General features: G+C 39.3%; 3 protein-coding genes across 3 annotated transcripts; all 3 read right to left on the bottom strand.

Moving 5' to 3' along the window:
• Nucleotides 1–20,722: 20,722 nt before the first annotated feature.
• LOC122040699 lies at nucleotides 20,723–22,579 on the bottom strand. Its single transcript, XM_042600129.1, has 5 exons — nucleotides 22,520–22,579; nucleotides 22,389–22,467; nucleotides 22,057–22,292; nucleotides 21,676–21,973; nucleotides 20,723–20,769 (listed from the first exon to the last, which is right to left on the bottom strand). The coding sequence occupies exons 1-4, from the start codon at nucleotides 22,577–22,579 to the stop codon at nucleotides 21,950–21,952; spliced, it is 399 nt and encodes a 132-aa protein (XP_042456063.1). The 3' UTR covers nucleotides 20,723–20,769; nucleotides 21,676–21,949.
• A 29,376-nt stretch (nucleotides 22,580–51,955) lies between these two features.
• Nucleotides 51,956–52,587, bottom strand: LOC122040692 (60S acidic ribosomal protein P2B-like). Its single transcript, XM_042600120.1, has 2 exons — nucleotides 52,304–52,587; nucleotides 51,956–52,236 (listed from the first exon to the last, which is right to left on the bottom strand). The coding sequence occupies exons 1-2, from the start codon at nucleotides 52,389–52,391 to the stop codon at nucleotides 51,956–51,958; spliced, it is 369 nt and encodes a 122-aa protein (XP_042456054.1). The 5' UTR covers nucleotides 52,392–52,587.
• Nucleotides 52,501–52,809, bottom strand: LOC122040683 (ethylene-responsive transcription factor 3-like). The gene has a single exon (XM_042600110.1). The coding sequence runs from the start codon at nucleotides 52,807–52,809 to the stop codon at nucleotides 52,501–52,503; it is 309 nt and encodes a 102-aa protein (XP_042456044.1).
• Between the last annotated feature and the right edge of the window lie 19,280 nt (nucleotides 52,810–72,089).

Raw genomic sequence — 72,089 nt, 5'->3', positions numbered from 1 at the left:
AATCCTCTGATCAAGCATCATATAGGTATAAAAGCATGAAGAAGAACCCCTTTACATAGCATAGAAAAATCTATCATGTAGTGAAGACTAGTTTGAACACCCTTAGATTTTGAAAGCTCTTCTTGGCCGAATTTTCTCAAACTTGTTTCTAGGTTTTAAAATCCTCATAAAATCCAAAAATCACATAAAAGCCTTGTACCACAGGTGAGGGGAAGCTTACATCCTTTTTCGCTTGTGGATCTAAGGTATGGTGAAGAAGAAGTAGCCTCTTCTTCTAGTTCCTTTCCCTTGATTCCTTTGCTAAGTCCTCCTTGTATCTTAGGCTTTCTTAGGGAAAATTTGGCTTTGGGGCTGAAGATGGAGGAGAGGGGACTGTGGTGTTCTCGGTGAGGGAGAGGATGAATGAGAGAAAATGAGAGAAAAATAGTTTTCTCTTTTCTTGCTCCCTTTTATGTTAAGGGGGAAGAGGTAGCAAACTTAGTTTTTGCTTTCCTTCTCCCTTAGCCCTTTTTTTTTCTATTTTATTTTTATTTTTATTTGTTTATTTATCCTCATCATTCATGGTGAAATAAGGGGGAATGAATCCCCTTAATTAACCTCTTTTATTTTCGGCAAAATCAAAGAGGAAGAGGGAGAGGAAGGGAGGAAGGCAAATTGCCTTTCTCTTGCTCTTTACTTGTTTCCTTTTGGCTAGCTTTTACTCTTACCTTTATCATGAGTTTCCCTCCTTTGCTATCAACATATTATTCCTATCCCAACTGGTTATTACCCATTAATTCTATGAAATATAATATAAGAGGTTCAAGGTTCAATCCTTGACCTCTCCCTATTTTTATTTCTTTTTATTTCCTTTTTGGTTCAACTCACTTCCTATTATTTTCTAAGGCAAAATCCCACATTCATATATTTATCTTACAAGCTTAGTGGGTATTACAGAGTTACTCTTTAAGGACATGAAAATTAATTTTTCAAACACTATTGAAGGTGGTTTAACCTTTGTTAGAGTAAATGCTCAAGGTTGAGTATTGTAAAACAATGGAGACTAGATATCTTCATTGTTGAGTTGTGGATGCTCTAGGATGAGCATTATGAAGTGGATTAATGCTCAAAGATGAGCATTGAATACAATGAAGGGTATGAGACCTTCATTGTTGGAATGATGACTACTCTAGGATGAGCATTGCGAAGGGGTTATTGCTCAAAGTTGAGCATTGGACACAATGAAGGGTATGGAGCTTCATTGTGGTGTTGTGAATAACGAGTAAAGTTGTGAACAACGTATGAGTAACTATTCAAGCAGAGAGTTTTTTATGTGTGCCAAAGGGGGAGAATGTAGGGTTTAAGTTAGGTCTTCATTATCTTAAGAGGGATTTTGCCCTCTAGGAAAGGGAGAGAATGAAGGAAACCCTCATTCATGATTTGGCATGAAGAGAAGTTTGTTGGAATGTATACTGAAAGCCTAAGCTTTTGTAAACATTTATTTTGAATAAAGAATCACATTTGGTCAAATTGTCTACATTTAGTTGTAGTTGTTCAATTAATTTATATTGTAGATAACATAGTATGTGGTGCCAAATATAGAAGAGGATGTTATCAATACCTTATAAAGTATAAACAGTAGCTCATGACCAAAATGGAAAGGAACAAACCATTGGAAGGTCGTAGTGTAATTAGGTATAAGTTTATCTTGACTATATAATTACACTAGTACACTTAGAGTGTTGTTACGCTCCGCAAGTGTACGGAAATGTCGCAAGTAATATAAAAGATTATCGTATCCACAGGGACTGGAATAAGCACTAGAAATGTCTCAATGCGAATTAGCTAAACAACTATCCAATTGTTTCAAATGCAAAGTGAAGGTAAACAAATCTAATATTAAAGATCAACAAACAAGAGTTTAGTGTTTTGGGTTATGATAAAGGGAGATTCTAGGAGTTTCGGTTTCTTTGTAAGATTTCTTGAATGTAAATGGTTCACCAATTCTTATCCCTCAATTGCCAAACACTAGTAGAAAGTTGCCGGTTCTCTCTTGCAATAGATAACCGGCTAAGGACTGAGAAATGTATCTAAATATGATCAATTAGATGTGAACCTACGTTGTCCTTACACAGAAGCACACCTATTACTATGCCTTCCTCGGATATCAACATAGAAGCCCACAACTTATTAATCTATCAAGATACAAGAAACTAATCACAAGATCCATCCTACTCTCTTGAATATTCCTATTTCCTCTTCAAGATTATCTCTCAAACGTCCTTACACGGGCTTGCACTTGTCACGTGGATCCCTCGGATGATCGAGTGAGAGTTTATCTTTACAAAGTCCACAAGAAATCCAAACAATCAATCAAGAATGAGAATTAAGCACAAATCACCATTAATCATTCAAGATCTAATTGATACAAGCAAGACAATGTCATTGAAACAAGAAATTGGCAAATCCACAAGAGATTACATCAATCCATCATACAAATACTCCCTTAATCCTAGAATACAATATCTACTCCATGAATCGAGGAAGAATACCCGAAGAAATAAAGATTACAAGCATTTCTTAAATCCCCAATCCAAGAAACCAAGAAAAGGGGAAAAGAGAAAACTTATCTACGAAGAAGCCTCGTCTTCGGATCCAATCCTCGCTTCGGAGTCGAAATCGTCAAGAACTCCCGTCGAATCGCCCAGAAATCCTCCCAAGAATGGGAGGAAACCACCAAATCTTGTCTTCTCCCAAAGGGGGAGAGATCCCCTTTCAATTCATGAAGGAGGGTTTAAATAGAGGAGGAAATCGGGCGCCACACGGCCCCATGACACGGCCGTGTGAGATTCACACGGCCATGTCCAGTTCCTTCTCTGCCAAAGCTGCACGGCCAGGACCCTTCTGTTCTCTGGAAATGCTACACGGCCGTGTGGTGCACACGACCACCACCTGCTTGGCCTCTGGAAACCTCACACGGCCATGTAGATCTACACGGCCATGTAAGGCATCTGCTCTAATTTCTTCAAATCAAGACACGGCCATGTGAGATTCACACGGCCATGTCCTCTTCCCTTCCTGTTAAAACTACACGGCCGTGTGTGGTACACGGCCTGATGCTCTCTCCCTTCAATTCCTTCCAAGCTTGTCCGAGGACGCATAATCTTCACCAATTTCGACTCCTGTGTACAGAAAATGCACAAAAAGCAGATCTCCGAACCAAAAGAGTAAATATGCTAAAAGGAAAGCTGGAAGTATAAAAATGCATAGATCAAGCATGCTCAAAGTATGTAAATGTGCGTAAAAATATGCATAAAAGAGTATATAATCTACGCACATCAAGTGTATTGAGTAGGACCATTAGAGGTCGTTTCTTTTATACTGACTTTATAAAGGAACAAAGACCTCAGTTATTATGGAAGTGTATACTCTTAATCCTAATATAATAACAAACACATATATTTGATATTTATTTCTTTAATTTATCAATGGGTGAGATTTAGTTCGATAAATCAATAAGCTCGATAAGTTGGGAAATGATATTACTTATAGTATGTGTTGTTGATTATAGAAGAAAACTGTGTCCTAGTAATCTAGGTTGATAATGTACCCAAGATGAGCTCATAAAGATTGTCATGTTAAACCCTGCAGGTGGACTTAGTCTGACATGACGATAAGGTTGAGTGGAACTATTCTTGGATTAAGATATTAATTAAATGAGTTGTCAGTAACTCACTTAATTAGTGGACATTCGACATCTTAAACATAGGGAGACTAACACACTCATAATAAGAAGGAGCCCAAAAATGTAATTTGGGATTGGTGTGGTAGTTCAATAATAGTTTTCTAGTTGAATGAATTATTATTGATAAAATTAAGTTGTGTGTTCGGGGCGAACACGGGATGCTTAATTTTATCGGGAGACCAAAACCAATTCCTCCTCTCGGTCCCTATCGTAGCCTCTTAATTATAGAGTACTATACCCACCTTCTATACCCACCTAAAGGGGGCCGGCCAAGCTAGCTTGGGGATCAAGCTAGGGCCGGCCTAAGCATGGTTTATGGGTGGCCGGCCCTAGCTTGAACCTAAGCTAAAGGGGGCCGGCCCTAATGAAATTAAAAATAATTTTAATTTTTTCTTATGTTGAAGATATAATTTATTAGAGGGAATTAAAATTAAAATATCTCTTCTACAAAAGATTAAGAAAAGAGATTAGATCTCTTTCCTTATTTGTAGATAGGAAAGATATTTTATTTTTTCTCTGAAAATTATTCACATGTTGAAAAATTAAAATTATAGAAATTTATTTTTATCAACCATGAAGGGATTTTTGAAGAGAAATTTTATTTTTAAAATTTTCGGAAACAAATTAGGAAGTTTTAATTTGTTGATTGAAACTCTCCTAATTTGTCTTTTTGATTGTGGCCGACCATTGTATGGATAAAGAGGAAGTTTTATTTAATTCTTCCCAATTAATTCATGTCAAGGAAAGTGAAGGAAATTTTATTATAATTAAATTTCCTTATTTTCCAAAGCTAAGGAATATAAAAGTGGGGTTGGGGTGCCTTCAAAAGACACAACTTCTATTATTCTTCTCCCTCTTTTCTTCCTTGGTGTGGCCGGCCCCTTCAAGCTTTCTCTTCTCCTTGTTGTGGCCGAACCTCTTCTTCCTTTTGGAGATCAAGTTGTGGCCGGATACAAGCTTGGAGAAGAAGGAGAGAAAGCTTATATCCCTTGGAGCATTGGTGGTGTTTTCTCTTCATCATTGGAGGTGCACTTGAGTTGGCCGAATCTTACTAGGAGGAGAAGAAGGTGCTTTGGTGGTTTCTCATCTCGGAAGATCGTTGCCCACACAACGTCCGAGGTTAGAAGAGGAATACGGTATAAGATCAAGAGGTTTTTCTAAAAGGTATAACTAGTATTTTTCCTTTCCGCATCATACTAGTTATTTTAGGAAATAATACAAAATACAAGAGGCATACGATTTTAGTGTTTCGAATTTGCTTTCGATGTAGTGTTCTTTTGTTTGTTCTTTTCCTTGTGATTTGATTGTTCTTTTCGGTTGACCTAAAGTTATTTTAGGAAATTAAATATTAGCTTTCCTTAAAAGGTTTTGTCTAGTCGGTGGTGGTTGCTCCAATATCCAAGAAGTCCATGTGCCTCGCCACGTCAGTACTGGGAACCAATTATAGAAATTAATATTTAATGGAATTAATAACTTAAGTGATTTGGATTGAACGTGTTAAGTTCCGCAGGAGATCCAAGTCAAAACCTAAAAGAACAAATAGATTAAATTTTGGATCAAACGTGTTAAGTTCCGCAGGCGATCCAAGTTTAATTTAAAAGAACACATGGTAGCTTGGAAAAGGTTCGGACCTTTGTACAAAATTTTTGTACAGTGGAACCATTAGGTTTTCCGAGTAGCAACCAACAATTGGTATCAAAGCAAGGGTTTTGCCTCTGTGTATTTTTGTATTAGTTTAATTATGCACATGACATACATAATTTAGGCAGGTTAATAGTAGGATGTTCTAACTTTATGGATGCAGGATCCAACTATTATGGCTTATAGTTTTTTTATGTGTGTGATTGGACCCTTGGACATGTCAAGGACATTTATATATGTGTGCATGATTGTATTATAAAATACAGCAGGAGCTGTATTTAGTTTTTATTAGGATTTTATTTTTGATCTAGTTACATGTACATTCCTTTTATGGAATATAGGATCGATGGATGTAAATTTTATTTTATGTTTGATCTAGTTTACATGTACATTCCTTTGAGGAATATAGGATTGGAAAAATGTAAAATTCTATTTGTGTCGCGGATCGAATCTTGCAAGGCGTGGAACCTTTTAAGGACCAGAGGCGCACCAGAACAAGGAGCAAGATGGATGCGACAGCAAGACCCGATGGCGGTGGCCAAATATGGCAGCAGCTTGGGATGACAACACACGGAGGACAACCATAGATAAAAGTCATAATAGTTGAAAATTAGATTTTCTATTTATTGCTTTTATATTGTGCTATGTGTGTATGTTAGTATACATGTTTAGTAGGCTAGTATAGTTAAAATTCCTCATTTATAAATAACTAAGTGGGAGAGGGATTTTAAATAAATTCCACGGTCTCCATTACTGGTTTGTAAGTGATGCAAACAAGCTTGCGCATTGGCTCTGAGTGCCTTCCTCCATATCGGATGAGCTTGTTTGTGGATCACTAGAACAAACTTCCATTTAGGATGACTATAGGAAATTAATTAAGAGTGTGTGATCTTCCCCATCGGAAGGGGCACAATCTTATTAATGGACTTAGTGTCAAGTAATGGTATACACTTAGGCACATCTAATAGTATCCTCCCCATCGGAGTCACTGCTATTATTTGTGTGACCAAAGGATACCAACTATTAATTTTATTTGTCAAAAAGTTAGGTTGACAAGATAATAAAATTAATGGGTTAAAACCCTCCTTTTACAAATGTTGAATTTGTATACGTCCACACTATCGTGACATACAATATTCACGGTGTTTTGAGGTATTGGTTAATTTAAAATAGTATTGTTTGAGGATTCAATATTATTCTAAATTTAGAGTTCTGACCAAAAGTTATTTGTGATTCTTAGGATGACTTTCAACCCACTGTCCATCATACTATAACAGAATAGACTTACTGGTCCTAACTACATAGATTGGAAAAGGAACCTGGACATCGTTCTTGTAACACCCCGCCCCTTCCTGCTTAAGCTGACGGGGGTTACTTATCTTTTCATCTTAAAATAGTGGAAGTCTTATCTATAGTATATATTTTTTTCTTTAAACTTTTCTTTTACTTTTCAAATCATCATCGCTAACTACCTATCATATGAGTCACATAACATGCTTAACATAAATTTAAACCATAATACTAAAGTGCATGATGAAGTGTCATAGAGTCATAAAAGAAACAACATGAACATAATTCTTATTAACTAGAAGCAGGTCTTTCTCTTTAGCCAAGTCACTACTACACACGTCCTTCTTGCCCCCCTCCTGCTGCTCCCTTAGTACATCCATTCTTTGCCCTTATTTGTGGTACAAGGAAAGTAAGCTGTGAGCACTCAAGGATCAGTAAGATTCTTTCCTACTCACAAAAAAAACGTATGGCATAAATAAAACTTCAAGACATAAAGCATAAAGACAACTCATCATATCATGTATAGAAGCATCATATTATAACATAATCATAAGGTATCATGGCATATCCTAATAATGTCATAAAGTGCATTCTAGCATAACATAATCATGATCAAAACATATCATAACATAATCATAAAGTTCATCCTAACATAACATAACATAACATAACATAATCATGAGCATCATGGTATACCGTAACATAATCATAATGTGTTATGCGAGATGAATTTCAAAAACATGATTCATGCAATAATATATGTAACATGTCCTTTGAAAACTTATTACTTACATACTTAAACATAATCATAATCATAACATGGTTAGGGCACCGGCTTGTACCACATACATAAATGCGCGCGTCCTATGTTGGTCTAAGGTAGCAAGTCTTGAACCCTACAAGGCATACATACTAGGCCCGTTTCTTAGTCCATCGACCTAGGGGCACTTAGGAGCCCATCCCTAACGAGGCCCGTTTCTTAGTCCATCGATCCCGGTGCGCTTATGGAGCCCACCCTTGGTACAAGCCATATAAAGTAAAGTAGCATGTCATACATATCATGGTTCTTATCATTTCTTGCACATCGTATTTCTTATCATATCATACCATATAGAATTTGGGCACACAGCTCATCATAATGGTATGTAAATTGGGCACACAGCACATCATAAATACATGCATCGTTTGGGCACACAGCTCATCATAAATAGCATGCAAACTTGGGCACACAGCTCATCATGTATATCATGCATAAATTGGGCACACAGCTCATCATAAATAACACACAGCATAGCATAAGGGTTTCCATCATGTATAGATCATAAGTGTGCATAATTAAACATAGAAGCATGACAATCTCATAAAACATGGCATATAAGATACATGGGAAACATAATTAGATTTCTAACCCTAATGTCTTATAGTGGCCGAAACATATAGTTGGGTTTTAGATAAAAACTCCATACCAACATGTGAACCCTAAACAAGTATCATTTCTTATACCATAAGAAAAACACCATGAGCAAGTTTAGATAGAGTTCTAGGTTTCTTAAGCTTACAACTTATCATGGCCGAACCTTATCAAGCATACATTGGGTTAAAAATTATCATTCAAGCTTGTGAACCCTAAACAACTTTCATAGCAATTATTTCAAGGAACAACATGAGCATAGTTGGGTTAAGTTCTAAGTTTCCTTGGCCCTTAAACAAAATGTGGCCGAAACTTGTAGGACTTAAAGCTAGGGTTCAAGTGTCATAAAAGCATGAGAACCTTAAACAACTTTCATAGAAATTATTTCAAGGAACCACATGAGCATAGTTGAGTTAGGTTCTAAGTTTCCTAGGCCCTTAAACATAATGTGGCCGAAACTTGTAGGGCTTAAAGCTAGGGTTCAAGTGTCATAAAAGCATGAGAACCTTAAACAACTTTCATAGTAATTATTTCAAGGAACAACATGAGCATAGTTGGGTTAGGTTCTAAGTTTCCTAGGCCCTTAAACATGATATGGCCAAAACTTGTAGGGCTTAAAACTAGGGTTCAAGTGTCATAAAAGCATGAGAACCTTAAACAACTTTCATAGCAATTATTTCAAGGAACCACATGAGCATAGTTGAGTTAGGTTGTGAATTTCCTAGGCCCTTAAACAAAATGTGGCCGAAACTTGTAGGACTTAAAGCTAGGGTTCAAGTGTCATAAAAGCATGAGAACCTTAAACAACTTTCATAGCAATTATTTCAAGGAACCACATGAGCATAGTTGAGTTAGGTTCTAAATTTCCTAGGCCCTTAGACATAATGTGGCCGAATACATAAGAGCATGGAATGAAGTTCAATCATCATATGAGCATAACAAGTTAACAACTTCCTCATCATGAGGCACCTATCATAAATCAACAATAAAAGACATTCTTGGTTTGAGTCTTAGCTTACCTATTTTTCTTTTTATTCATGTTATCCGAGAGTCTAGGGGTGTGATTCTAAGTTCTAATCAATATTCTAACATATGAACATGAGATAAATCCCTACCATAAAAATACATGTCACAAGGAACATATTGAGCATGTCAAAATTTAGATCTTTACATTTCCTAGGTCCCTCTTTTTGGTCTTATCTTGGCCGAAATTCTTCATGAGGTTTTTCTTAGATTTTTATGTAACCAAATCTCATAGAACACACAAAAGCTATTGTACCACAGGTGATGGAAACTTACATCCTTTCGCTTGTGGTTTTTCTTAAGGAGAAAAGTATCCTAAGTGCCAAGGAAGGAGAAAGCTTCTTCTTCTTGTACCTCCTTTTGTTTCTTTTTGATTGGAAGGGATAGAACTTGAAAGCTTCTTCTCGGAAATTAGTTTTCTTGGAGAAGAACTTAAATTAGCTATTGGAATGAGGAGAGGGAAGAGGTTCTTGGTTCGGTGAAGAATGAAGAAGGAGGAAGGAGGAAGAAAGAAAAGGACTTAATCTCTTGTTTTTCTTCTCCCAATCTATTTATTCCTTTTGCCAATGAAACATGTCTTCATTCATTCCCTCAACTCCTCTTTTCCCTCATTCCTTTAATTCCCAGGAAAATAGAGAGAGGGAGGGAAGTAGGCAATTCATCTTTTGCTTGCTCCTTTTCTTAACCAAGAGGAAAAGAAGGTAAGCAACTTGGTTTTCTCTTGCTCTTTTGCTTAGTTTTTCTTTTTATTTTCTTCTCACCTTTAACTAAAATTCCATCCTTTTCTATTCATATATTATTCATTATCCTAGTGGTTATCATTCATCAATTTATCTCCATTATTTGTGGGAGGTTCAAGGTTCAATCCTTGACCTCATTTCTTCTTATTCTATTTTTGGGTTTCTATTTTCCCTTTTTCTCTTATCCTTTTTATTTCTATACGCTAAAGAAAATAATATCCATATACCTATCTTATAATTTCGTGGGTGTTACAGTACCCCATACCTCATAGAAAGTTCATCCTCGAACTTAGAATAGTGATGTCAGGTGGTACCGGACTTCCGGCTGAGTGCATCAGCCACTTTGTTCGCTTTCCCGGGATGGTAAAAGATTTCGCAATCGTAATCCTTGACTAGCTCGAGCCATCTACGTTGTCTCATATTTAAGTCTTTCTGTGTGAAGAAATATTTCAGGCTCTGGTGGTCAGTATAAATCTTGCACTGGGCTCCATATAAATAATGCTTCCATGTTTTTAGAGCGAAGACCACCGCTGCTAGTTCTAGATCGTGAATGGGGTAATTTCTTTCGTGCTCTTTGAGTTGCCTAGAGGCATAGGCAATGACTTTGCTGTCTTGCATGAGTACAGCTCCAAGTCCTAGTAAGGAAGCATCGCTATACATATCAAAGCCTATGTTACTTTCCGGAAGAGTAAGGATCGGAGCACTGGTCAGTCTCCATTTTAGTTTCGTAAAACTCTTCTCGCAGTCATCCGTCCATTCATACTTTTTATTTTTCTTGGTGAGATTCGTCATGGGGGCTGCAATTTTGGAGAAATCCTCTACGAACTTCCTGTAGTAGCCTGCTAATCCTAGAAAACTTTTGATTTCGCTGGCATTCTTTGGTCTGTTCCAGTTACTTACGGCTTCAATCTTGCTTGGATCTACCATGACTCCATCCTTGGAGATGACATGACCCAAGAATATTACTCGATCCAGCCAGAACTTGCACTTGGAGAATTTTGCATACAGTTGTTTTTCTCGGAGAATCTGTAGTACAATATTCAGATGTTCGGCATGTTCTTCCTGGGTTCTTGAATAGATGAGAATATCATCAATGAAGACAATCACATATTTATCGAGATATGCCGCGAATACCCGATTCATCAAATCCATGAACACAGCAAGGGCATTTGTCACTCCGAAGGGCATAACTACGAACTCATAGTGTCCGTATCTTGTTCGAAAGGCTGTCTTTGGTATATCATTTTGTTTCACTTTCACCTGATGATAGCCGGACCTTAGGTCAATCTTCGAAAAGACAGTTGCTCCCTTCAATTGGTCGAACAGATCGTCAATCCGTGGAAGGGGGTATCTGTTCTTGATTGTCGTGTTGTTCAGTGCTCGGTAATCTATACACATTCGCATAGTCCCATCCTTCTTTTTCACAAATAGTACCGGAGCTCCCCATGGAGAGTGACTAGGGCGAATAAGTCCCTTGTCGAGTAACTCCCGTAACTGTTCTTGAAGTTCCTTCAATTCAGTCAGCGCCATCCGGTAAGGTGCTTTAGAGATTAGTTTAGTACCCGGAACTAATTCAATTGTAAATTCTATTTCTCTATCGGGTGCTAATCCCGGTAGTTCATCAGGAAATACTTCCGGATAGTTGCATACTACCCTGACTTCTTCTAGCTTCTGGCTCCCGATTTGTCTTGTATCAACCACGTGCGCTAGAAATCCAGTACATCCTTTGTCTAACATACTCTGTGCCTTTACAACTGATAAGAATCTTTCAGTTTCTTTCCCGGATTACCCAATAAATTCAAACATCGGTTCAGCTTCAGGTCGAAAGACTACCTTCCTATTATGGCACTCGATTGAGGCGCCGTACTTGCTCAGAAAGTCCATGCCTAGTATAATGTCATAATCCCGCATGTCAAGTACTATCAAATTGCAGTAGAGTTCTCTGTCTGCGATTCAGATAGGTACGGCCCGCAGCATATGATCCGATGGCATAACTTCCCCGGATGGTAGGGTTGTTAAGAACGTGCCATTTAGTGTTTGGGGTGGTATGTCTAATTTCTTTGTAAATGGTGCTGAGACGAACGAGTGTGTCACCCCAGAATCAAATAATACTAAAGCATACTGACTGAAAATAGGTAGCTGACTTGTAACGACAGTAGAGGCGTTCGCCACGTCTTCTTTAGTAACCGAGAAAACCCTGGCGTTCGTTGTAATTGGTGGAGCTTCCAATCTCCCTTGGCTAATCGGTGATCCTTCAATAGTAGCTTGCATCTGATGTAGTTGTGAGGGGGTACTCTTGTTTTGGTTGTTCTGCTGGGGTGGTGCCTGAAACCGGTTGGTGCAGTCTCTGGCCAGATGTCCTTCCCCTCCGCAATTATAACACCTTCTTGTACCCTTGTGACATACTCCGGGATGCAGCTTTCCGCAAATAGTGCACTGGGGGTACTTCGGTTGCTTATTCACTGAGCTACCTTTTGCATTGTCCCATTGTTTCCTTTTTCCGGTAGAGGTCCCTTTCCAGCTTGTTTTGCTACCTGAGGGTCTCTGTCCTTCTGTTCGGGCCTGACTCTTATTCTCGTTCATCGCTTTCTGATAGTGTTCTGTGATGAGGGCACTGCTGACCAATTTCTCTATAGTCTGCGGTCTATTAATTCCGCCAGCCACATTCAGTGCTATTTCGGGTCGAAGCATCTTCAGCATCAGTTTGACCCTTTCTATTTCTGTGCGAACCAACGCTGGACATAGGCGTGCCAAACGGTTGAAGCGTTTTACTGCTTCGTTCACTGATAGGTCACCTTGCCGAAACTCGGTGAATTCGTCGTAGTGCCGGTTCGTCACTTGCATATGGAAGAACTCCTCGAAGAACTCTGTCTCGAAGTCCATCCAATTCATCAGATTAATCTATCTTTTTGCCTTCACTCTTTCCCACCACATCCTTGCGTCTCCGGAAAAACAGAATGATACACATTTGATCTTTTCCGCTACGGGCCAGCTCAGTAATTCCACTATGTTTTCCATTGTCCTGAACCAGGCCTGAGCGTCCCATGGCTAGCAAGTACCTGAGAAATTTTCCGGCTTCAGCCTTAGCCCCTGTATCAAGTAGGTCTCTTGTCTGACCACTGGGGCAGGGGCTATCGGTGGTGCTGGTGCAACTACTGGGATGATGGGCACTGCATTCTGATTTACTGGCGGGGTGGCAGGATTTTCTTGCTGACCCATCAAAGTCATGATCAGTTGTTGTTGCTCCGTGATCTGACGCTGGAGATCGGTAACAACCTGAGTCAGATCTGGTGGAGTTACTGTCTCGTCTGCTCGGGTAGTACGTCTCCTAGCCATACTTATCTTCATTAAATAACAATAAATTATCGTTATTTCTATCCAGGCTAAAATAAGATCGTTATTATTCCTATCCTACCATCATGCATACCTAAACTAGAATTGTGACTTAACATCATAAAACAAAATAAGAAATCATGCATAATATTAAAGCATCATAGAAGAACTAATTTAAGCATATAGATTCTTACTTGGAGCGGCAGGATGGAGGCTTGACATGTGTGTAGTGAAAAGGCTAAACCTGGCTCTGATATCATACTGTAACGCCCCACCCCTTCCTGCTTAAGCTGACGGGGGTTACTTATCTTTTCTTCTTAAAAAAGCGGAAGTCTTATCTATAGTATATATTTTTTTCTTTAAACTTTTCTTTTACTTTTCAAATCATCATCGCTAACTACCTATCATATGAGTCACATAACATGCTTAACATAAATTTAAACCATAATACTAAAGAGCATGATGAAGTTTCATAGAGTCATAAAAGAAACAACATGAACATAATTCTTATTAACTAGAAGCAGGTCTTTCTCTTTAGCCAAGTCACTACTACACACGTCCTTCTTGCCCCCCTCCTGCTGCTCCCTTAGTACATCCATTCTTTGCCCTTATCTGTGGTACAAGGAAAGTAAGCTGTGAGCACTCAAGGCTCAGTAAGATTCTTTCCTAATCACAAAAAAAACGTATGGCATAAATAAAACTTCAAGACATAAAGCATAAAGACAACTCATCATATTATGTATAGAAGCATCATATTATAACATAATCGTAAGGTATCATGGCATATCCTAATAAAGTCATAAAGTGCATTCTAGCATAACATAATCATGATCAAAACATATCATAACATAATCATAAAGTTCATCCTAACATAACATAACATAACATAATCATAAGCATCATGGTATACCGTAATATAATCATAATGTGTTATGCGAGATGACTTTCAAAAACATGATACATGCAATAATATATGCAACATGTCCTTTGAAAACTTATTACTTACATACTTAAACATAATCATAATCATAACATGGTTAGGGCCTCGGCTTGTACCACATACATAAATGCGCGCGTCCTATCTAGGTCCAAGGTAGCAAGTCTTGAACCCTACAATGCATACATATTAGGCCCGTTTTTTAGTCCATCGACCTAGGGGCACTTAGGAGCTCATCCCTAACGAGGCTCGTTTCTTAGTCCATCGACCCCGGGGCGCTTATGGAGCCCACCCTTGGTACAAGTCATATAAAGTAAAGTAGCATGTCATACATATCATGGTTCTTATCATTTCTTGCACATCGTATTTCTTATCATATCATACCATATAGAATTTGGGCACACAGCTCATCATAATAGTATGTAAAATTTGGCCACACAGCACATCATAAATACATGCATAGTTTGGGCACACAGCTCATCATAAATAACATGCAAACTTGGGCACATAGCTCATTATGTATATCATGCATAAATTGGGCACACAGCTCATCATAAATAACACACAGCATAGCATAAGGGTTTTCATCATGTATAGATCATAAGTGTGCATAATTAAACATAGAAGCATGACAATCTCATAAAACATGGCATATAAGATACATGGGAAACATAATTAGATTTCTAACCCTAATGTCTTATAGTGGCCGAAACATATAGTTGGGTTTTAGATAAAAACTCCATACCAACATGTGAACCCTAAACAAGTATCATTTCTTATACCATAAGAAAAACACCATGAGCAAGTTTAGATAGAGTTCTAGGTTTCTTAAGCTTACAACTTATCATGGCCGAACCTTATCAAGCAAACATTGGGTTAAAAATTATCATTCAAGCTTTTGAACCCTAAACAACTTTCATAGCAATTATTTCAAGGAACAACATGAGCATAGTTGGGTTAGGTTCTAAGTTTCCTAGGCCCTTAAACAAAATGTGGCCGAAACTTGTAGGACTTAAAGCTAGGGTTCAAGTGTGTTATAAAAGCATGAGAACCTTAAACAACTTTCATAGCAATTATTTCAAGGAACCACATGAGCATAGTTGAGTTAGGTTCTAAGTTTCCTAGGCCCTTAAACATAATGTGGCCGAAACTTGTAGGGCTTAAAGCTAGGGTTCAAGTGTCATAAAAGCATGAGAACCTTAAACAACTTTCATAGTAATTATTTCAAGGAACAACATGAGCATAGTTGGGTTAGGTTCTAAGTTTCCTAGGCCCTTAAAAATGATATGGCCGAAACTTGTAGGGCTGAAAGCTAGGGTTCAAGTGTCATAAAAGCATGAGAACCTTAAACAACTTTCATAGCAATTATTTCAAGGAACCACATGAGCATAGTTGAGTTAGGTTCTGAGTTTCCTAGGCCCTTAAACAAAATGTGGCCGAAACTTGTACGACTTAAAGCTAGGGTTCAAGTGTCATAAAAGCATGAGAACCTTAAACAACTTTCATAGCAATTATTTCAAGGAACCACATGAGCATAGTTGAGTTAGGTTCTAAATTTCCTCGGCCCTTAGACATAATGTGGCTGAATACATAAGAGCATGGAATGAAGTTCAATCATCATATGAGCATAACAAGTTAACAACTTCCTCATCATGAGGCACCTATCATAAATCAACAATAAAAGACATGCTTGGTTTGAGTCTTAGCTTACCTATTTTTCTTTTTATTCATGTTATCCGAGAGTCTAGGGGTGTGATTCTAAGTTCTAATCAATATTCTAACATATGAACATGAGATAAATCCCTACCATAAAAATACATGTCACAAGGAACATATTGAGCATGTCAAAATTTAGATCTTTACATTTCCTAGGTCCCTCTTTTTGGTCTTATCTTGGCCAAAATTCTTCATGAGGTTTTTCTTAGATTTTTATGTAACCAAATCTCATAGAACACACAAAAGTTATTGTACCACAGGTGAGGGAAACTTACATCCTTTCGCTTGTGGTTTTTCTTAAGGAGAAAAGTATCCTAAGTGCCAAGGAAGGAGAAAGCTTCTTCATCTTGTACCTCCTTTTGTTTCTTTTTGATTTGAAGGGATAGAACTTGAAAGCTTCTTCTCGGAAATTAGGTTTCTTGGAGAAGAACTTAACTTAACTATTGGAATGAGGAGAGGGAAGAGGTTCTTGGTTCGGTGAAGAATGAAGAAGGAGGAAGGAGGAAGAAAGAAAAGGACTTAATCTCTTGTTTTTCTTCTCCCAATCTATTTATTCCTTTTGCCAATGAAACATGTCTTCATTCATTCCCTCAACTCCTCTTTTCCCTCATTTTTTTAATTCCCACGAAAATAGAGAGAGAGAGGGAAGTAGGCAATTCATCTTTTGCTTGCTCCTTTTCTTAACCAAGAGGAAAAGAAGGTAAGCAACTTGGTTTTCTCTTGCTCTTTTGCTTAGTTTTCCTTTTTATTTCCTTCTCACCTTTAACTAAAATTCCATCCTTTTCTATTCATATATTATTCATTATCCTAGTGGTTATCATTCATCAATTTATCTCCATTATTTGTGGGAGGTTCAAGGTTCAATCCTTGACCTCACCTCTTCTTATTCTATTTTTGGGTTTCTATTTTCCCTTTTTCTCTTATCCTTTTATTTCTATACTCTAAAGAAAATAATATTCATATACCTATCTTATAATTTCGTGGGTGTTACAGTTCTTACTACTGAAAGCTATAAGTTTGTACTGACTGAGCCTTGTCCTGATGCACCCACTGGTGAATCTACCCAAGAGGAGATTGAATATCATAGGAAATGGGTAGAGGCAGATGAGATGGCGCGATGTTATATTTTGGCTTCAATGTCAAATGTATTGCAATATAAGCATCAAGATTTACCAACAGCTTATGATATTATGAACAATCTCAAGGAACTCTTTGGTCATCAGGATAGGGCTTCTAGACAAGAAGCCATGAGAAAGATAATGACAGCCACCATGCAAGAGGGTACTCCTGTGAGGGATCATATCCTAAAGATGATGGCTTATCTGAACGAAATACAGATCCTTAGAGGAGAAATTGATCGGGAAACCCAGATCGATATGATCCTCCAAACACTACCTAGATGTTTTGAGCAATTTCGCCTGAATTACAATATGAACAAAAGGGTATATTCATTGGCGGAACTACTGACAGAACTTCAGGCAGCAGAAGGTTTGTTTCGTCACAATTCTCATATTCACTATGTTGAAAATGGTTCTACTTCTAAACCGAAAGAAAAGAAGAAGAAGAAACAAGTTGGTTCAGCAAAGAAAGTGAATAAATCTCAGAGTACATGACTTAAAGCTGGAATGAAGAAGCCAAAGGGCAAGTGCTTCATCTGCAAGCAGTCAGGACATTGGAAGGCGGACTGTCCTCGTAGGAATCAGAACAACAAAGGTATATCTCATGCTCTAGTTGTTGAAACATGTTTAGCGGTGTTATCTACCAGCACCTGGTGTGTAGATACGGGAGCCACTGATCATGTCTGCAATTCCTTGCAGGGGTTCTAGGAAACTCGACGACTAACTGAAGGAGAGATTACCGTCTACATGGGCAATGCTACTAAGGTGGCGGTTGTTGCAGTGGGAGACGTCTACTTATCTTTTAATAGAAATAGAAATTTGGTTTTAAGAAATTGTCTTTGTGTACCCTGTTTTAGAAAGAATTTAATTTCAGTTTCTAAACTGTTTTTAGATGGATATTCAGTTTCTTTTAGTAACGATGTAGTTATTAAGAGAAATAAAGTGATTATCTGTTCTGGTGCATTAGTTGGCAATTTGTATACTTTAAATCCAATTTCTTCCACAAAGAAAAACATGGAAATTTATAACTCATCTTCTAACTCAAATAAGAGAAAAGAACCTTCAGAAATGAACCAAGCATATCTTTGGCATCTAAGGCTTGGTCATATTAACTTAAGTAGGATTTAGAGGCTTATAGCCGATGGACTTCTGGGTTCATTAGAGTTGGAAAATTTTTCGACTTGTGAATCTTGCTTGGAAGGTAAAATGACCAAGAGGCCTTTTAAGGCCAAGGGGTATAGAGCCAAAGAAGTGTTAGAATTGGTTCATTCTGATTTGTGTGGTCCTATGTCTGTCCAGGCAAGAGGAGGTTTTGAATATTTTGTCTCTTTTATAGACGATTATTAAAGATACAGATACATTTACCTAATGCGTCGTAAGTCCGAATGCTTTGATAAGTTCAAAGAGTAGAAGGCTGATGTGGAGAAACGATTAGGTAAAAGTATCAAGACACTACGGTCTGATCGTGGTGGCGAATACCTCTTAGGAGAGTTTAGGAATTACTTATCAGAGGCCGGGATTCAATCCCAACTATCTGCACCTGGTACACCCCAACAGAATGGTGTGGCAGAATGAATGAATAGGACTCTTATGGAAATGGTTAGATCGATGATAAGTTATTCAGAATTACCAAATTTGTTTTGGGGATACGCTCTGGAAACAGCAGTGTACATTCTGAACTTAGTACCTTCTAAATCAGTTTCTTCTACTCCCACAGAATTGTGGAATGGGCGAAAGCCCAGTCCAAGACATATTCGGATTTGGGGTAGTCCAGCACATGTGCTGAAACCAGATGCTGATGAGTTAGAATCTTGTACAGAAGTTCGCGTGTTTGTGGGGTATCCCAGAGGAACGAAAGGTGGTTTATTTTATAGTCCTAAAGACCAGAAGGTCATTGTTAGCACCAATGCCCAATTTTTAGAAGAAGACTATATAATGGATCACAAGTCCAGTAGTAAAGTTGTTTTAGAAGAACTTAGAGAGGACACGTCTACTTCAGTACCAACAGTACAAGATGAAGTACCACAAGAGACTGCAACACGTGTCACACATGATACACAACCACAGACTGTGCCTCGTCATAGTGGGAGGGTTGTAAGACAGCCTGAAAGATTCATGTTTTTGGGAGAGTCTTCGGACTTGATCCCGGGTAAACATGAACCTGATCCCCGAACATATGACGAAGCACTCCAAGATATAGATGCAGCATCTTGGCAAAAGGCAATGAATTCAGAAATAGAGTCTATGTACTCTAATAAGGTCTGGGAGCTTGTAGAACCACCTGATGGTGTAAAGCCGTTGGATGCAAGTGGATCTACAAAAGGAAAAGAGGGACAGACGGGAAGGTAGAAACCTTCAAATCTAGGCTTGTTGCGAAAGGGTACACTTAGAAAGAGAGAATCGATTATGAGGAGACTTTTTCACCGGTAGCCATGCTTAAGTCTATCCGGATACTCTTATCCATTGCTGCTCATATGGATTATGAGATTTGGCAAATGGATGTCAAGACAGCTTTCCTTAATGGAAGTCTTGAAGAGAACATCCATATGAAGCAACCAGAAGGGTTTATTGAAAAAGGCAAAAAGCATCTAGTGTGCAAGCTCAATCAGTCCATTTATGGACTGAAGCAAGCTTCAAGGTCTTGGAACATCCGGTTTAATGAAGTAATCCAGTCATATGGATTTATTCAGTGTCCGGATGAGTCTTGTGAATACAAGAAGTGTAACGGAAATGTGGTGGTATTTCTTGTACTATACGTAGATGATATTTTGTTAATTGGCAACAATGTCAAGGTATTATCGAATGTAAGGGTATGGTTGTCCAAACAATTTGATATGAAGGACTTAGGAGATTGTACATACATTCTTGGGATCAAAGTTATAAGGGATCGTAAGAAAATAATGTTGTGTCTGTCACAAGCGTCATATATAGATACAATCCTTGCTCGTTTTAGCATGCAAGATTCCAAAAAGGGTTTCTTACCTTTTAGGCATGGAGTAGCTCTATCTAAAGAAATATCTCCGAAGACATCAAAGGAGATAGAGGACATGAGAGCAGTTCCTTATGCTTCAGCCGTAGGAAGCCTAATGTATGCAATGCTATGTACGAGACCTGATATCTGTTTTGCCGTGGGCATGGTTAGCAGATATCAGAGTAACCCTGGACAAGGACATTGGACTGCAATAAAGCATATATTAAAGTACTTGAGAAGGACTCACTACAAGAAAAAATCCTAACAATAACGATTTTTCACCGTTGTCGTAGCCCATTTTGAACTGTTGTTAAAGGCCATGTTGTTAAATGGGGTGTCCAAAGACAACAGTTTTTAACCGTTGTCTTTGAAGGAAAAAACAACATTTTTACAACGGTGAAAAACTGTTGTCTTTTCCTTCAAAGACAACAGTTTTTCACCGTTGTCTTTGAGCGTCTACCTTTAATAACAGGGTCTTCAACAACAGTTTTAAACTATCTACGACAACGGTGAAAAATCGTTGTCTTTTTCAGATAAAAAATAAAAAAAATTAATACATAATTTTCTAATATTATAAATCATTCAAAATACTAAATTTCAAAATAAAATTTAATATACAATTTTTTAACATTCAAAAATAATATCTATAACATTCTGAAGAAATTTCATAAGCAACCAACAAAATTTCATAAGCAACCAACAAAATGATAACACTATTAAAACAAAGGTAGAACAATATAACACGAGATTTTCTACTTAGATGTCGGTGAAGAGGATGGATTGCAGCTCCTAGTGCTCCTTAATTTGTTAAAGTCTCTCCATTTTTTTAGCTTGTCGGCATTCTTCCCAATACTCTTGAGGACACCTATTCGAATAAAGATATATATTACAAATTAGAAACTAAACAGTATGCGTGATTCTAATTGCACTGCATAAATGTTACATAACCATAAAAACCATTTGATATAGTCATCTAACAGAAGTGCAAAAAGTGTTATCTATGTAACATAAATGGTAACCTATTGAAACAATAGTAGGAATGGCTACAGTAATTACCTGAAACAACATAAATCGTTAGTTTTGAAGGCAGAGTAGAGAGATGTCATGCAACTTTTAGAAATCAATGCAACATAATCTTAAAGAATAACATTATAGCAGGATAAAGATGCTAAAAAGAGCAGTATATTGAAACTAAAAAAACCACCAAAGAGTCTTTAATATGTACAAAACACCTTTTAGCTTCATGTTGAATACAAAGTGAACATAATCGAATGAATCGAGATGCAAATATTGCAAATGTAAGTTAGAAAAAAAACTAAGAAATGATAAAGTAACTGTAATTTAATCTAACTTACGATTTAATTCTAGATTTAGAGAAGTAAGAAGTGTAAGCTTTTCTAGATCACCATGTATAGAAACTGAAATATTAATAGGGGCATTACTTGTCAACACATGATGTTCCTAAGAGGAAGAAATGGACTTTAGAAATAAGACCAAAGAACAAATACATTAACTGCAAGCATAGAATACGCGTGGGTGATTACATCAAAGGTAGACTATAAACATTTTTAATTAAGAAAATGAATGGAGGAAATGAAAGAGATTTTCTACTTAGATGTCGATGAAGAGGCAGCACTGCAGATATTGCAATACAACAAAAAGTAAATTCTTTTTTCTCAAACTAGTAAAGGAAAATAAAAGGACTAATGATCTATAAGTGTGAAGGTCTAATATGAGATTTAATGTTCACAGATTGCAACAATAAATTCACCTTGCTTGGTAGCTGAGGAGGGAAAGGAGTATATGGTTTCTTCTCCTTAGCCTTTACTTTCCTTTGAACATTCTTCCTTGATAGTGATCTTCAAAATTATATTAATTGTCAAGATGCATGCTATAAAACTGTTCAAACAATCACTTAGATAAAGTATACTGATATAATTTCAAGCATTCTCCTTTTCCTCATTCATTAGATCCTTTGACATCTCTTACCATTGATTGAAATTCTTTCCAGGTAAGGATGATGCGGTGAACGAGATAAATGATGTTTAGGAAATGCCAATGACCTTCAACTGTGCATATACCAAGTGAAAACAAAAGGTCAGCACAATCTATAGCAATGGAAGGGTTTAATGGTTGGGTTTTATTTACTTACTATATTGTTCTCAGGCTCCCTCAAGTAGAATCCTTGGGCAAATAAAGGGAAGATGTTGCAACCTAATAGAATGTAGACCATCAATGCATGCATCCCTAGCCATTCCATGACCAAGGTTGGCTTCCTGTAGCCATAGATGTCAACCAGCACATAAACCCCAGTGAACATGACCCCAGCAGTCCCAGCAGTGATGCAGGTATAACTTGGTGTGTATAAAGCCTTGTTCATATGCATGCCTACACCAAGGATTACCAACTCCAATTGGTTGGGAATATCTGAGCAACAAAAAAATCAAATCGACACAATAGGACGAAAGACAATGTCGTGGGTACCGTAGAAGTCTAATGAAAAAGCTAATGCTAATAGACAAAAGGAAGCAATCATCCACTGCACAATCCTCTCCTTGTGATCCTGTAGTTTCCTCAACAGTGGCAAATTAAAGATCCAAGTTCCTGTACTTTACCTTAAAGTGTATGATGACGTGCCCGAATTGCAATCCAATCAAGCAAGTAACAATTGCCATCATATAACTGCAACTCCAACTAGTTTACATTTAGCTTCACACACATGGTAAATATCACAGAGATACATATGTAACTTGTTAATTTTTGGAGGTATTTTAGAAATTTGGGGATATTAATCTAACAATATGTATTTACTGTTTGGTTGTTTGGTAGTTCCCACTTGCTCATAGACTTGACTCATTTCATGAATGGTTATGTTATTTGTGGCATTGTTATTTTGTTATTGCCATTAAGATGTTAAATAGGTCAAGTATAATATATACTTGTTTAAAGGAGACAATAAATTTTATAGTGTAGTTTGGGGATTTTAATTGATTAGAGTAAAAGTAATTCATTGCGGTTGAAGATAAAAGAAAACTTCATTAATTAATTTGGAAATTACTTGGCTTAGAGGGCAATAGAGGGATAAGGGTCATATTATCAACTCCAAATAGTTGAGATGGTCATTACTATGCTGATGGAAATCATTGAAAATCAACGATAATATGAACAAAGGAGTTGAAAAAACTAGCAATAATAAGAACAGATTGATCAATGCAACAGTTGTTAATGTAAAAATTAGGGTTGGTTGCTTACCTTCGAAGCCCTAAGGCAACCTCACGCCGGCGATCGGATGGCTCTAGCTTGATCCCATGGCACCAGAATAAAAATTAGGGCATGGCTATACCTCAGACGTCGGCGACGATCCAAGGGAAATCGGAGCACAGGGAACCTACGCACTCCCTCGATCAACGGCGTTGTCGATCTGTCCTCAAGCCAAGGCGATGACGGCTTTGCGAAGGAAGGGAGAGCTCGGCAGTGTCGGCGTCGCGTGAGAGAGGAGAGGGAGGACTCGGCGACGGAAAAACCTAGGGCTCGGGTGGAAAGAGTTGAGAAGAAGAAGAGATCAGGATGATCCGGGCTTCGATCTCTAGCAAGCTCTGGCGACATGCTACCAGTCGACGTCGACGATCATCGGAGGTAGAACTCTGTTGCCCGTCGCCTTAGTGTTGTCCGCGAGAAAGAACAGAAAGAACAGAAGAAGAAGGGAAGAAAGGAAAAGGTTCGGGAGAGGTGAGGAACTCGGGTCGGGATCGGCGTTAGGGAGAAATAAGAAAAGGAATATAAATAATTAAACATTTCCTCATTTAAACGTCGTACCCGTAATTTTGTCTCCTCAAAACACGTCGTATGAGCTCCAAAAAATTCTCAGAAAATTTCTAAAAATTTTGAAAAAAATTCTATAAGGCTATTAATTAAATAACCCTATTTAATTAATTTTTCGATATCTCACAGATGAGCTCGACGTCGGCAAGATCGGGAGAGGGGAAACTAGGGCACGGGAGAGGGGAAAGGGCGGCAGTGTGACTGCAATAGGAAACTAGGGCACGGGGAGAGGGGAAAGGGCGGCGGTGATTGGGAGTAACCGGCAGCACCCTTGACGGCTGGCGATGGCTGTGTCTTCGGGAATGTGAGGGTAGCGCCGGCTGCGTCAGAGGTCAGCAATGAAGAGGAGATCGCGGTGACGGTGAGATCGGCAGGAGAAGAGGAGGAATGGGGGAAAAAATGAGATTGTTTAGATTTATATATGTAGGTTATTAAATAAATAAACTCCCACTTTATTGGTACTCAAAATAGGCTTTCTCTAAATTTAATCAATTTACCCTATTAATTGTGTCATACCGACTCCGTTTATATTCTAAAAATTTTTTAAAAATTTTCAAAAAATTCTACCTCCCAAGGAAGCACCGAAAAGTCGATGCGCTAACACTTTAAAGGCAAAGCAGCGAGAGCGACGAGGAGCGTCTTTCACGGAGGAGTCGCGAAGGAGGAGTCGGAGATAGGTTTTTGTTCGTTGAAGAGTCACAGAGAAGTGGGTTTTAGTTTTTTTTTCATGAAGTTAAAAAAATTGTTATGTTTTTAGAATTCAACAACATTCAATAGACAACAGTTTAATAAAACTGTTGTATATTATCACATAAGCAACACTAAAAGACAATAATTTTTTACGACTGTTGTCTTTGACACATATTAGACAACAGTTTTTTGAAAAATTGTTGTTATTTAAAAAACATTATGGTGAACAACAATAGTTTTCAATAAAACTGTTGTTAAATGGAAAAAAGACAACAATTTCTTGAAAAACTGCTGTCTATTAGGTATGGTTAAATCCAAAATTTCTTGTAGTGACTAGAGATTATATGCTAGTATACCAAGCAAACGATTTGCTCCCTGTGGGTTACACAGATTCAGATTTCCAATCAGATAGGGACAATAGTAAGTCTACATCAGGCTATGTGTTTACTTTGGGAGGTGGAGTCATTGCATGGAGGAGTGTTAAGCAGAAATACGTTTCAAACTCAACCATGGAAGCTGAGTATGTAGCAGCCTCTGAGGCAGCTAAAGAAGCAGTATGGCTCAAGAACTTTCTAATGGACTTAGATGTGATTCCTAGTTTGCCCAAAATCATCACAATTTATTGTGATAATAACGGTGCAGTTGCAAACTCGAAGGAACCATGAGCCCATAAGGCAAGTAAACATATAGAGCGCAAGTACCACCTGATACGAGATATCGTGAAGCGAGGAGAAGTTGTCATCGCCAAGATTGCATCAGCGGATAACCTGGCAGATCCTTTCACTAAGGCCCTTCCAGCGAAAGCTTTCGATCGGCATGTGGAGGGAATGAGAATCAGATGTATGGCAGAAGATATGGCAGCTTAGTCATTAGTATAAGTGGGAGATTGTTGGAATGTATACTGAAAGCCTAAGCTTCTGTAAACATTTATTTTGAATAAAGAATCACAATTGGTCAAATTGTCTACATTTAGTTGTAGTTGTTCAATTAATTTATATTGTAGATAACATAGTATGCGGTGCCACATACAGAAGAGGATGTTATCAGTACCTTATAAATTATAAACAATAGCTCACGACCAAAATGGAAAGGAACAAACCATTGGAAGGTCGTAGTGTAATTAGGTATAAGTTTATCTTGACTATATAATTACACTAGTACACTTAGAGTGTATTGAGTAGGACCATTAGAGGTCGTTTCTTTTATACTGACTTTATAAAGGAACAAAGACCTCAGTTATTATGGAAGTGTGTACTCTTAATCCTAATATAATAACAAGCACATATATTTGATATTTATTTCTTTAATTTATCAATGGGTGAGATTTAGTTTGATAAATCAATAATCTCGATAAGTTGGGAAATGATATTACTTATAGTGTGTGTTGTTGATTATAGAAGGAAACTGTGTCCTAGTAATCTAGGTTGATAATGTCCCCAAGATGAGCTCATAAAGATTGTCATGTTAAACCCTGCAGGTGGACTTAGTCCGACATGACGATAAGGTTGAGTGGTACTATTCTTGGATTAAGATATTAATTAAATGAGTTATCAGTAACTCACTTAATTAGTGGACATTCGATATCTTAAACACAGAGAGACTAACACACTCATAATAAGGAGCCCAAAAATGTAATTTGGGATTGGTGCGGTAGTTCAATAATAGTTCTCTAGTGGAATGAATTATTATTGATAAAATTAAGTTGTGTGTTCGGGGCGAACACGGGATGTTTAATTTTATCGGGAGACCAAAACTGTAACGACCCGCCTTCTACTGACTAGGCTGTGAGGCCAATCGTTACATTAATCTGTGCTAACTATTCCATGACCATCATTAATTCTAAGTGCGGAAGCTGTGCTAATTGAAATTTTACTAAACAATCATCATTTCTTAGTTCTACATGTGCTAAGGGGTGTAATCTAAACTATTCATGACATATATTACATCCCCCAATGGTCAAGGAACTTAACTAAGAGTTTCTTGTTGATGTCAGGCATCCCAATCGATCCACGGATCGATTGGAATGGCCGGATCGACCCGTGGATCGATCCAGGTGTCTACTGTATGTGGGGCTTAGGTTGGATCGATCCAGTGATCGATCCAGCACGCTACTGTGCTCGGGAAATATTCTGGATCGATCGGCTGATCGATCCAGACTGGCCAATCGATCCAGTGATCGATCCCAGAGCCTTCTGTTCGCGACAGAATTTGCTGGATCGATCGGCTGATCGATCCAGAGGCCTACTGTTCGTGGTACGAACTTCTCAATCGATCGGCTGATCGATTGAGAAGCCTTCAATCGATCAGCCGATCGATTGGGATTTCTGATTTCGTACCAGAAGTCTGATTTCAGCACTTGTTCGTGCCAAAACTTCCCATGTCAACCCTAAACTAAATGTAAAACATTCTAACATCGCACAAATAGTATTTTAAGCATGATAGAGTGCATGACCAACTAATTCATAGCAATTAACATACTAAGGTGCAAAACAATAAAATGCTAAAAGGTTCTAATGCTTAAAACAAGCTTGCTGAAATTCCCTAAGATCTCTATTCCAAGTTCCATCCACACACATCTTCGTAGCATTGCCCTCCAGCCTCCACTAGTCCATCTTTCCTTTACCTTTATCTGCAGTATAAGGAAAAAAAGTATCTGTAAGCTTTCGCTAAGTAAGAAACCATCTACCTCACTAAAACATGCAATCGATGCAAATCATGCTTTGAAAACATGCTTATTTGAAAAGAACATACTGAATATGCTAAACATGGCATGGCATACAACACATAGAAATAAAACTGATCATAGCAATAGAACTAATCATAAACTATCATGTTGTATCAACAGAAAACTAATCTGATATAAAACTGAGCTAAGCTAATACTAATCTGATGCTAAAGCTGACTGAACTCACATGACTAATTTGTGATGTTAGAAAACTATATTCATAATAGATTAAAATACATAATCAAGCGGCTGTTTGGGCCCGGCAACTGTACTTTGCTATGCGCGCATCCCCAACTAAACTCGGGTTTACAAGTCCCGAATTTAGTAGGGTTACTAGGTTAGCTGAACCTAGGGACGACTATGGGAGTCCAACCCATTGGATATCTAATCCAGTACAGTGCCTCTGAGAAAGTAAAATACTGAACATAAGCTATTAAATTCTTGTCTTGCTTTTACTAGGTTGTCTAAACCCATAACTAGGTTATCTAAACCTAGAGGCGACTGTGGGAGCCCACCCATTGGACGTCTAGTCCTGTAAAAGCTGTAGCAAGACTGTATGAGCTGTGAAATGCTCCTATTGCATTTAACTATGCTATCACGATGCCTAAGTTGCATTTTAGCTGTGCTAGTAATTTAATCGAACACTTGGTATGCGCTAATTCGCATCCTTTGTGCCGAAAAGCTATATACTACTATCTAAATCATGGAATTCATACGGAAGCTACTTATACTGCAGGTGAGAGGTTTCTTACCTCCTGTTCGTAATTTCTTACGATTCTAATCGCTAGGTTTTCCGGAGGAGACGATCCTTTCGACGATCTTCTCGCGACTATGCGTTCCTCTCGCGGAGGGGAGCGTCCTCGTGTCGAAGTCGTCGCCGGAAAGGTGCTCCTAGAGCCCTTAGTGCTTGGTGCGCCAAGAGAGGAAGAAGAGGGAGGAGGCGGCGTGAGGTTAGGGTGAGGAGGAGAAAAGTCACGAATAAATCTAATAACTCCTCACTTATTAATTCCCTATTTATATTAAGTGGTAATCTCGGCCCAACTTGAATATAAATTTAATTACTTCCCTTTCCTTTCAGCACGGCCCTGCTGGGTTCACCTGGTTACCATGGTTCACCATAAGTCATAGGACCCAATAGGTCTCGGGTTCAATTCCCGCTTAGGCCGTTTTCGTTTTCTATTTGTTTTTGCTACTTCCGCTACTCTAAAAATTCTGTAAAAATATCCTAAAATTCCAGAAAAATCATAGAATATTTCTAAAATAGTTTTGAGAATTTTCGGGTGCTACAATCCTCCATACCTTATAAAAAGTTCATCCTCGAACTTAGAATAACTCTGGGTACTTCTGTCTCATGCTGGCTTCTGTCTCCCATGTTGCCTCTTCTGCTGTGTGACTTTGCCAAATGACTTTTACTAATGGTACCTCCTTGTTCCGTAATTTCTTAACCGCTTGGTCTATTATCTGAATAGGCCGACTATCATAGCTGAGGTCTTCGCGGACTGGTACCGACTGGGGCTCAATCACCTGGATGGCATCTGGGATATGCTTCTTCAGCATAGAGACATGAAATACATTATGGATGGCTGACATATCCTGTGGTAGCTCTAGCTCATATGCTACCTTGCCAACTCTTCTAGTGATAAGGTATGGTCCCACATATCTGGGACTTAGTTTGCCCTTCTTCCCAAAATGCATTACTCCCTTCATGGGAGCTACTCTGAGGAACACTGAATCCCCAACTGAAAACTCTAAAGGTCTGCACCGCGTATCAACATAGCTTTTCTGGCGGCTCTGAGCTGTCTCTATCCTCTGGCGGATCTGCTGTATTGCTGCTGTGGTATCTGCCACTAGATCTGTCTGAAGTTCTAGTTCTTTCTGTTCACCACTCTCATGCCAGCAGATTGGAGATCTACACCTCCGCCCATAGAGAGCCTCGTAAGGTGTCATGCCGATGGTGGCCTGATAGCTGTTATTGTATGCAAATTCCGCTAGACTCAGATATTTGCACAAACTTCCTCTGAAATCTGGGCACATGCGCGGAGCATATCTTCGAGTACCTGATTTACTCGCTCCGTCTGACCATCTGTCTGAGGATAGAAAGATGTGCTGAACTTTAACTTCGTGCCCAACGCTGACTGTACACACTCCCAGAAGTGTGATGTGAACCTACTGTCTCTGTCTGAAATAATGGTTCATGGGACTCCATGTTGTTGGATCGAGACGCGCTAGAGGGGGGGTGAATAGCGCTCGTGTCTAAATTTTACGTTTATCGGAATCGTGAAAATATCGGAGTTAAAACACGCAGCGGAAAGTAAACAAACACACAAAGAGACAAGCTTTTTACTTCGTTCGGAGCCTAAGGCGACTCCTACTCGAAGGCCCGCAATCCTTGATCGCTTCCGGTGGGCAACAACTATAATCACGATAGAAATTACAAATTACACTGAAAGTATTGAAGTAAACTTGTACCGACAACTTAAGAAAGAAGAAGATTTAAGCTCCGGGTCGTCGGAATGTCGCAGCAGCACTTCGGAATGACTTTGTTAGCAGCACGTTGAAGAAGGAAAGCTCAGTACTTGATCTTTTTGAGATGCTGGTCGAAACCCCCTTATAAAGGGTGGTCAAGGCGCCTTGAAGGCTGTTCAAGGCGCCTCCATGCTGCCTAGTCTTCCGCGTGGATCAGATCTGAACTGGTCGAATTCATCCCTTGGAGGCGCCTTATACCCTGCTTAAGGTGCCTTCCAAGGCGCCTTATACTCCCTTCAAGGCGCCTTCGATGAACTTTCGCAGCCAGCTCAGCTTTTGCACCCGAGGTGCCTCCAAGCTCCATGGAGGCGCCTCGGACACTGTTCATCCGAGGCTTTAGGTTGCTCCTTTGCACCTGCAAGATACGTTAGTCCCAAACAATATCCTGCAACAAAAAGTTAGCACAATAAACATGATAAATGAAGTATAGACAGTCTCCGGACTGTCCGAGTCTGACTTCGGGTTTTCGACCGGAAACCCTAGGTCGACCCGACGCCTACTGTTCCCTCTACGGGGAACGCGCCCTCACCTACTCCACTCAGGAGATTTACCTGTTGCCAGTCGATCCTCCAGATCGACTGGACTTTTGCTCAGCACTCGATGCTTTCGGACTTTCTGCTGGACATCCGCTTCCCCGGCTAGTCCAGTCTTTCACCTGGTTCGCGACACCAGGACTTTGCACCTAGGGTTACCGCCCCCTCGGACTTTTTCCTGAAGACATCGACCTACCAAGACTCTCCGCATAGGGTTACCACCCCCTATTACCTAGGGTTACCACTCCCTAGGGTTTTACCTTTTGCCTAACCGCAGCTAGGACTTTCCTGAAATTCTTAAGTAGACTTGTTAGACTACAAAACATCTTAACTTTGAATTCTTTGCCATTATCAAAACACGAGTTCGATCGTCGGATGCTTCCCGCACCAACAATCTCCCCCTTTTTGATTATGGCAACTCAAATTCAAAGTTAAGTAAATAAACGAATAGATAGACATTTTTAGCGCAGGCAAATCTGCTAAGTATAGATGAACAAGGTAACTAAAGCAAGTTTTCCCTATATGCTCCCCCTTAACTTTTGCTCCCCCTTAACTTTTGCCTCCCTAATTTTTAATTTTAACTTGAATTCTTGAATTTATGTTCACATATTTACTTTTGCTGCTCTCCCCCTTTGCCATAACTCAAAAATGGGCAATTATAGATATTTGATTGAGTTGTACGCAATTAAGGTCAACAGTTTGGCTATGTTCAATAGGGTGTGAAAGTTAAGGTCAATTGGAACTTGGCTTAAGTTTGAGGATAAGGTTATTTATTTATTTCAGTTTAGTTGGTCCTTAGGTCCAAGCATAAGTCATGTTTACTAGATTGATTTACTAGGTATCAGAGCCATAAAGAACAAAATATGCTTAAAAAAAATGAGTGTTCTTTACCAACTGTCTAACCTTTAGTTACTTGCTGATTGTCTACAGGACAGTAGCTTTCACTAGGTTAGTCAAGTTAAATTATTTTGGTCCAGTTAGACTTGACTAGAGCTGGAGAATTTAACTTGATTAATGTTTATTGCATATTTAACGCCCAAACTCATATTGATGCACAGATATAAGCATTCTTGAGTCCAGGCTATACCCTATGCATCTCACGCCGTTCTATGTTTGTCAATCACAATCAAGGTAAACCTAGGTGCTTGTGAGATGCTCTGGCTTAATTCTAGGGGAACATGATATCTAGGGGAAAACCTAGGTTAATTTCATAATTTTAAAATCTAGGAAAAAAAAATTGGAGTTTTGAAAACTGTTTTTTTTTAGAATTTGAAAAAAATAATAGAAATAATGGTAAGACATCTACTCTACCCAACACATTCCTATTTGCCTTCTAAGTCCACTGAACTCAAGTTCAGGTAAGGGTTTTGTAAAGATGTCAGCTAGATTTGATTTGGACTCAACATGGTTGAGTGCGATTTCACCTTTAGCTACATGATCCCTTACAAAGTGGTGTTTTACCTCTATATATTTGGTTCTAGAATGGTGAATAGGATTTTTGATCAGATTAATCGAGCTGATATTATCAATAAAGATTTTAGTATTTTTATAGTCTAGTTGATAGTCTTTTAGTGTATGCATCATCCATAACAATTGAGATGCACATTCTCCTAGAGCTATGTATTCAGCTTCTGTAGTGGATAAAGCAACACAATGTTGCTTTCTGCTTGACCAACTTACTAGGCACTGACCTAGAATTTGATAACTACCACTTGTACTTTTCCTATCTAACTTGCACCCAGCATAGTCTGAATCAGAATATCCATAAAGGTCAAAGGTGCAAGTTCTTGGATACCAAAGTCCTACATTTAGAGTTCCTTTAATATATCTAAGTATTCTTTTAACATATGTTAGGTGTGACTCTTTTGCACATGATTGGTATCTTGCACACATACCTACTGCAAACAGTATGTCAGGTCGACTTGCAGTTAGATAAAGTAAACTACCTATGGCACTTCTATAGTATTTTGGGTCTACAGGTTTTCCTTCAGGGTTAGAGTCAATGTTTATGTTGGTTGCCATTGGAGTATTTATAATTTTTGAATTTTCCATGCTGAATTTTTTGATTAACTCCTTAGCATATTTAGTTTGATAAATGTAGATTCCATCTTTGGTTTGTTTTATTTGTAAGCCTAAGAAAAAGTTGAGTTCTCCGACCATGCTCATTTCAAATTCACTTTCCATTAATTTAACAAATTCTTTCAAAAACTTTGAATTAGTTGAACCAAAGATTATGTCATCAACATAGATTTGGGCTATAAAGATGTCTTTTCCTATGATTTTCACGAACAAAGTAGGATCGATTTGTCCTTGGTTAAATTCTTTGGATATTAAGTAATTAGATAATCTTTCATACCATGCTCTAGGGGCTTGTTTTAGTCCATATAGTGCCTTTTTTAATTTAAATACGTGATTGGGGTAGTCTATGTCTTCAAAACCTGGAGGTTGGCTTACGTAGACTTCTTCTTTGATAAAACCATTTAAAAAGGCTGACTTAACATCCATTTGGTACAATTTGAATCCTTTATTGGCTGCATAGGCTAATAACATCCTAATTGACTCGAGTCTAGCTACTGGAGCATAGGTTTCATCATAGTCTAAGCCTTCGACTTGACTAAACCCTTTGGCTACTAACCTTGCCTTGTTTCTTACTATATTACCGTGATCATCCAACTTGTTCCTAAAAAACCCATTTAGTATCTATTATTGATTTATCTATGGGTTTAGGTACAAGGTCCCAGACTTGGTTTCTCTCAAATTGGGCTAATTCTTCCTGCATTGCAATCATCCAGTCTGGATCAGGTAGGGCTTCTTCTATAGTTTTAGGTTCAATTTTAGAAATTAGAGCAATCTGACTAAGGTTTCTATAGGAAGATCTAGTTCTGACTCCTAGGTTTGGGTCACCCAAAATTTGATCAGATGGGTGAGAGGTGCTAATTCTAGTTGGTCTTATCTATGAGTCAGAAACTGGTTCTTCTGACTCATTAAGATTAGGTTGGATTTCATCATCATCTACAGCTCTTGGATTAGTGTCAATATTTGTATTTATATTAGGTAAGTTGTTTTCTTCATCAAATATTACATTAGTTGTTTCTTCAACTTTCAAGGTATTTTGATTATATACTCTAAAGGCTCTACTGGTAGAGGAGTATCCTAAGAATATTCCTTGGTTAGATTTGGGTGTAAATTTTCCTAAGTAATCTTTAGTATTTAAAATGTGAACTTTACACCTAAATACCTTTAGATAGTTTAGATTGGGAATTTTATTATAGTAGAGTTCATATGCTGTTTTATTGTGAAATTTATTAATTAAAATTCTGTTTTGAATGTAATTTGCAGTATTTATCGCTTCAACCCAAAATTGATGATTTAAGTGATATTCATTTAACATAGTTCTAGCTGCTTCTTGTAATGTTCTATTTTTACGTTCCACTAGTCCATTTTGTTGGGGGGTTCTAGGACATGAAAATTCATGTTGGTATCCATTTATTTTACAAAATTGGGTGAACTTATGATTTTCAAATTCCCCTCCGTGATCACTTCTTATTCTTTTAATTTTAGTATCTTTTTCATTTTCCGTTAAGTTGCAAAAATTACTAAATGTTTCATAGGTTTCATCTTTTGTTTTTAGAAATTTTACCCAAGTGTACCTAGAGTAGTCATCAATTATTACTAAGCAATATTGGTTCTTGTTTAGTGATTTGGCTCCATGTGAATCAAATAGATCAAGGTGAAGGAGCTCAAGTATGGTGTTGGATCTTTCTAGGTTAGTTGACTTGTGGGTTGACTTGGTTTGTTTTCCTTTTTGACATGCATCACAGATTGAATTTTCAATAAATTTTAATTTGGGCAACCCTCTAACTAGACCATTTTGAATTATTTTTTAAATAAGTCTTGTGTGTGTGTTACCCAGCCTTCTGTGCCACAGTTGGGTTTCCTCTTGTTGAGTCAGGAGACACTTTATTGAGGATATTGATAAATCAATTGTGTAGATGTTATTTTTCCTAAGTCCCTTAAGTTTAATTTCTGGATTTTCAATATTTTTAACTAGACATTCAGATTTATCGAAATTAACTAGGTATTCGCTGTCACACAATTGACTTATACTTAGTAAATTAAATTTAAAACTTTCAACCAATAAAACATTTCGAATAATGAAATCGGAACTAAGTTCAATATTACCTTTTCCGATTACTTTAAGTTTACCGTTGTTGCCGAATGCAACTGATCCTAGACTCTTGTACTTGAGTTTGGTAAACTTCAACTTATCTCCAGTCATATGTCTGGAGCATCCACTATCCAACATCCATTGATCCAACTCCTACACATGAAGTAGTTGAATTGGTTTCTTATTAATGGATTAAAGATAGCGTGATTGAAGCAGATTCCTTAAATTTTCTATCTTATTGTATTTAAGATAAACACTTATGTCTATTGAATTTTGAAGTTTTAATTTAAGATAAGTTTAAAATAATTTTGAAATTTAAGTTTAAAATGATTTTGAAATTTAAGTTTAAAATAATTTTGAAATTTAAGTTTGAAATTTAAGTTTTTGAAATTTAAGTTTTTTTTTTAGGATAATTTTGAAATTTAAGTTTAAAATAATTTTGAAGTTTAAGTTTTTTAAAATAATTTTAAGTTTTTAAAATAATTTTGCAATTTAAGTTTTTTAAAATAATTTTGAAAGTTAAGTTTTAAATAATTTTGAAATTTAAGTTTTTTTTTTTAAATAATTTTGAAAGTTAAGTTTAAAATAATTTTGAAATTTTAGTTAAAATAATTTTGAAATTTAAGTTTTTAAAATAATTTTGAAATTTAAGTTTTTTTTTTTAAAAAATAATTTTGAAAGTTAAGTTAAAAATAATTTTGAAATTTAAGTTTTTCTTTAAAATAAATTTAAAATTTAAGTTTAAAATAATTTAAATTAATTATCAGTTTGATTTTAATTACTTAGTCATCTCACCCGATCTAAATTCTCAATCAGGGAATCCTATAATTATTGTGAGATGAATTGAGGTTCAATTTAAGGGTTTGGTTTAGTCTTGTGTTAGATTCAGGTTTAGCTTTGGGTTCAACAAGTAAGCATTCTTTGGATAAACTTCTGGGCTATGGTGAGTCACAAGGAGCTCATTAAAGTAACCATGCCTTCGAGGTTTTCCAAATAGTCCTACCCATTGAACTTAATACTAAAACTTGGTCTAACTAGTTAGTATCCATTTAAGGGTAGCTTCGGTCAATTCCACTTGGCCAAATGCACCAGGTCGAAGCTATATCTTCCTAGACATGCGATGCCCAAGCTTCCCTAACGTACTATCATCCAAAAACTTCACCAGTTCTATGGTTCAAGTTAAACTTATCCCGTTTTAATCTAACCTTAATTACCCTGCCGGGTAATCTATTCTTGTTTTACCCATTCCGGGTAAATTAGGTTCAGTTACCCTGTCGGGTAGTTCAGTTGGAGGTGCCAGCTAGTTTGGATCCTCCATCTACTTTTCATTTTCATAATTTCGACTTGTTGAATTTTGAATTTGTAATTTAATTTTGAATTTTTAATTTAATTTCGAATTTTAAATTTTGAATTTGATTTTTAATTTTAAATTTTGAATTTGTAATTTAATTTTGAATTTTTAATTTAATTTCGAATTTTAAAATTTGAATTTGATTTTTAATTTTAAATTTTGAATTTGTATTTTAATTTTGAATTTTTAATTTAATTTCAAATTTTAAATTTTGAATTTGTAATTTAATTTTGAATTTTTAATTTAATTTCGAATTTTAAATTTTGAATTTGATTTTTAATTTCGAATTTTAAATTTTGAATTTGATTTTTAATTTTAAATTTTGAATTTGTAATTTAATTTTGAATTTTTAATTCAATTTCGAATTTTGAATTAAGATCGTTTTCATTTTAGCTTTCCCTGGATCACGGCCTCGATATGGTCTGTCGAGGTAGTATATTTGATCCTTCGGAACCCAGTATTGGCCAAGTCCAATTTAATTTATCAATTTGGACTTGGAGACCCATGCTTGGACTGATTTACTACTTTGTTTGTTTATTAAGGATAAATAAGATTTATATTTCTTTTTACTTTTATATCCTAGCCCAGTTCTATTGTGGACGGCTCTTTGTGTCCCAAGAATTAGATCCAAATTCTTGGAGCCCAGAGAGAACTTTTCTAAAGTAATTTTTAAATCTTTTAACTGATTTTTCAGATTTGAATTTTCTTTCTCAAGTTGTTGTACTTGAGTTGAATCTTCAGTTAAAGATTTTGAGTTAGTTACTCCTTTAAGAATGGTTACTTCTTTTAAAAGTGACTTAATTTTCAAATTTGACTTGGCTAATTTGCGAAGTAAATAATTAACTAAATTATTAAGCCTAGGAATACTTACAGCGGAGTCTGGCCCTTCGGAAACGGATGCGGATCCGTGGCTTTGCTCGGAGTCGGCTTCTGACTCGCTCTCGGATTCGCTGATCTGGTCCCGGGCCATCAATGCGAGTAAACTCGTTTGGTCGAGTTCGTCGTCTTCGTCCTCCGAAGAGGATTCGTCCCATGTTGCCTTTAGGACTTTCCTTCTTCTTTGCTTCTTGGCTTCCTTTTGATTGGGGCAGTTGGCTTTTATATGCCCCTTTTGGTTGCACCCGTAGCAAGTGACTTCGAACTTTGTCTTTGAGTTCTGTTAAGCCTCTTTGGATTGAACTGCCTTCTTCATATCTTTCTTGTTGAAGCCCTTCTTCTTCTTGTAGAGTTTCTTTACAAGATTCACAAATTCGCTGGCCAGTTCATCTTCTGAATCTTCTGAATCGGGTTCGTCTTCTGATTTCGATTCAACTTTTAGCCGTCCTCTTGATTCCCTTGTTCGACTTGTACCTGCAACCAAAGCAATGGCCTTCTCGGATGGCTGTGCATTAGTTTGTTCATGGAGTTCAAATTCACTAAATAATTCGTCTAATTTTAAGGAAGACAAATCCTTAGAGACTTTGTAGGCATCTACCATTGATTCCCACAATGAGCTCCTAGGAAATGAGTTAAGAGCATACCTTATTATATCTCTGTTTTCTACCTTCTGCCCGATTCCATGTAGAGAATTCAGGATATCTTGAATTCGAGCGTGTAAAGAATTTGCCGTCTCGCCTTCCTGCATTTTCAAATTGTATAATTTGTTAAGTAACAGATCATGCTTACTTACCTTGGTTTCCGAGGTGCCCTCGTGTAGTTCGATCAGTTTCTCCCATAGTTCCTTTGCGGAGGAGAATGGACCGACTCTGTTGAGCTCTTCTTTGGTCAGACCGCACTGGATGGTGCAGGTAGCTTTGGCGTCGGCTTCCACTTTTTTGATAAATGCGGGCTCCCAGTTCTCACAGGATGTAGGCTTACCGTCTGTACCAGTTGGTAGTTGCAGTCCTGTTTTGACGATCATCCAGGTGTCGAACTGGATCTTTAGATAAATCTCCATTCGCCCCTTCCAATATCCGAAGTCTTCTCCGGAAAATAATGGGGGACGAACGGTGCTAAATCCTTCTTATTGGGCCATTTAGATCTAAAAAAAACAGAAACAACAAGATCTATTCCAAGACTAAGTCTTGGCTTAGTAGTGCGGGAGGAAGGAAAAAATAACAGGCTCAAGTGGTATTGACCAGCTTTGAGCAGAAAATCGATTCGTAAAAAGAAATTAGAATATAGCTATGAGGCTAAATTCTAATCGACTCCGAACAAAACCACGAAAAAATTGTCTCGAATAGTGGTTGCACTGATTCAAGACGACCCCGCTCTGATACCAATTGTTGGATCGAGACGCGCTAGAGGGGGGGTGAATAGCGCTCGTGGCTAAATTTTATATTTATCGGAATCGTGAAAATATCGGAGTTAAAACACGCAGCGGAAAGTAAACAAACACACAAAGAGACAAGCTTTTTACTTCGTTCGGAGCCTAAGGCGACTCCTACTCGAAGGCCCGCGATCCTTGATCGCTTCCGGTGGGCAACAACTATAATCACGATAGAAATTACAAATTACACTGAAAGTATTGAATTAAACTTGTACCGACAACTTAAGAAAGAAGAAGATTGAAGCTCCGGGTTGTCGGAATGTCGCAGCAGCACTTCGGAATGACTTTGTTAGCAGCACGTTGAAGAAGGAAAGCTCAGTACTTGATCTTTTTGAGATGCTGGTCGAAACCCCCTTAAAAAGGGTGTTCAAGGCGCCTTGAAGGCTGTTCAAGGCGCCTCCATGCTGCCTAGTCTTCCGCGTGGATCAGATCTGAACTGGTCGAACTTCATCCCTTGGAGGCGCCTTATACCCTGCTCAAGGCGCCTTCCAAGGCGCCTTATACTCCCTTCAAGGCGCCTTCGATGAACTTTCGCAGCCAGCTCAGCTTTTGCACCTGAGGCGCCTCCAAGCTCCATGGAGGCGCCTCGGACACTTTTCATCCGAGGCTTTAGGTTGCTCCTTTGCACCTGCAAGATATGTTAGTCCCAAACAATATCCTGCAACACAAAGTTAGCACAATAAACATGATAAATGAAGTATAGACAGTCTCTGGACTGTCCGAGTCTGACTTCGGGTTTCCGACCGGAAACCCTAGGTCGACCCGACGCCTACTGTTCCCTCTACGGGGAACGCGTCTTCACCTACTCCACTCAGGAGATTTACCTGTTGCCAGTCGATCCTCCAGATCGACTGGACTTTTGCTCAGCACTCGATGCTTCCGGACTTTCTGCTGGACATCCGCTTCCCCGGCTAGTCCAGTCTTTCACCTGGTTTGCGACACCAGGACTTTCCACCTAGGGTTACCGCCCCCTAGGACTTTTGCCTGAAGACATCGACCTACCAAGACTCTCCGCATAGGGTTACCACCCCCTATGACTTAGGGTTACCACTCCCTAGGGTTTTACCTTTTGCCTAACCGCAGTTAGGACTTTCCTGAAATTCTTAAGTAGACTTGTTAGACTACAAAACATCTTAACTTTGAATTCTTTGCCATTATCAAAACACGAGTTCGATCGTCGGATGCTTCTCGCACCAACACATGTAACCTAACAATCTCCTTGAGGTACAACTGAGCTAGCTGTTCCATGGAGTAGGATATTCTGATAGCTAAGAAGTGGGCTGATTTAGTCAACCTGTCAACTATTACCCAGATGGTATCAAAACCATTCGTGGTTCTGGGTAGTCCCACTATGAAATCCATAGAAATGTCTTCCCACTTCCATTCTGGAATCTGAATAGGCTGCAAAACTCCTCCTGGTCTCTGATGTCCTGCCTTAACCCTCTGACAAGTTAGGCAGGTGCTGACATATCGACGATGTCTCTCTTTATCCCAGGCCACCAAAAACGCTTCTTCAAGTCCTGGTACATTTTAGTGGAGCCTGGATGCATCGCATAGGGAGTCTTGTGAGCCTCATCTAAAATCTTTCTTCTGAGTTCCTCCTGATCTGGAACGCATAATCTGTCACTAAAGTATATTACCCCACTGCCAGACACTCTGAATTCCCCACTGTCTGATTCTGCTACTCCTTGCTTGATTTTCTGAATTTCAGGATCCTGTTCCTGAGCTGTCTGAAGATCACCAAGCAAAGTAGACTCTAACGTCATAGTAGAGAGCTGTCCAACTATGAGTTCAAGACCGAAGTCTGTGATCTCCTTCTGTAGGGGCGGTGACATGGCTGCTAGAGATAATAGAGCAGCACTGGACTTTCTGCTAAGTGCATCTGCTACCCTATTTGCCTTTCCTGGGTGGTAGAGGATGTCTATATCGTAGTCCTTGACCAGTTCTATCCATCTGCGCTATCGCATATTCAGATCCTTCTGAGTGAAGAAGTACTTCAGACTCTGTTGATCTGTATACACTCTGCACTGAGCTCCATACAAGTAATGTCTCCAAATTTTGAGGGCGAACACCACTGCTGCAAGCTCAAGGTCATGAGTGGGGTAATTCTTCTCATAATCCTTGAGTTGTCTGGAGGCGTAGGCGATTATCTTGCCGTCTTGCATCAGCACTGCTCCTAGTCCCAACTTAGAGGCATCACAATATATATCAAAGCTATCTGCGTTCTCTGGTAGAGTCAGAATAGGTGCACTGGTCAATCTTCCTTTTAGCTCGCTGAAGCTGTTCTCGCAGTCCTCTATCCACTGAAATTTTCTGTTCTTTCTAGTAAGAGCTGTCAGTGGGGAGGCTATCCTGGAGAAGTCCTCTACGAACTTTCTGTAATAACCTGCTAATCCCAGAAAACTCCTGATCTCACTGGCATTCTTGGGTCTTTTCCAGTTACTCACAGCTTTTATTTTACTGGGGTCTACCATGATACCATCCCTTGAGATGATGTGACCCAGGAAGGACACCTGATCTAACCAAAATTCACATTTCGTGAACTTGGCGTACAACTGGTTCTGCAGTACTATTCTCAGGTGCTCTGCGTGTTCTTCCTGAGTTCTTGAATAGATAAGAATGTCATCGATGAACACGATAACAAACTTATCTAAGTATTCTCTGAATACCCTGTTCATGAGGTCCATGAAGGTAGCTGGAGCATTTGTCACGCCAAAGGGCATGACTACGAACTCGTAATGTTCGTATCTGGTTCTGAATGCTGTCTTGGGTATATCCCCTTCCTTAACTTTCACCTGATGATAACCTGATCTGATATCTATCTTAGAGAACACTGCTGCTCCCTTTAGCTGATCGAACAGGTCATCTATTCTGGGAAGAGGATACCTGTTCTTAATCGTGACTTGGTTCAGTGCTCTGTAATCTATGCATAGGTGCATGCTCCCGTCCTTCTTCTTCACGAACAATACAGGCGCTCCCCATGGTGAGTGACTAGGACGTATGAAGCCCTTGTCAAGCAGCTCCTGTAATTGCTCATGAAGTTCCTTCATTTCTGCTGGAGCCATGCGGTAAGGTGCTTTGGAGATAGGATTTGTACCGGGAATGAGTTCTATCTCAAATTCGATCTCCCTGTTTGGTGCTAGGCCTGGTAACTCTTCAGGGAAGACTGCTGGGTAGTCACGTACGACTCGGACCTCTGCTAGCTGTCGGTCCTTGTCCTGACCGATACTGACTACATGTGCTAAAAATCCCATACATCCTGAATCCATTAATCTCTGTGCCTTCATAGCTGAGAGAAACTTCTTGGGTCTTCGCTTTGGTTCTCCGACGAACTCGAACTGTGCTTCTGCTTCAGGTTGGAATACGACTTTCTATTTACAGCACTTAATGGAAGCACCGTATCTGATCAAGAAGTCCATTCCAAGGATGACATCGTAGTCAGACATATTTAGCACTATCATATCACAAAAGAGCTCTCTGTTTGCTATAATGACTGGCACTGCTCTGAGCCAGTGCGTGGATGCCATAATTTCTCCTAAAAGTAAGGTCGTCAGAAACTGACTACTGAGTACCTCTGGAGGTCTTGCTAACTTCTCAGCAAATGCCCTGGATATATAAGAATGGGTTGCCCCAGTATCGAATAAGATAGTTGTACTTTGCTGTAAAATACTAATCTGACCTGTAACAACTGTCGAGGCATTCGCTACGTCTTCTCTGGTTAAAGAGTAGATCCTTGCATTCGTCATAGCTGGAGGAGCTTCTAGTCTGCCCTGGCTAATGTGTGGACCATCTAGAGCGGCCTACATCTGATGTAACTGAGCTAGCTGGCCTCCATACTTAATCGGCTGTGGTGGAGGAAGACTAGTCTTGTTCGGGCACTGCTTAGCCATATGCCCTTCCTGTCCACACTCAAAGCATCCTCGTGTGCCTTTATGACAAACTCCAGGGTGGAATTTCCCATAAGTAGCACACTTTGGATAACTGGGCTGTTTGCTAGCTGACCCTCCTTTTGGGTAACTCCCTGGTTTGCGCTTATTGCTGGAGTTCCCTTTCTAGTTGGACTTGTGGCCCTGTTGTTTCTGAGTACCTGAGCCTCCTTGCCCTTTTGACTCTGAGAGGACTTGCTTCTGCTGTTTGATATTGTTTTGGTAGTGTTCGGTGGTCAGAGCGCTGCTGACTAGTTCTTCGGTGGTTTGCGTCCTGTGAACGCCGCCAGCCACGTTCATCGCTATTTCCGGCCTCAGCATCTTGAGCATCAACTGGACTCTTTCTTTCTCTGTGCTGACTAGTTCAGGGCATAGACGAGCTAATCTATTGAATTTCTTCACGGCTTCCTCAACTGATAGGTTGCCCTGACGAAACTCAGTGAACTCGTCGTAGTGGCGGTTGGTGACCCGCATGTGAAAGAACTCCTCGAAGAATTCTTTCTCGAAGTCAGCCCAAGTCATCTGGTTCACTGGGCGCTTCGCTCTGATTCTCTCCCACCACATGCATGCATCTCCTATCAGACAGAAGGAGGGGCACTTCACCTTCTCATGTTCTGGCCAGTCCAGAAGCTCCATCGTACTCTCCAGTGTTTTGAACCATGCTTGGGCATCCCATGGTTCACTAGTGCCTGAGAAGTTCTCGGGCTTGACTCTCTGCCACTGGATCAGATAGGCTTCTCTTTTTGCCTCTACTGCTGCTGGGGTTACTGGTGCTGTAGGTTGGACTGGTGGAACCTCTAAGACTACTAGTGTTGCTAAGTTTGGTTCTGGAGTGACTGTGGGGGTATTCTGCTGACTAGCCTTTAGGGTGGCTATCTCCTGCTGCTGTCAGGTCTGGGGGAGGCACTGAACTGCCTGCCTCATGCTGGGGCTCAGTAGCTGGTGCCCTTCTAGCTGGGCGTCCTCGTGCCATTTCTAAAGACATAGAGGACATACATAACTAAGGCAATCATGTTCATATATCTACTATCATTATCATGTTAGGTGTTATCATCAATCAACATGCTACGGTATCTATAAACATGAAAGAAAGAACATAATAAAGTGAGAGACGTTTCTTACTTGGAAGCTGCAGGTTCAATGCTGATGTGTGTGTAGAAAGTATGGAAACTGCTCTGATACCACTCTGTAACGACCTGCCTTCTACTGACTAGGCTGTGAGGCCGATCGTTACATTAATCTGTGCTAACTATTCCATGACCATCATTAATTCTAAGTGCGGAAGCTGTACTAATTGAAATTGTACTAAACTATCATCATTTCTTAGTTTTACATGTGCTAAGGGGTGTAATCTAAACTATTCATGACATATATTACATCCCCCAATGGTCAAGGAACTTAACTAAGAGTTTCTTGCTGATGTCAGGCCTCCCAATCGATCCACGGATCGATTGGAATGGCCGGATCGACCCGTGGATCGATCCAGGTGGCTACTGTATGTGGGGCTTAGGTTGGATCGATCCAGCACGCTACTGTGCTCGGGCAATATTCTAGATCAATCGGCTGATCGATCCAGACTGGCCAATCGATCCAGTGATCGATCCCAGAGCCTTCTGTTCGCGACAGAATTTGCTGGATCGATCGGCTGATCGATCCAGAGGCCTACTGTTCATGGTACGAACTTCTCAATCGATCGGCTGATCGATTGAGAAGCCTCCAATCGATCAGCTGATCGATTGAGGTTTCTGATTTCGTACCAGAAGTCTGATTTCAGCACTTGTTCGTGCCAAAACTTCCCATGTCAACCCTAAACTAAATGTAAAACATTCTAACATCGCACAAATAGTATTTTAAGCATGATAGAGTTCATGACCAACTAATTCATAGCAATTAACATACTAAGGTGCAAAATAATAAAATGCTAAAAGGTTCTAATGCTTAAAACAAGCTTGCTGAAATTCCCTAAGATCTCTATTCCAAGTTCCATCCACACACATCTTCGTAGCATTGCCCTCCAGCCTCCGCTAGTCCATCTTTCCTTTACCTTTATCTATAGTATAAGGAAAAGAAGTATCTGTAAGCTTTCGCTTAGTAAGAAACCATCTACCTCACTAAAACATTCAATCGATGCAAATCATGCTTTGAAAACATGCTTATTTGAAAAGAACATACTGAATATGCTAAACATGGCATGGCATACAACACATAGAAATAAAACTGATCATAGCAATAGAACTAATCATAAACTATCATGTTGTATCAACAGAAAACTAATCTGATATAAAACTGAGCTAAGCTAATACTAATCTGATGCTAAAGCTGACTGAACTCACATGACTAATTTGTGATGTTAGAAAACTATATTCATAATAGATTAAAATACATAATCAAGCGGCTGTTTGGGCCCGGCAACTGTACTTTGCTATGCGCGCATCCCCAACTAAACTCGGGTTTACAAGTCCCGAATTTAGTAGGGTTACTAGGTTAGCTGAACCTAGGGACGACTATGGGAGTCCAACCCATTGGATATCTAATCCAGTACAGTGCCTCTGAGAAAGTAAAATACTGAACATAAGCTATTAAATTCTTGTCTTGCTTTTACTAGGTTGTCTAAACCCAGAACTAGGTTATCTAAACCTAGAGGCGACTGTGGGAGCCCACCCATTGGACGTCTAGTCCTGTAAAAGCTGTAGCAAGACTGTATGAGCTGTGAAATGCTCCTATTGCATTTAACTAAGCTATCACAATGCCTAAGTTGCATTTTAGCTGTGCTAGTAATTTAATCGAACACTTGGTATGCGCTAATTCGCATCCTTTGTGCCGAAAAGCTATATACTACTATCTAAATCATGGAATTCATACGGAAGCTACTTATACTGCAGGTGAGGGGTTTCTTACCTCCTGTTCATAATTTCTTACGATTCTAATCGCTAGGTTTTCCGGAAGAGACAATCCTTTCGATGATCTTCTCGCGACTATGCGTTCCTCTCGCGGAGGGGATCGTCCTCGTGTCGAAGTCGTCGCCGGAAAGGTGCTCCTAGAGCCCTTTGTGCTTGGTGCGCCGAGAGAGGAAGAAGAGGGAGGAGGCGGCGTGAGGTTAAGGTGAGGAGGAGAAAAGTCACAAATAAATCTAATAACTCCTCACTTATTAATTTCCTATTTATATTAAGTGGTAATCTCGGCCCAACTTGAATATAAATTTAATTACTTCCCTTTCCTTTCAGCACGGCCCTGCTCACCAGGTTACCATGGTTCACCATAAGTCATAGGACCCAATAGGTCTCGGGTTCAATTCCCGCTTAGGCTGTTTTCGTTTTTTATTTGTTTTTGCTACTTCCGCTACTCTAAAAATTCTGTAAAAATATCCTAAAATTCCAGAAAAATCATAGAATATTTCTAAAATAGTTTTGAGAATTTTCGGGCGCTACAAAAACCAATTCCTCCTCTCGGTCCCTATCGTAGCCTCTTAATTATAGAGTACTATAGCCACCTATACCCACCTAAAGGGGGTCGGCCAAGCTAGCTTGGGGATCAAGCTAAGGCCGACCTAAGCATGGCTTATGGGTGGCCGGACCTAGCTTGAACCTAAGCTAAAGGTGGGCGGCCCTAATGAAATAAAAAGAATTTTAATTCTTTCTTATGTGGAAGATATAACTTATTAGAGATAATTAAAATTAAAATATCTCTTCTACAAAAGATTTTTTCTCTGAAAATTATTCATATGTTGAAAAATTAAAATTATAGAAATTTCTTTTTATCAACCATGAAGGGATTTTTGAATAGAAATTTTATTTTTAAAATTTCTGGAAACAAATTATGAAGTTTTAATTTGTTGATTGAAACTCTCCTAATTTGTCTTTTTGTAACGACCCAACTCCTGGGTACTAATCTGTGAGCCGGATCGCTACATTAACTACTGAAGCTACTGCGCGAAAAACTAGGTAAAATAAAATTTCACTAACTGACTCGGTTAATCTGACAACTGATACACCCATGCTGTTATAAGGAAGGATTCAAGACCCTTTCCGGTTGGTGTACATGTGCTAAGGAGGATACTTGACCTCCCATCTGAGCTAGGAACTCAGAACTAACTTCCCAACTAGTCTGATCGATCCACGGATCGATCAAACTTGCTACGATTCTGTCGCCGATCGGTCTGGACCGATCAAAAGGTCGGATCGGTCGGCGATCGATCCGGTGTGTCTGATCGGTCGCACCGATCCAGCACCGAAACGCCGGATGCTCTCTCGTCGGCCGGATTGGTCGGACGATCGATCGATAGCATACAAGAGATATCAGATGCCTCGGATCGGCCGGCCAACCGATCCGGATCCCGATATCAACGGATCGGTGCACCGATCCAACTCGATACGAAATCGTTTCGATTTCGAACTTTCGCACCGGAATGTACTACAACTCACAGACATAGGTTCTAGATACATGAAAAACAATCTAACATTAACCTACATGCGTCCTAAACTGAACAAACTGAATAGTTCATAGTTTTACTGGATTAAAACATTTACCCAGCTAAGGACTAAACCATAAACAAACTAACAACGTAAATACTGGAATTAAGCTGTTTCGACCCCTAGGATCTTTATTCCAAACTCCTTGCACACACACACCTCCATAGCATTGTCCTCCAGCCTCCGTTAGTCCACTTTTCTTTTACCTGTATCTGCAGTATAAGAAAAGTAGTACCTGTAAGCTAAAGAGCTTAGTAAGAAACCATCTACCTCACAAAAACATGCAACGATGCGAGTATGGTTTCAAAACATGCTATTTGAAAACTGAACTGAGCATGGCAACATGCACTACAACAAAATCGCTCATAGACATCGGTTTTCCACCGGTGTCTATTTGATTTTCGACCGATGTCTATGAAGCCGATGTTAAAAGTCTGCCATTTTAGACATCGGGTTAAAACCGGTGTAGTATCACTTAACGACACCGGTCTTCGAATCGGTTATTAACCGGTGTAATATCACTTAACGACATCGTTTCATCAACAGTGTAAAACCGATGTAATATTGTATGTTAATAACACCAGTTTTGGCAGCGGTAAATGACCGATGTAATATTACTTTATAACACCGGTTTTACATCGGTGGAAAACCGATGTAATATGTATATTTTTTAACAGCACAGATTTGATTTTAAAACCGACAATAACAAAAAAAATACACAAATATTCATAAATTGTACAAATATTCTTCATTCAATAATATCCATAAAATACACAAATATTCATAAATTATATAAATAATCTTCTTACAACAATATCCATAAAATACCCAAACATTCTTTTTACATCAAAAGCTAGCTAATAGATATCAAAATCAAAGTATAACATTCTGTTAACACATCAAGGTACAACTGTCTCAAATGTAATCTAGCATGCATTCAGCCCACTCGAACCGCACTTCATCAATTTCAACTCTGGAGTACTTGAGATTTGTAAACTGTAAAAACACATAAATCCACCATATGTCAAATAACTAAAACAAATGTGTGCATGTATCAAATAAAATAGAATACTGAGTTTTTAAAGGCTGCTATGGAAGATAACGAATATAACATAGAATCTAAAACTTTCATATATGACACTTAGTATATGCTGCTTAGAATATAACATAGATAATTTGCTCCTTCTAATTCAAGTGTACAGATTGATAAGAACCGACAGCATCATACAACAACTTACTAGGCATGATAATGGTTGAACAAAGAAATATGACTACACAACAAATCCAGTGAAGGAAGCATAGAAGAACAAAGCTACCTCTGATGAAGAGATATACTATTTATTGTACTACCTCTGATGCCATCTTGGTATCCTGAATATCCTGCACTAAGCCCCCTATTTTCTGTGATTTCTGCTACCAACCACAGCAACAAGGAATGCGGCAAGAAGGCAACTGCCTCCTTAGTTCAGCACTCAAAACAAGTTAGAGCTTCCTTTTGAACACTCAAACTAGAACACTCAAACAAGTTAGAGTTAATGTGTATTTATCCTTTTTGTCTTGTCTTTTGATCCAGATATCAGCATCATAGGTGAATTAACTAGAAAACTCTACATGTTTTGCTTCAAATAATCTCTCAACTGTACAACCTTCAGTCATTATTGTCTTTCTCATGTTTTTTTAAGGTCGACTTGGGGAATCCATCCTTTGACATAAGGCATTACATCCAGGTGCCTAATTGCTTGAGATAACAAGTCGATGGCAATAAAGGCGCACCTTTAAACACTGCATTTGGAAATATTAGGGTAACTGTAACTCTCTTGTAAGCCACCAAAAGTTCTTTTAACAAACTGGACATGAAGCTGAGGCATTGATGGGCAAAACTAAGATCAATTGGCCTTTTAACCCCAAGTAAGTAATACCTACAGGAACCCATAGCAGTTAAAAAAAAGTGTAGGCTGACATCTGAAGGATTTGCAATTTAAACTAAGAAAATTAGAAAAATTTCTCACTATCACCTAGCTTAAAACCAGGGATACAGACATCTGTAAAGTCAGCATCTTCTTCCTCAATTAATTTCTTTATTGTTCCAGATGTTGTTTGACATATTAGTGCTTTCCTCATATGCTATATTTATCAACAGCTCAAAGAACAGATGTAAAGATAAAATTGACCTATTTGATGCAATATGTGACGGCAAGAACAGCCCAGGACATCATACCAAATCGGCAGTTTGTAAAAACCTTGATGTCAAAGTTTTTGCCGATATGAGGATACAGTTCCATGCCCTGCACAAGAAAAAAAAAATTGTCCACAAACTGTATAAATTGCAACTACATTGATAGGAAAAATTAGGCTGAAAAGCATTGCCAAGTAATTCATTTGTTCATTATAGAAGGATATTAATACATGAGATACAACTTGCATAATAACAACACATAGCTAGAAAAAACTAGCATGAAGAAAGGCACAAACCAAATGGTTGAGCAAAAGGAAGTCCAACAATATCAACAAGAGGTAAGATCCTCATGTGGTTTTAATGGAAATTATTTAAAAGCAAAGAATAACCTATTCCACCTAAGGTTTCCTCTGCCAGGACCTCATATTAGTGAATATACTTCTCCATGCAAGAAAATTGAACAAGCAGTGTGAGGCAAGTGTTTATTGTATAGCCAGAAATCAAACTTTACTGATAAAAAGAGGAGAATTTCAATTCTGTCAAGATGCTCTTTTCCCAACAACTTAACATGAATGGAGCTTTAGAGATTGAAAAGTTCATGGAACTACAGAACTAGCTTGAAAAGCTTAAATAGAGACCAGGCAGGAAAGTATTCCAATGCGCCATATTCAAATTGACTTGTGACATCCCAATTCATTGGGTATTCCTTATAATGAAAGCTAGAATGTGGTTGTCAAAATCAAAGACATCATATTCTAAGCCATGTTTAAAGAGTTTTTACATGTATGTGATATTATATAAGATCCCATCATCATAGTAAAAATAATCCTATTGTTGCAACAGAAGTACATGCATATGTGTATTATAGTTGGCAGTGAGACCAAGGATGTGAGAGAATTTTTTTTCCATGACGGTGAATATATGGCAACATTGAATATTGGTGGGCAAGTGTTTTAGATTTCTAAATAAATCATTTCATAAGATTTCACATAATGAAAAAAATACTTGAAGGTTTTTTGTGATTCAGTTGGTTCCACAAGTAGATATGGTTAGAAAATATCCTCTGAACTCTTAAGTCAACATATCTTGGATCACGAACAAACACATATAGAGTAGGCAATGAAACATTTGAAAATAAAATACTAATGAAGTCACAAATAAGGTTATTCATTTGTACCAAACATAAATATTTAACTAATTTTTTTAAAGGAAATTACATTTTCCAATGCAATTTGATCTCATGGTACTCCTTTTATGACTAAAACCCTCAACACCAAAACATGTTATAGCACAATTCCCCATGGAAATATCTAGAGCATTAACTACTAGTCTTGGGTAGTTCTGCTCCCTAGTGTTGGCTAATGATTGAGACTTAACTATTCAGCAAAACAAATCACAGAGTGATTTTCCTGTTTAAGTCTGTGATCAAGAGCATATATTACTTTCTATACTAAAAAAGAAAATGAATGAGGCTGCATTGAATTTATGACATTTGACTTTAGCAAATAGACGTGCTTTTTTAATGTTTGTTGAGGATAAACATGCACAGTTAAGAAGCAAAAGAGAATCAATTGGTTAAAGAGACAACCAGAAGAAAGTAAGACTGCTACATATTCTACAAAGTACACTTACATACACAAATATAGTTTAATCTATATGCAGATTGGAGAAATCTCATGTAACCATTAGTACAGAGAATGGAAATGCAAGAATAGAGTGCACCCATGCAAACATAATTTTAATATGTAAAAATAGTGATACATCTGGGAACAAGTAACAGATAAAATCCTTCACTATCAAATATAGCAAATAAAAGTTTAAGCATTGGCACATAACCTGCCATGATTAGGTAACAGTGATTAAAAGTAAGTGCAGGCCGTCTTTGTTTGACTGAAGCTGCATTATCCTAAAGATGATGATGCATGAGAAAATGAAGGTCTTACTGAATGGTTTCAACACTCATCTAATTATCAGAAGAATAAAGTTGACCATATTATCATGTACCTGCTGCAATGGTTTCTCTCCCTGGCCAACTTTAGCACCAGAGGAGTGCACGTCAGGAGCACTAGCTAAACCCAATCTCGACTTATGGAGTAGAACTCTATTTTTTAAATTGTGTATCTATTTATGACCATATCAAAATGAAATATTAATAATTATACTGTCCCAAGTAAAAAAAGGTTATTAGAAAAAATATTTCAAAAGTATTAACCTATTTGGATCTTCCATCATCCAGCTTTTGCCTTTTAATAGCTTGATTTTCTTGTGCAATTCCAATAGACGTTATATTCTTTGCAGCAACACTACCAGGACACCAGTTATAGATAAAAACATGTCATGGTAATTCATGATAGAATATCTGCAAAATCGAAATCCTTACTTGGTCACATTCTTAGCATTTTTTGAAGGTTGGCCAGAGGACAACTTGCTTTTCTCCTTTAAAACAGATGGTTTTTGAATTGAAACAGTTCTCGTAGCAGTTAAATTCTTTGAACTGCTTAGTGTTGCTACTCCTTTCCTTGCTCTCAAATTAGGAACAAAGGGTAGTAATAACCATAGGAAAAGCTAGATTGAAATTTACAGAAGCTCACTTTCAAGTATAACAAAATGCAGAACACTAAGCTTCCCAGAATAAGTGCTGAATAAATTTCTCCCAGGTGATCATACACGACTGCTGGGTTGAAGATTCCAAACCTTCAAAGATAATTCAAGAAGCACTGGTCATAGTTAAAAGTTAGAAGTATGTTAAAATAAAGATAAATACACATGAATTGCCAACCGATGTCAAAAAATGTGCATACATGTAGAGGAAAATAAGAGATGCAACTAGGTGTCTATAAACCACTCATCTAACTCCCTGCAAAGAAACAAAATCCTACGTATGCACAACAATACGAAAAAGTATGAAATTAAACCATTTAATTACATACTTGAGGTATGAGTTAAACATAGGAGATCAACAAATTTAGCAATAACAATGGTAATCATCATGGCGACTTATCATTAATACTAACAAAGATTTCCTTTTTCCCTCCACCCCTTACATCTTCAACTCCAATTAATCCAAATACTTGAGAGTTTATGCACTTTACTAACAATATTCAGTCTTTGTCTGCATGACTTTATGCCTCTGTATATGCTTTGTGAACCTTGATCACAAGATAGGACTTTACCATGTGCTATTAAATTTGGAAAAAGTGGCATACTTGTAGCCGTTTAAGTGATATGCTAGTATATAAAATAAAAAAGATTGCCATTACCTTCAAAACTTACAACAAATAGTAATCAAACCAATCTCCATAGCTTGTGTTTTCCAAAAACAGAAATTGGAAACGAGAAAGAAAAAAAACCACAAATTTATGTCGGAAATGAAAATTTGCGGGAGGGAAAGACAGGGAGTTTCAACTCGTCGGATTCCTCCTTCTCCTCCACCTTCTCCTCCTTCTTAGGCTCCTCTGCAGCTGGGGTGCCGCCCGCGCCGCCGCTACCAGGGGCGGCGACCCTGATGGCAGCCACAGAGCCACCGGAGGGCACGGAAGCGAACCTCTCCCGGCCGGCAGCGATGACTTCCGTTATGTCCTTGCCCTTGACTTCCGCGAGGAAGTGGTTGATCCTCTTATCCTCTGCCTCCGCTCCCACTACAAGCAAGAAACAAGGATCACCGAAATGAAACCAAGATAAATATGAGAGGGAAGAGAGTTCGACCTGATTCAAGGATGGATCTGATATCATCGGCGGAGGGGTTGGGGTTGCCGCCGAGGACGGCCAGGAGATAAGCCGCCATAATTTTCATCTTCGCTTCGAGATTTGCAGACGACGATGCCGCTGTTGCAAGGTCTCGGACCTCTCGGTGATGAGTGCGTAGAATGAGGTGGGTCGGCTTAATTCCAATTTGTATCTTATCAAAACCCTAGGGTTGGGTCAGCGGAGGGAGGGCAGCGGAATGCAGGAGTAGGGGTGGGAGACGCAGCAGCGGCGGCGGCTAGGGGAAAGTTGGTCTTGGCCTTGGAACCACGGAACGCGCGAGCGGCGGAGTCGTAGGCCAGAGCGGCAGCCTCGGCCGAGTCGAAGGTTCCGAGCCACACCCTGACCTTCTTCCAGGGGTCCCTGATCTCGGCCGCGAACCGCCCCCACGGCCGCTTCCGCACGCCGCGGAACCGTGTCTCCGCTACTGCTGCCGCCGGCTCCACCAGAACTCGGCCTTTCTTCATCTGGCCAACAGATCGACGGAATGAAAAGGAACAAAAGAAGGGGGAAGAGGGAGCGAGAAATGGGATCAAAGGAAGAGGAGTGCTAATTTCGCCATGTCGAATTGTTCAAAATTGGGGAGATAAATTGGCTGGTTGCTTCATCCAAGGCGAGGAGAAACCCAAAAGAAAGGGCGCTATGAAAGTCCGCCAGAATTTTGGTTCATAGACACCGGTTTTAAAAACCGCGGTTAAAATTGGTGTCTATTAATGAAAAAAAGGCGCTCATAGACATCGGCTAAAAAAACCGATGTCTATGAGCGAAAATCTGCGCTCATAGACACCGGTTTTTGGAAAAACCGGTGTAAAATACTCAAAGACATCGGTTTTTGCTTAAAACTGTTGTTGTTCCACTGATGTCTATGAGCGATTTTGTTGTAGTGATGGCATGACATACAAACATGTACTGAACTGATCATGGCATACAAACAAGTTGAGCATAGCATACTGTATCTGAAACTAAGCATACATACTGAACTGGTCATGCATATACATCTAACTGGTCATGAACTCAAATCATGAAACTTAACTGAGATAATCAACTGAAACTGAAACTAAGTTAGTGTTTCCATCACTGATTACATATTTGGAAAACTATATATAATAATAGATGAAAATACTAAACATGCTGCTGGGGCCCTGGCAACTGTACTTACTGTGCGCACATCCCTACGAGACCCGGGATTGTAAGTTCCGAATCCAGCAGTGTTACTAGGTTATCTGAACCTAGGGACGACTGTGGGAGTCCAGCCCATGGATATCTGATCCAAGTACAGTGCCAACTGAATAAAAGTAAAATACTGAATACTGTTTTATTTTACTTTGCTGTTCTAGGTTATCTGAACCTAGAGCTAGGTTATCTGAACCTAGAGGCTACTGTGGGAGCCTACCCAATGGATATCTGATCCATATAGCTGTAATAACTGATAAATAACTGAATAAAATGTTTCTAATATATTTACATGCTGTTAGGACGCCTACTAGTGCATCCTTCTGAACTGGGCATTCTACCGAATGCTTGGTGTGCACTAAAAGCACACCCTAAAACTGAAAACTGTAAAATTACTGAACTAACGCCAAAACTAACAAGCGAGAGCAATTATACTGCAGGTGAGGGGTTTCTTACCTCAATCGTAAGGTTTTCTTACGATTCTAACCGCTAGGTTTTCCGGAAAATTGCTCCGTTCGACGAACCGCTTACGTCCTCGCGTTCCTCTCGCGGAGGAGAACCTTTTTCGTGTTGGAGTCGTCGCCGGAAGATGTTCCCTTGACCCTTGGCTTGGTGTGTGCCGTGCGTGAGGAAGAGGGGAAGAGGAGAGGTGCGGCAGTTTTAGGTTTCGGGTGAGGAAAAGCTACGGTGAGAAAATAATCTAAACTTCTCACTTAAATCCTTATTTATATTTACTAATTAATTCATCAAAAATCAATTATAAATATAATTGATTCCCTCTTCTTTCAGCACGGCCCTGCTGGGTTCAACTGGTTACTAGCATTATCCCTTACACCATAGGTCTCGGGTTCGATTCCCGCCTAAGCTATTTTGCGACCTATTTGTTTTTGCTACTTCCGGTACTCCAAAAATTATGTAAAAATATCCTAAAAATCTAGAGAAATCATAGGATATTTCTAAAATAAATTCGGGAATTTTTCGGGCTTTACAATCCCCCATACCTTATAAAAAGTTCGTCCCCGAACTTAAAACAATTCTGGGTACTTCTGTCTCATGCTGGCCTCTGTCTCCCAAGTCGCCTCTGCTGCTGTGTGATTTTGCCAGCTGACTTTGACTAATGGTACTTCCTTGTTCCGTAATTTCTTTACTGCTCGGTCTATTATCTAAATAGGCCGACTGTCATAGCTGAGATCATCACGGACCTGTACCAACTGGGGCTCAATCACCTGGGTGGCGTCTGGAATATGCTTCTTCAGCATGGAGACATGAAATACGTTGTGGACAGCTGACATCTCCTGAGGTAGCTCTAGCTCATATGCTACCTTGCCCACTCTCTTCGTGATAAGGTATGGTCCCACATATCTGGGAGCTAGCTTGCCCTTCTTCCCAAAACGCATGACTCCCTTCATGGGAGCTACTCTGAGGAAAACTGTATCCCCAACTGAAAACTCTAGGGGTCTGCGTCGTGTATCAGCATAGCTCTTCTGACGGCTCTGTGCTGTCTCTATCCTCTGGCGAATCTGTTGTATCTGCTACTAGATCTGTCTGAAGCTCTAGTTCCTTCTGTTCACCACTCTCATACCAGCAGATTGGTGATCTGCACCTCCGCCCATAGAGTGCCTCATAAGGTGCCATGCCGATAGTGGCCTGATAACTGTTGTTGTATGCAAATTCTGCTAGACTCAGATATTTGCACCAACTTCCCTTGAAATCTAGGGCACAAGCTCGGAGCATATCTTCGAGTACCTGATTTACTCGCTCCGTCTGACCATCGGTCTGAGGATGGAAGGCTGTGCTAAATTTTAACTGGGTGCCCATAGCTGACTGCACACACTTCCAGAAGTGTGATGTAAATCTGCTGTCTCTGTCTGATATAATGGTTCGTGGGACTCCATGCAGCCTGACAATCTCCTTGAGATACAACTGAGCTAGCTGCTCCATGGAATAGGATATTCTAATAGCTAAGAAGTGGGTTGATTTAGTCAACCTGTCGACTATTACCCAGATGGCATCAAAACCATTCGTGGTTATGGGTAATCCCACTATGAAGTCCATAGAGATATCCTCCCACTTCCATTCTGGAATCTGGATCGGCTGCAGAACTCCTCCTGGTCGCTGATGTTCTGCCTTAACCCTCTGACAGGTTAGACAGATGCTGACGTATCTAGCGATATCTCGCTTCATCCCAGGCCACCAAAATCGTTTCTTTAGATCCTGATACATTTTGGTGGAACCAGGATGCATCGCATAGGGAGTCCTGTGAGCCTCGTCTAGAATCTGTTTTCGTAGTTCCTCCTGATCTGGAACACAAAGTCTGTCACCACAGTACACTACCCCACTGGCGGACACTCTGAACTCTCCATTTTCTGATTCTGCTAACCCTTGCTTGATTTTCTGGATTTCAGGATCCTGCTCCTGAGCTGTCTGGATATCATCAAGCAAGGTAGATGCTAAGGACATAGTGGAAAGCTGCCCGACTATAAGCTCGAGACTAAAGGCTGTAATCTCCTTCCTTAGGGGTGGTGACATAGCTGCTAAAGATAATAAGGTAGCATTGGACTTTCTGCTGAGTGCGTCTGCTACCTTATTAGCTTTCCCTGGATGGTAGAGGATATCTATGTCATAATCTTTGACCAGCTCCAACCATCTGCACTGTCGCATATTCAGATCCTTCTGAGTAAAGAAATACTTCAGACTTTGATGATCTGTATACACTCTGCACTGAGCTCCGTACAAATAATGTCTCCAAATCTTGAGAGCGAACACCACTGCTGCAAGCTCAAGGTCGTGAGTAGGATAGTTCCTCTCATAATCCTTGAGTTGTCTAGAGGCATAGGCGATCACCTTGCCCTGCTGCATCAGTACTGCTCCTAATCCCAATTTAGAGGTGTCACTGTAGATGTCGAAGCTGTCTGTGTTTTCTGGTATAGCTAAAATAGGAGCACTGCTCAATCTCCGTTTTAGTTCGCTGAAGCTGTCCTCGCAGTCCTCTGTCCACTGAAATTTCTTGTTCTTCCTGGTGAGAGCTGTCAGTGGGGAGGCTATCCTGGAGAAGTCCTCTACGAATTTCCTGTAGTAGCCTGCTAATCCCAGAAAGCTTCTGATTTCACTGGCGTTCCTAGTTCTCTTCCAGTTACTTACTGCTTCTATCTTGCTGGGATCTACCATAACACCATCCTTGGAGATAATGTGACCAAGAAAGGCTACCTGGTCTAGCCAAAATTCACATTTCGTGAATTTGGCGTACAGTTGGTTCTGCTGAAGGATCTGCAAAACTGTCTTCAGATGCTCTACATGGTCCTCCTGAGTGCCTGAATAGATAAGAATGTCATCGATGAACACGATGACAAACTTGTCTAAGTATTCTCTGAATACTCTGTTCATGAGGTCCATGAAAGTAGCTGGAGCATTTGTCACGCCGAAAGGCATGACTACGAACTCGTAATGTCCGTATCTGGTCCTGAAAGTTGTTTTAGGTATATCACCTTTCTTGACTCTAACCTGGTGATATCCTGATCTGAGGTCAATTTTAGAGAACACTGTGGCTCCCTTTAGCTGGTCAAACAGGTCATCTATCCTGGGAAGAGGGTACCTATTTTTAATTGTGACCTGGTTCAAGGCACGGTAGTCTATGCATAGGCGCATGCTTCCATCCTTCTTCTTCACGAACAGCACAGGTGCTCCCCATGGTGAGTGACTAGGGCGTATGAAACCCTTGTCAAGAAGCTCCTGTAATTGCTCCTGAAGTTCCTTCAGTTCTGCTGGAGCCATGCGGTATGGTGCCTTGGAAATTGGATTTGTGCCGGGAATGAGCTTTATCTCAAATTCAATCTCCCTGTCTGGTGCTAAGCCTGGTAGCTCTTCAGGGAAGACTGCTGGGTAGTCATAAATAACTCGAACCTCTGAAAGCTGTTGGTTCTTGTCCTGGCTAGTGTTGACTACATTTGCTAAAAATCCCATGCATCCTGAATCCATTAACTGCTGTGCTTTCAGTGCTGTGCTTTCAGTACTCAATAAAACTATACTCCTGCTTCAGGTTGGAATATGACCTTCTGTTTACGACACTCTATAGAAGCGCCGTATCTGATCAGAAAATCCATTCCAAAGATGACATCGTAGTCCGTCATTTCTAGCACTATCAGATCACCAAAAAGTTCTCTGTCTGCTATAATGACTGGCACTGCTCTGAGCCAGTGTGTAGATGTCATAATGTCTCCTGAGGGTAGTGTTGTCAGAAACTGACTATTGAGTACCTCTGGAGGTGTTGCTAATTTCTCGACAAATGCCCTGGATACATAAGAGTGGGTTGCCCCAGTATCGAATAAGACAGCTTGCATTATGTCAGAAAATATTGATTCGACTGTGACAACCGCCGAGGCATTTTCTACGCCCTCTCCGCCGCGAGAAAATCTACCTTGGTTAATCATAAGGACCATCTAATCGGCCTGCATCTGGTATAACTGTGCCTGTTTGCTTCTATACTGAACAGGTTGCACGAGAGATAGTTTGCTCTTGTTCGAGCAATGCTTGGCCATGTGCCCTTCCTGCCCACATTCAAAACAACCTCTAGTGTCCTTGCTATAGACTCTAGGATGCATCTTTCCACATGGGGGACATGTAGCATACTTAGGATGCTTGCTCACGGATCCTCCCTTTTTATTACTCCACTGCTTTCTTTTGGAGCTCCCCTTCCAGGTTGAACCTTGGCCCTGGGGTTTCTGAGTGCCAGAACTCTCTTAACTTTTATTCTCAATCATTACTAGCTTCGGTTGCTTGATATTGTTCAGGTAATGTTCCGTGATTAGGGCACTACTAACCAGCTCTTTTGCAGTATACGGTCTATTTATTCTGCCAGCCACATTCAGAGCTATCTCTAGCCTCAACATCTTGAGCATCAGCCGTACTCTCTCTCGTTCTGAGCTGACTAGTTCTCGACATGGCGGGCCAACATTAAATTTCTTCACGGCCTCTCAATCGATAGGTTTCCCTGACGAAATTCAGGAACTCGCCATAGTGTCGGTTCAGGACTTGCATGTGAAAGAATTCCTCAAGAATTCTTTCTCGGGTTGGCCCATGTCATCCGACGATCGCCACTTCGATTTAACTGCCTCACCACAAGCGCGCATCTCCCGATAAATGTAAAGAGGCACACTTCACCTTTTCGTGATCCGCCGCCAGAAGCTCCATCGTGCTTTCCAGGGTTTTAAACCATGCCCGAGCATCCCATGGTTCGCCGGTGCCCGAGAAGTTCTCGCTTAATTCTCCGCCACCGATAAGGTAAGCTTCTCTTAGCCCTCGCCATCGGGGCCACTAGGACCGCATCGCAGCCGAGCCGGTACTACCTCTGTGATTACCGGAGTCGTGAGGTTCTGTACTGGAGTGAGGAGTAGTCTGCTGGTTAGCCTTTAAGGAGGCTATCTCTTGCTGCTACTGTAACTGAGCCACTAGTACTATAAGGTCCGGGGAGGCACCGAATCGCCGCCTCATGTCAGCTCACCACCGATGCTTTATTAGCCGGACGCCCTCGTACTCATTTTGTAAATAGCAGAGAACACATATATAACTAGGCTATCATGTCATAGTTAACTACTGGTAACATGTTAAATACTATCACGTAAACATGAATTAATTAACTACCAACATGAGAGCAAACATGAAAAGCACATATAGGCGATATGAAAGCCGAAAACAAAATTGAGTGAGAGATGTTCTTACTTGGAAGAGGCATGCTGATGTGTGTGTAGGAAGTAAGGAACTTGCTCGATACCACTCAGAACGACCCAACTCCTGGGTACTAATCAGGAGCCGGATCGCTACATTAACTATCAAGCTATGGAAAACTGGGTAAAATAAAATTTCACTAATCGACTCTATTAAACAAGATACACCCATGCTGTTATAAGGAAGGATTCAAGACCCTTTCCGTTGGTGTACATGTGCTAAGGAGGATACTTGACCTCCCATCCGAGCTAGAACTCAAACTAAACTAGCTGCCGATCGATCCACGGATCGATCAAACTTGCTACGATTCTCAGCTCACGGATCGGCCGGCAGATCGATCCAGGTTCCGATCGTCCGCAGACCGACCTGTGCACCGGAAACGCCGGATGCTCTCGGTCGGATCGGCCGGACGATCGATCGATAGCATACAGCAGATATCAGATGCTCGATCGGCCCGACCGATCCGTGATCCTCGATATCGCGAACGGATCGGCCATCGATCCATCTCGATATGAAATCGAGTTTCGATTTCGTAACTTTCGTGCACCGGAACGCACTCACAACTCACATATAGGTTCTAGATACATGAAAAACAATCTAACATTAACCTACATGCGTCCTAAACTGAACAAACTGAATAGTGCATAGTTTTACTGGATTAAAACATTTACCCAGCTAAGGACTAAACCATAAACAAACTAACAACGTAAATACTGGAATTAAGCTGTTTCGACCCCTAGGATCTTTATTCCAAACCCCTTGCACACACACACCTCCATAGCATTGTCCTCCAGCCTCCGTTAGTCCACTTTTCTTTTACCTGTATCTGCAGTATAAGAAAAGTAGTACCTGTAAGCTAAAGAGCTTAGTAAGAAACCATCTACCTCACAAAAACATGCAACGATGCGAGTATGGTTTCAAAACATGCTATTTGAAAACTGAACTGAGCATGACAACATGGCATGGCATACAAACATGTACTGAACTGATCATGGCATACAAACAAGCTGAGCATAGCATACTGTATCTGAAACTAAGCATACATACTGAACTGGTCATGCATATACATCTAACTGGTCATGAACTCAAATCATGAAACTTAACTGAGATAATCAACTGAAACTGAAACTAAGTTAGTGTTTCCATCACTGATTACATATTTGGAAAACTATATATAATAATAGATGAAAATACTAAACATGCTGCTGGGGCCCTGGCAACTGTACTTACTGTGCGCACATCCCTACGAGACCCGGGATTGTAAGTTCCGAATCCAGCAGGGTTACTAGGTTATCTGAACCTAGGGACGACTGTGGGAGTCCAGCCCATGGATATCTGATCCAAGTACAGTGCCAACTGAATAAAAGTAAAATACTGAATACTGTTTTATTTTACTTTGCTGTTCTAGGTTATCTGAACCTAGAGCTAGGTTATCTGAACCTAGAGGCTACTGTGGGAGCCTACCCAATGGATATCTGATCCATATAGCTGTAATAACTGATAAATAACTGAATAAAATGTTTCTAATATATTTACATGCTGTTAGGACGCCTACTAGTGCATCCTTCTGAATTGAGCATTCTACCGAATGCTTGGTGTGCACTAAAAGCACACCCTAAAACTGAAAACTGTAAAATTACTGAACTAATGCCAAAACTAACAAGCGAGAGCAATTATACTGCAGGTGAGGGGTTTCTTACCTCAATCGCAAGGTTTTCTTATGATTCTAACCGCTAGGTTTTCCGGAAAATTGCTCCGTTCGACGAACCGCTTATGTCCTCGCGTTCCTCTCACGGAGAAGAACCTTTTTCGTGTTGGAGTCATCGCCGGAAGATGTTCCCTTGACCCTTGGCTTGGTGTGTGCCGTGCGTGAGGAAGAGGGGAAGAGGAGAGGTGCGGCGGTTTTAGGTTTCGGGTGAGGAAAAGCTACGGTGAGAAAATAATCTAAACTTCTCACTTAAATCCTTATTTATATTTACTAATTAATTCATCCAAAATCAATTATAAATATAATTGATTCCCTCTTCTTTCAGCACGGCCCTGCTGGGTTCAACTGGTTACTAGCATTATCCCTTACACCATAGGTCTCGGGTTCGATTCCCGCCTAAGCTATTTTGCGACCTATTTGTTTTTGCTACTTCCGGTACTCCAAAAATTATGTAAAAATATCCTAAAAATCTAGAGAAATCATAGGATATTTCTAAAATAAATTCGGGAATTTTTCGGGCTTTACACTTTTTGATTGTGGTCGGCCATTGTATGGATAAAGAGGAAGTTTTATTTAATTCTTCCCAATTAATTCATGTCAAGGAAAGTTAAGGAAATTTTATTATAATTAAATTTCCTTATTTGCCAAAGCTAAGGAATATAAAAGAGGGGGTTGGGGTGCCTTCAAAAGACACAACTTCTATTATTCTTCTCCCTCTTTTCTTCCTTTGTGTGGCCGGCCCCTTCAAGCTTTCTCTTCTCCTTGTTGTGGCCGAACCTCTTCTTCCTTTTGGAGATCAAGTTGTGGCCGGATACAAGCTTGGAGAAGAAGAAGAGAAAGCTTATATCCCTTGGAGCATTGGTGGTGTTTTCTCTTCATCATTGGAGGTGCACTTGAGTTGGCCGAATCTTACAAGGAGGAGAAGAAGGTGCTTTGGTGGTTTCTCATCTCGGAAGATCGTTGCCCACACAACGTCCGAGGTTAGAAGAGGAATACGGTAGAAGATCAAGAGGTTTTTCTAAAAGGTATAACTAGTATTTTTCTTTTCCGCATCATACTAGTTATTTTAGGAAATAATACCAAATACAAGAGGCATACGATTTTAGTGTTTCAAATTTACTTTCGATGTAGTGTTCTTTTGTTTGTTCTTTTCCTTGTGATTTGATTGTTCTTTTTGGTTGACCTAAAGTTATTTTAGGAAATTAAATATTAGCTTTCCTTAAAAGGTTTTGTCTAGTCGGTGGTGGTTGCTCCCATATCCAAGAAGGTCATGTGCCTCACCACGTCAGTACTGGGAACCAATTATAGAAATTAATATTTAATATAATTAATAACTTAGGTGATTGGGATCGAACGTGTTAAGTTCCGTAGGAGATCCAAGTCAAAACCTAAAAGAACAAATAGATTAAATTTTGGATCAAACGTGTTAAGTTTCGCAGGCGATCCAAGTTTAATTTAAAAGAACACATGGTAGTTAGGAAAAGGTTCGGACCTTTGTACAAAATTTTTGTACAGTGGAACCATTAGGTTTTCCGAGTAGCAACCAACAAAGTTGAGGCTATGGAATTAGCCTAACTTAAAGGTATTATCAAACATCAAAAGGGGGAGATTGTTGGTGCAATATCCCCTGGGTCAAGGTTGATCAGGTTGACTAAGCTTGAGTTGACTTAAGCTTAAGTCTTGATGTTTGAGTTTTGATGTCGACAATATATGGAGATTACAGGTGAAATCGTCTGATTGGAGAGATTGTTGGTGTAATTACCCTCTGGTTAAAGTTTGACCAGTTTGATATGAAGAAGCATCAAGCAGGTCAAGGTTGACCAAATACTTGACTGGAAAAGTCTTAACTGAAGGTTAGGAAAAGGCAAGTCCAACACGAAGGTTGGCAGAAAGGAAAATCCAAGTGGGTTAGTGTTGATCGGACACTTGGTGGTGAAAGTCCCGGTGAGTGAAGGCGAACAGTGGAAAAATACTAGTGAGTGAAGCCAGGTGAAAATCTTAGTGAGTGAAGCTAGGTGAAAGTCCTTGTAACGCCCGCCCTTCTTACCCAACCAAAGGAGGCGCTACGTTCTTATACTACTTACGTACATGTTTTACTATAACAGCGGAAGAATAAAAATTTTAAAGAATTTAATTTATTAAGCATAATATCACATATTCTGATTTGTTCAAATGTGCATATATTGAACTTATAACTAAAAATATTAATTTGTCCGAATCGTCCTAGCCAAGCCACCACCACACACATCACTATCTGCTCCTCCTGCTGCTCCGTTGTTCATCCAGCTTTATCTTTTATATGCGGTACAAGGAAAGTAAGCTATGAGCACTCATGGCTTAGTAAGTTCCTTTCCTACTCACTAAAACCGAGAATCATCGTATATCAAGAATAGATCAACATATCATCGTCTCAACTAATCATAACATAACATATCATTCTATTCAAACATATCATGCATATTTCTTATTCACATATCATTTCATAGAAGCATGAATATCATATCATAAAACAAATAAATCACAAGCATAAGACATACAAGGGCATCATATTCATATCATAATATCACATGACATTATATCATATCATCATATAATTCAAGCACATATGAATGTAGGCAATGCATTGTGAATTTGAAAACTTATACTTAATAGTACTTGAAATTAATATTATCATCATTTGGGATCCCGGTTTGTACCACATACATAATGCGTAGGTTCAAGGTAGCAGGTCTTGAGCCCTACCATGCATACATACTAGGCCCGAGTCTTACTCCATCGACCTAGGGCACTCAAAGGCCCATTACTGACGAGGCCCGAGTCTTACTCCATCGACCCCGGGGCGTTTACGGAGCCCACCCTTGGTACAAACCATAAAAATAACTAATCATGCATAACTATCATATCATGTCCTTAACAATCTTTCATGCATTTATTCTTTTCATTTCTTTTCATTATGTATAGTACTTGAAATTAATATCATCATCATTTGTGATCCCGGTTTGTACCACATACATAATGCGTAGGTCCAAGGTAGCAAGTCTTAAGCCCTACCATGCATACATACTAGGCCCGAGTCTTACTCCATCGACCTAGGGCACTCAAAGGCCCATTACTGACGAGGCCCGAGTCTTACTCCATCGACCCCGGGGCGTTTACGGAGCCCACCCTTGGTACAAACCATAAAAATAACTTATCATGCATAACTATCATATCATGTCCTTAACAATCTTTCATGCATTTATTCTTTTCATTTCTTTTCATTATGTATAGCATTTTCTATGCTATCACATATCATAACATAACTTCATTTCTTTTCTTTATGTATAGCATTTTCTATGCTATAACACATCATGGCATATTTCATAATATAACTTCATTATGCATATCATTTCGTAACTAAAGCAATCATGCATTCTAACTTATTATCATATCATTTTCATACAGCATGGCATAGACATATTTAATTTTTGTTCTAGGGTTTCTAGGGCATCTATCCCTTCATGGCCGAACACATAATGATTCATTTAGGTCATACAAACATGTATCACATTCACACATTATCAAGTTTTCATAAGAAGTACTTTTAACCCCTTAGGTTTCATTTCCAAGGCCTCTAGGTCCTTTAAACCTTACTTGGCCGAAATTCATAGAATATAAACTTCCTTTAAGTGGCCTAAAGCATGGGAAACCTAAGTAAATTTCATAGCAAGATTTACTAAGAACATCATACACAAAGTTGGATCATAAACAAGCTAGGACTCTTGTGATCTTACATGTCATAAATCATGTAACTAATTTTCTACATTCCAATTAAACATGAGAGCATTAATCATCTTTCATAACATAATATCACAGAGGTCATTGAGCATATTAGAATTTTGTTTAAGCTTCTCTAAACCATCACCTTACCATGGCCAAAATATTAAGAGTAAGGTTCATGAGTTTCTTTCAACATACAAGTATACAACTCTTAAGAACTTTATATCATGTCATATAAGCATAGTTATTTTAAATTCAAGGTCCTCCTAACCCTAAATTCTTTCTTGGCCGAAACATGAGAGTGGGGTTCTTTTGGTTCCAATCAACTTCCAAGCAAGAAAACCATAGGAAGGTCCTTAGCATTTCATAGAGGGAAACTTGCACTAGTTTGGTTAGACAATAATTTTCCTAACCTATTTACAATATTTTTGATTGAAATTCTAGGGTTACATACACCTCTGATCATGCATCATATATGTATACAAACATAGGGGAAAACTTTCTTTCAAGGCATAGAAAAGAATCCGAAAATCACATGAAAGCCTTGTACCGCAGGTGAGGGGAAGCTTACCTTCTTTGCTTAAGTTTCCTAGAGTTGAGAACTTGCTTGTGGACCTTTCTTCCTTGCTTGCTTTGCTCGACACCAATGGAGGAAGAAGTGGCTAGGTCTTTTGGTGGAGAGGAGGAGGAAGAAGAAGAGGCTTCTTCCTCTTGTGTTGCTCGGCAACAAAAAGAAAGAAAGAAGGGGGAGAGTTGTTGCTCTCGGCAACAAGAGGAAAGAGGGAGGGAGAGTGCTCGGCACAAATGGAGGAGAGGAGGAGAGTGAGTTGAGGATGAAGCCCTCCATGCCTATTTATACTAAAGTGAGGGGAGGAAAACTTGACTTGATTCATCCTCCTCATTTACTTCTCCTCTTTATGAGAAAGAATATGCTAGAGAAATGCTTCTTGAGTTTCTCTCGTTTCTTTCTCTTAATTTCTCTCCTTTCTTTCCTTTAATTATAATTCCCATCTCTCCTCTTACAATATTCACTCCTATCACACTTGGTTAACACATGCATGCATCCACAAGAGAACCAAGGATCAAATCCTTCTCCTAACATATTTTTATACAAAATAATTCATGTATATGCATTATGCATAAATATTTCATACATGCATATATAATATCTCATATTTCTTTTGTTTACATTAATTCCTTGCATTATAAATCATGTATAGAACTTTATATTCTCAACTTTACTTTCTTTCATAAAGTTTTTAATCATCTAAATCCTTCCCATCGTAACATTCAACGTAGACTATCTACACATTCTTTTCATTACATTCGTACTCTCATTGCCCTTACTTTATCTAGGCTTTCTAGGGGTGTTACAAACTCCCCTACTTATTGAAAGTTCGTCCCCGAACTTAGAATAACAATTTCTGCTCTGATTCCTTAGATACTGGTGGAGCTTCCAATCTCCCTTGACTTATTGAAGGTCCCTCAATAGAAGTCTGCAGTTGGTGTAACCTTGCGGGACCACCTTGGTTCGGCACATACTGTGGTGCTTTAGTTTTGGTAGGGCAGTCTCTAGACAGATGTCCTTCCAGTCCACAGTCGTAGCATTTAATTTTGCTCTTGCGACAGTCTTTTGCTTTATGACCTCTTATGTTATAGCCTAAGGTTCTTGTATCTAGGCTACCATTCATGCATCCTACTTATCATCATGCACCATTCTCTAGGGTATAGCTTAAGGTATCCTTCCTAGGCTACCATTCATGTATCTTAGAGTATCATACTATTTTGCATACAAATAAATTATGCAACTGTACTTACTTGGAGCGGCAGGAAGGAGCTTGATGTGTGTGTAGTGAGCTGGCTAACCTCGCTCTGATACCACCTGTAACGCCCGCCCTTCTTACCCAACCAAAGGCGGCGCTACGTTCTTATACTACTTACGTACATGTTTTACTATAACAGCGGAAGAATAAAAATTTTAAAGAATTTAATTTATTAAGCATAATATCACATATTCTGATTTGTTCAAATGTGCATATATTGAACTTATAACTAAAAATATTAATTTGTCCGAATCGTCCTAGCCGAGCCACCACCACACACATCACTATCTGCTCCTCCTGCTGCTCCGTTGTTCATCCAGCTTTCTCTTTTATCTGCGATACAAGGAAAGTAAGATATGAGCACTCATGGCTCAGTAAGTTCCTTTCCTACTCACTAAAACCGAGAATCATCGTATATCAAGAATTGATCAACATATCATCGTCTCAACTAATCATAACATAACATATCATTCTATTCAAACATATCATGCATATTTCTTATTCACATATCATTTCATAGAAGCATGAATATCATATCATAAAACAAATAAAACACAAGCATAAGACATACAAGGGCATCATATTCATATCACAATATCACATGACATTATATCATATCATCATATAATTCAAGCACATATGAATTTAGGCAATGCATCGTGAATTTGAAAACTTATACTTAATAGTACTTGAAATTAATATTATCATCATTTGGGATCCCGGTTTGTACCACATACATAATGCGTAGGTCCAAGGTAGCAGGTCTTGAGCCCTACCATGCATACATACTAGGCCCGAGTCTTACACCATCGACCTAGGGCACTCAAAGGCTCATTACAGATGAGGCCCGAGTCTTACTCCATCGACCCCGGGGCGTTTACGGAGCCCACCCTTGGTACAAACCATAAAAATAACTTATCATACATAACTATCATATCATGTCCTTAACAATCTTTCATGCATTTATTCTTTTCATTTCTTTTCATTATGTATAGTACTTGAAATTAATATCATCATCATTTGTGATCCCGGTTTGTACCACATACATAATGCGTATGTCCAAGGTAGCAAGTCTTGAGCCCTACCATGCATACATACTAGGCCCGAGTCTTACTCCATCTACCTTGGGCACTCAAAGGCCCATTACTGACGAGGCCCGAGTCTTACTCCATCGACCCCGGGGCGTTTACGGAGCCCACCCTTGGTACAAACCATAAAAATAACTTATCATGCATAACTATCATATCATGTCCTTAACAATCTTTCATGCATTTATTCTTTTCATTTCTTTTCATTATGTATAGCATTTTCTATGCTATCACATATCATAACATAACTTCATTTCTTTTCTTTATGTATAGCATTTTCTATGCTATAACACATCATGGCATATTTCATAATATAACTTCATTATGCATATCATTTCGTAACTAAAGCAATCATGCATTCTAACTTATTATCATATCATTTTCATACAGCATGGCATAGACATATTTAATTTTTGTTCTAGGGTTTCTAGGGCATCTATTCCTTCATGGCCGAACACATAATGATTCATTTAGGTCATACAAACATGTATCACATTCACACATTATCAAGTTTTCATAAGAAGTACTTTTAACCCCTTAGGTTTCATTTCCAAGGCCTCTAGGTCCTTTAAACCTTACTTGGCCGAAATTCATAGAATATAAACTTCCTTTAAGTGGCCTAAAGCATGGGAAACCTAAGTAAATTTCATAGCAAGATTTACTAAGAACATCATACACAAAGTTGGATCATAAACAAGCTAGGACTCTTGTGATCTTACATGTCATAAATCATGTAACTAATTTTCTACATTCCAATTAAACATGAGAGCATTAATCATCTTTCATAACATAATATCACAGAGGTCATTGAGCATATTAGAATTTTGTTTAAGCTTCTCTAAACCATCACCTTACCATGGCCAAAATATTAAGAGTAAGGTTCATGAGTTTCTTTCAACATACAAGTATACAACTCTTAAGAACTTTATATCATGTCATATAAGCATAGTTATTTTAAATTCAAGGTCCTCCTAACCCTAAATTCTTTCTTGGCCGAAACATGAGAGTGGGGTTCTTTTGGTTCCAATCAACTTCCAAGCAAGAAAACCATAGGAAGGTCCTTAGCATTTCATAGAGGGAACCTTGCACTAGTTTGGTTAGACAATAATTTTCCTAACCTATTTACAATATTTTTGATTGAAATTCTAGGGTTACATACACCTCTGATCATGCATCATATATGTATAAAAACATAGGGGAAAACTTTCTTTCAAGGCATAGAAAAAGAATCCGAAAATCACATGAAAGCCTTGTACCGCAGGTGAGGGGAAGCTTACCTTCTTTGCTTAAGTTTCTTAGAGTTGAGAACTTGCTTGTGGACCTTTCTTCCTTGCTTGCTTTGCTCGGCACCAATGGAGGAAGAAGTGTCTAGGTCTTTTGGTGGAGAGGAGGAGGAAGAAGAGGAGGCTTCTTCCTCTTGTGTTGCTCGGCAACAAAAAGAAAGAAAGAAGGGGGAGAGTTGTTGCTCTCGGCAACAAGAGGAAAGAGGGAGGGAGAGTGCTCGGCACAAATGGAGGAGAGGAGGAGAGTGAGTTGAGGATGAAGCCCCCTCCATGCCTATTTATACTAAAGTGAGGGGAGGAAAACTTGACTTGATTCATCCTCCTCATTTACTTCTCCTCTTTATGAGAAAGAATATGCTAGAGAAATGCTTCTTGAGTTTCTCTCTTTTCTTTCTCTTAATTTCTCTCCTTTCTTTCCTTTAATTATAATTCTCATCTCTCCTCTTACAATATTCACTCCTATCACACTTGGTTAACACATGCATGCATCCACAAGAGAACCAAGGATCAAATCCTTCTCCTAACATATTTTTGTACAAAATAATTCATGTATATGCATTATGCATAAATATTTCATACATGCATATATAATATCTCATATTTCTTTTGTTTACATTAATTCCTTGCATTATAAATCATGTATAGAACTTTATATTCTCAACTTTACTTTCTTTCATAAAGTTTTTAATCATCTAAATCCTTCCCATCGTAACATTCAACGTAGACTATCTACACCTTCTTTTCATTACATTCGTACTCTCATTGCCCTTACTTTATCTAGGCTTTCTAGGGGTGTTACAGTCCTGGTGAGTGAATCCAGGTAGGTGAAAATCCTGGTGAGTGAAGTCAGTCAGTGTGAAAGTCCTAGTGAGTGAAGTCAGACGATGGAAAATCCTAATAAGTGAAGCTAGGTGAAAATCCTGGTGAGTGAAACTAGGTGAAAGCTCTAGTGAGTGATGTTAGGTAGATGGAAAGACCTGGTGAGTGAAGCCAGGCATGTGAAAATCCAGGTGGGTCAAGATTGACCGGACACCTGGTGTTGGAAAAGTCAAGTTGGTCAAAGGAGTGACTGGATACATGACACAAGGAAATTTAGATGGGTCAAGGATAACCAGACATCTTGTGGAAGGAAGTCCAAGTGGATCATGGAAGACCAGACACTTGGCACAAGATGGTAAGTCCAAATGGGTCAAGGTTGACCAGACACTTGGCACAAGGAGAAAAGTTCAAGTGGGTCAAAGGATTGACCGGACACTTGGTGATGGAGTCCTAACAGGTCAAGGTCCACTGGATGTTAGGTTTGGGTTCCCTAGACTTGACTCGAGCGAGATAGTGTTGGTCAATTTGATCAAGTGATCAAATTGGACCAAGTCCAATAAATCAGCTGATCGATTGGGCATAGTGCTGTGACAAATAGCAGCCCAATCGATCAGCTAATCAATTAGGAGCCATTGTCGCACGCATAGAATGCTTCTCAATCGATCAATCGATTGATTGGGCACCCCCAATCGATCAGCTAATCGATTGGGGGTTGGTTTTCTCGCGCGATCACGAGGAAGCCTGAATCGATCGGTCGATTCAGGCCTTTTCCAGTAGAGCACAGAAGCACTCTGAATCAATTAGTTGATTGATTTAAGCCTCCTCAATCTATTGGGAAGTGACTGTTACATAAGTTAAAGCCATTGATGAGTGATTTCTTTGTTACTTCTTCGCCAGCTTCATCACGATCTTCACACGTTCTTCTCCACTGAGCTCACACACATACACTAGATCTTGGAGGCTTAGAGAGGAGTGTTGTTGCACTTCCAAGCAAGTCAAGAGGTGTATTCAAGATAGAAGAAGAGTAAGCTAGATTTTCTTCATTGTAAATCTTGTAAGATTTGCTATTGTATTAGCTTGTATTTCATTCTTCTTGTATATCTTGTTGTGTGAGTCTTGTACGAGGTTTTTCCACCTCCGGTAGTTATCGAGAAGGAGTATTTTTTTAGTGAAGTGTGTGTCGCATATGGATCCTTGAATTAGTCACCTCTTATTGAGGTGGATACCAAGTAAATCTATGCATTAGTGTTGTAAGTCTTGTTTCAAGTTCTTTCTGCTGCATATCAACAACACTGAAGCAAGCCAACAGAGCGCGTTGAGTTATTCACCCCCCCCTCTCTAGCTACAAATTGACCCTAGCACGATCAGCCGATGATCTCTACCCTCATCAATCCAACCTGATTCAGTCGTCGCTTATCCTTGGTTTGGTCGACTAAACCCAAGGTTCGGTCGACTGATCCCCTGGTCGAACCCGGTCCACTGGCTAGAACTCTGATCTTGCTGCTTGGAGGTTCAGTCGACTGAACCCGAGGTTCTGTCAATCGATCCCGGTCGAATCTAAGCCTACACAAAGTGTTAGTCTCCTGCAAAACAGAGTTAGCACATAGCAGATAATATGTAAATAAATAACTTTGATAGCCTTCGAATTATCCGATTCTGACTTCGAATTTCTTTCAGAAACCCTAGGTTGAACCAACACATATTGTTCCCTCATTGGGGAATGCATCCTCACCTACTCCTCTCAGGAGAGATTACCTGTTGTCAGATCGGTCCTCTAGACCGACTGGACTTTCTGCTTAGAGTTACCACTCCCTAGGACCTAGGGTTACCACCCCCTAGGATTTTCTATAGCCTTGGGTTACCACCCCCTATGACCTAGGGTTACCACCCCTAGAGTTTTCCATAGCCTAGGGTTACCACCCCCTAGGACCTAGGGTTACCACCCCCTAGGACCTAGGGTTACCATCCCCTAGGGTTTTCCACCTGCCTAGAATCTATTAGGACTTTTTCTTAAGACAACTTAGGCCTTTTCTGCAAACTTAATTAACCTTATTAGACAACAAGACATCTTAAGTTTTGAATCCTTTACCATTATCAAAACATAAGTTTGATCTTCTGGTGCTTCCTGCACTAACAATCTCCCCCTTTTTTATTATGGCAATCAGATTCAAAAGTTAAGTAAATATATAGAAGTTTAATGAAAAATATTTAGAGAAAAAATATAGCATTTTCTCACTAAGTATTAGCTCCCCCTATCACTCCCCTTAACTTTTGGTCATTCTCTCCCCCTTTGTCGTATATCAAAAATAATTTAGGGAGGAAAGGTTATTTGTCAAAAAGGTTTTTACTCTCTTTAACTTAAGCTCCCCCTTA

This window comes from Zingiber officinale, chromosome 1B (genome assembly GCF_018446385.1).
Source record: "Zingiber officinale cultivar Zhangliang chromosome 1B, Zo_v1.1, whole genome shotgun sequence".
In the NCBI taxonomy this organism is placed as follows: Eukaryota; Viridiplantae; Streptophyta; class Magnoliopsida; order Zingiberales; family Zingiberaceae; genus Zingiber; species Zingiber officinale.
The sequence above is the reverse complement of the archived record's forward strand: the minus strand, read 5'-3'. Positions and strand labels throughout refer to the sequence as shown.

What these genes read in the sequence shown, in the direction of transcription:
- LOC122040692 (XM_042600120.1), bottom strand. Translation starts at nt 52,391, where the DNA reads ATGAAAATTATGGCGGCTTATCTCCTGGCCGTCCTCGGCGGCAACCCC. An exon ending in CAGATCCATCCTTGAATCAG is followed by an intron (nt 52,237 to 52,303) that starts GTCGAACTCTCT and finishes TCTTGCTTGTAG; the next exon opens with TGGGAGCGGAGGCAGAGGAT.
- LOC122040683 (XM_042600110.1), bottom strand. Translation starts at nt 52,809, where the DNA reads ATGAAGAAAGGCCGAGTTCTGGTGGAGCCGGCGGCAGCAGTAGCGGAG.
- LOC122040699 (XM_042600129.1), bottom strand. Translation starts at nt 22,579, where the DNA reads ATGGCAATTGTTACTTGCTTGATTGGATTGCAATTCGGGCACGTCATC. An exon ending in ACGTCATCATACACTTTAAG is followed by an intron (nt 22,468 to 22,519) that starts GTAAAGTACAGG and finishes AGGAAACTACAG; the next exon opens with GATCACAAGGAGAGGATTGT. An exon ending in TTTTTCATTAGACTTCTACG is followed by an intron (nt 22,293 to 22,388) that starts GTACCCACGACA and finishes TCCTTGGTGTAG; the next exon opens with GCATGCATATGAACAAGGCT.